The sequence below is a fragment of the Ambystoma mexicanum genome, chromosome 13, assembly GCF_040938575.1.
Source record: "Ambystoma mexicanum isolate Mex_15411 chromosome 13, UKY_AmexF1_1, whole genome shotgun sequence".
In the NCBI taxonomy this organism is placed as follows: Eukaryota; Metazoa; Chordata; class Amphibia; order Caudata; family Ambystomatidae; genus Ambystoma; species Ambystoma mexicanum.
In genome coordinates this window covers 765,119,761-765,191,849 of record NC_090938.1, presented here as the reverse complement: position 1 = coordinate 765,191,849, position 72,089 = coordinate 765,119,761, and the positions used below count along the sequence as shown (strand labels likewise).

Below are 72,089 nucleotides of genomic sequence, written 5' to 3'. Positions count from 1 at the left end.
TAGCCCCGGGTCTTTTCCAGACCTAGAAACACCCCTGGCCCTGGCCAATGCAGCTATAACTCCAAGACCCACTTCACCCCAAAACCGAAGCGTTGGAAGGTTCTCCAAGGCTTTGACCATAGCAGGTTGGTCCTGATCCAACAAACTCTAACCAGATGCTAGAATGTTCCATCAGTGCCCTGACCAATGCAGTTATACCTCCAAGACCCACTGCACCCCAAAACCGAAGCGCTGGAAGGTTGTCCAGGGCTTTCACCATAGCGGGTCGGACTTGATCCAACAAACTCTAACCAGATGCTAGAATGTTCCATCAGTGCCCTGACCAATGCAGCTACAACTCCAAGACCCACTTCACCCCAAAACCGAAGCGTTGGAAGGTTCTCCAAGGCTTTGACCATAGCAGGTTGGTCCTGATCCAACAAACTCTAACCAGATGCTAGAATGTTCCATCAATGCCCTGACCAATGCAGCTATACCTCCAAGACCCACTGCACCCCAAAACCGAAGCGCTGGAAGGTTCTCCAGGGCTTTGACCATAGCGGGTTGGTCTTGATCCAACAAACTCTAACCAGATGCTAGAATGTTCCATCAGCGCCCTGACCAGAGGCGTTGGTAGTGGGGGGGCCTAAGGGGGCTATAGCCCCTGGTCTTTTGGTTGTAGCCCCGGATAGAATCTCAGGAGCTACAACCAAAAGGCTAGCTAGCCCCCAGTCCCAACAGTTCCGACATCAGCGTAGCCCCGGGTCTTTTCCAGAACTAGAAACACCCCTGGCCCTGACTAATGCAGCTATAACTCCAAGACCCACTTCACCCCAAAACTGAAGCGCTGGAAGGTTCTCCAAGGCTTTGACCATAGCAGGTCGGTCCTAATCCAACAAACTCTAACCAGATGCTAGAATGTGCCATCAGTGCCCCGACTAATTCAGCTACAACTCCAAGACCCGCTGCACCCCAAAACCGAAGCGCTGGAAGGTTCTCCAGGGCTTTGACCATAGCGGATTGGTCTTGATCCAACAAACTCTAACCAGATGCTAGAATGTGCCATCAGTGCCCTGACCAATGCAGTTATACCTCCAAGACCCACTGCACCCCAAAACCGAAGCGCTGGAAGGTTCTCCAGGGCTTTCACCATAGCGGGTCGGACTTGATCCAACAAACTCTAACCAGATGCTAGAATGTGCCATCAGTGCCCTGACCAATGCAGTTATACCTCCAAGACCCACTGCACCCCAAAACCGAAGCGCTGGAAGGTTCTCCAAGGCTTTGACCATAGCAGGTCGGTCCTAATCCAACAAACTCTAACCAGATGCTAGAATGTGCCATCAGTGCCCTGACTAATGCAGCTACAACTCCAAGACCCGCTGCACCCCAAAACCGAAGCGCTGGAGCATTCCATAAGAGATGGAACACCATGGCGTGTGTCCGATTTCAGGAAAGGTTTCTGGAACTTGAAGGTGAGGGACCAACCAATGAATTCCAGTCATGGTGGACCACCCCCAAAGAAACATTGAAATAAGAGTCTAATCCTGACGGAGGACTGGTATTTACGAGCCATGGTCTAGCCAACGTGTATCTAGGCTACTCCGCCATGTCCCAGATGGAACAACCAAACGTTTCCACAAGGGATCAACGAGCATGGAGGCAGCACCATTCACCTAACAGGAGACGTTAAGGGCCTCATCATGGATTTGAGGAGTAACCCAGCAGTGACTCAGTATAATTGCCACCCAACTCGGTAATCATTACCACCAGTCAGTCCTGTGGCATTACCGCAGGATTGCGAGTGGCGGTAAGGCAGTGTAAATTCCCATTGTTTACATCCATAGGATTCAATGGAAACTTTCAACGGATTTACCATGAGTGGAAATACGGTGTGATACGGTGTGATAAATCTGCCAAACGTTTTGGGGAAAGGAGAGGATTTACTTCCAGCAAAATGCTGCAGGTACATCCTCCATCTTACCTCCAAACCTGTAGTACAGCGGTGCAGTAATGCAGTGGTAAAATAGCGGACACTTTACTGCCATTTTTACCGCACTGCTGAACTTGTAATGTGTTAATAAATCTTTGCAGTAAGAGTCTGCGCAAAGCAGGCGTGGCCAGTTAAACCGCTCCCAAAATGTATCAATGAAATGTTCCGCAAAGGGTCCATGAAACAAGGAATGGGAAATCATTTTAGCCATCTACCAATTATCCAAGCAACATGGACGAGGCCCAACCTGTCACACGGCAAATAAATCACTGGAGACATCTACCAATGGTCTGACCACCATGGGCGAAGCCCAATCTTTAACACTCCAAAGAAATCATAGACTTCTTCCAATGGCCAGACCAACATGGACAAGACCCAACTTGTTATACGCCAAAGGAATCATTGTAGACTTCTACCAATGATCCAACCAACATGGACGAGGCCCAACCTGTCACACGCCAAAGAAATCACTGGATACTTCAACCAATGGTCTGACCAGCATGGACGAGGCCCAACCTGTCACACACCAAAGAAATCACTGGAGACTTCTACCAATGGATCGACCAACATGGACGAGGCCCAAACTGTCACACGCCAAAGAAATCACTGGATACTTCAACCAATGGTCTGACCAGCATGGACGAGGCCCAACATGCCACACGCCAAAGAAATCATTCCACACTTCTACCAATGATCCAAATAACATGGACAAGGCCCAACCTGTAACACACCAAAGAAATCACTGGAGACGTCTACCAATGGTCTGACAACGATGGGCGAGGCGCAATCTGTGACACGCCAAAGAAATCATAGACTTCTTCCAATGGTCAGACCAGCATGGACAAGACCCAGCTTGGTATATGCCAAAAGAATCATTGTAGACTTCTACCAATGATCCAACCAACATGGACGAGGCCCAACCTGTCACACGCCAAAGAAATCACTGGATACTTTCAATGGACCGACCAACATGGACGAGGCCCAAACTGTCACACACCAAAGAAATCACTGGATACTTCAACCAATGGTCTGACCAGCATGGACAAGACCCAACCTGTCACACGCCAAAGAAATCACTGGAGACTTCTACCAATGGACCGACCAACATGGACGAGGCCCAACCTGTCACCCACCAAAGAAATCATTGTACACTTCTACTAATGGTCTGACCAGCATGGACAAGGCCCAACATGTCACACGCCAAAGAAATCATTGTACACTTCTACCAATGATCCAAATAACATGGACAAGGCCCAACCTTTAACACACCAAAGAAATCACTGGAGACGTCTACCAATGGTCTGACAACGGTAGGCAAGGCGCAATCTGTGACACGCCAAAGAAATCATAGACTTCTTCCAATGGTCAGACCAGCATGGACAAGACCCAGCTTGGTATACGCCAAAGGAATCATTGTAGACTTCTACCAATGATCCAACCAACATGGTGAGGCCCAACCTGTCACATACCAAAGAAATCATTGTAGACTTCTACCAATGGGAAGATCAGCATGGACAAGGCCAAACCTGACACATGCCAAAGAAATCATGTTAGCCATCTGCCAATGGTCCAACCAACCTGGCGAGGCCCAACCTGTCACATAACAAAGAAATAATTGTAGACTTCTACCAGTGGTCCAACCTACATGGATGAGGCCCAACCTGTCACTTACCAAAGAAATCATTGAAGGCTTGTACCAATGGTCCGACCAGCATGGTGAGGCCCAACCTGTCACACGCCATAGAAGGCATCATAACCATCCACAAAGGGTCTGACCAACATGAACAAGGCCCTTTTTGTCTTAAGCCAATTATAGCACGGTGGCGTTGAAGCAAGAGCGTATCCAACTCAAGCCGGCACTCATCCACAGTGCCCCCATATGAAGCTGTGGCAGCAGTTCTGGGTTTAGGTTCACGGGGATAACGTCAGAACCTTGGGTTTACTCACACCCTCTGTACATTAACAAATTGCTTAAACCTTGCACACCCCTTTATTTCCCTGAATATCGGACAAGGTGCGAGTGCCTTGCCTAGTGGCGATCATTTGTACAGTTTCTTTTACACATGGAAGCTTTCTCAATGGAGTGCTATATCACGCGTTGGATCAACGCGTGCTTTGACCGATTAGCCAACGGCTCAAATAAATCAAGGAAACCTTCTGGCAAGTAGCCAAACATGCCCCAAACGAACTAGTGAAACATTTTGCAAAAGGCGTAGAAGGTGATTTCGACCTCATTACGAGTTGGCACGTGCAGAATGAATGTGCCGATATTAACGTTTATCGGCACGTTTCCGCACCGGCCAACTACAAGTTTACCGGTGAGGTGCCTGAATTTTAGTTTAGGCACCTTACCAGCAAAAATAGCAGGTATCACCGCTGCCACTAATACCAGCAAATCCCCCCATTGAGTCCAATGGGATACCAGGGAATGGGGGTTTAGACCAGGTTCCGCGACTCGTAATCCCACGGCAATACCGCCAGACAGAGTTTCGGTAACAGTATTACCATTGGGTGATATCCTAATCTGGAGTCACTGCCTTCCCAGAAAACCCCAGAAAGGGTGTGCCAGGGGTCAAACCAATGGGGAGATGCTGCGATCTCCCTGCCAGCCGATTGGCTGTGGGAAATCTCCCTGCCAGCTGATTGGCTGTGGGGGAGCACATGGGTCCTGGAATAGGATTTTAAAAACATTTTATTTACTTTTTTAAATTTATTTGTATATAGGAAGTAACAATGCTCTTTTGATCACAAAAGAATGTACCATAGAAAATAAATCAGATTTGACAGGAAGCAGTGAGATTCTTACAATGGAGTGAGTTTGGGTAGTTCCTTGCGACCGGGCTGCGGCAGGGCGGTGTGAGCTCCGCCCTGTTGCCTAAGCGGGTAGCGAAGGGGCTTTTCAAAGAAAAGGACGGTTTTATAGCAGACATAGGACTGGCACAAAGGGCAGGAGAGGATCAACTAGAACTGAAAACAAGCAAAGAAAAGAGTGAAAAGGGCAAGCAGAAGGAAGGATTGTTCGAAAGAAACTGGAAAAACCTGCAACCCGCAGGGTGGGGCTCACTGGCCAGAGCTCAGGCAGGAAGAGGGGGGACAGCAGCGCCACTCGGGGCAGGAGGGCGAACCGCGAAACTAAAGACGAGAAAAACACTCAGGGGAGGGAGGCGAGCACTGCAGGAATCCCAAGTGGGTGCGCAGGGAGTGCACAGGAATGCAAAGAAGTGCCGAGGTGGGGGCGAGGGCAGGATGGTCCTGGCAGCCCAGGGTAGGACATGTAATGAAGGCTTGCCTGGAAGCTGGGCAGCGGCTGGGCAGCGCAGTGGAGGCGCCTGTGAAGTTATCTCGCAGGGTGTGCGTGGCGCTGATCGTTCTGTGCGGGGCAGTACCACTGTAGATGCTGGCATGCAAGGTCCATACCAGCCGCAAGCCCCCGCTTACTACAGCCCGGCCCTCTCCCATATGCAGAAAGCCAGGGACTTTCAACCTTTTCAGGGGGGTCCCGGCAGCTGCCGCCATCTTGGCAATCAGCAGCCTTGTAACAAGGCAATATGTGTCCCTTCCTATATTACTTTCCATCAGGTGCTTACAATGTCCGCTTTGCAGTGCTCGCCTTACAAGCTGCGTTTTCTAGAGCCCTTCCGGCTGCGACCTCCCTGTGGGGGCTCCAGAAGTGTTATCACCTCGTTTTAACACCGGTTCTTCCACATCAGCCACTTCCTGACAAAGAAGGATGTGTAGCTATTCAGTGCTCGTTTAGAGTTTCAGCTCCCTGCTGGCTGGCCGTCTGGAGATAATCGCAGCTATTAACCTCATCTTTGTCTCCATTATAATGTGTCCACCTCACGGGTCCCTCAGGCTGTTTTTTGGTCTAAGGTAGGGGGGCGGGGTTGGCCCTAACCATCATGTTGAAATGGGCCCTCACACATCGTCAGCCTAGGCTTGCAGAAAGCCACTGGCTGGGAGGAGGCAGAACATTTGCAATGCGGAGCAGCTGTGTGATCTTGGGCACACCCTCTATATCCCGAGCTCTCCTGTGTTCCGCGTGCGTGTTTACCTTGGCATTTTAAGCCATCATTGATAAATAGAGGAATACAGTGTTTATATTGAATCCTTTATATTGAATGCCCATATCTCAAATCTTTTATCTTGAAAACCTTTATAGTGAATGTATATAGGGTGGGGTAAAGGGTTACATTTTTTTAGGACAGGGTAGGGATGGGTTTTTAGTGGTGGGAAACAGAGGTCTGGGGGGACCCCCTAAAAAAATAAAAATGCATTCACTATAAAAGTTTTCAAGATAAAAGATTTGATATATGGTCATTGGTTATAAATTACTTCGATATAAAGATGTGTAACCATAACTAGAGTGAACAGTTATCTTGCCGGCCCTCTACATGTCCCTTTTCTTCTCGATTTGATTTTGCCCCCGCCAGTAGTTCAACGTGGGTGAGGAAAAGTGAGGGTAATAATAAAATAATAATAATAATTTGGCATTTTATATAGCGCTACGAATCCTCAGGTATCTGAGCGCTGCTTATTATTACCCACGGTGTGTGGTGCTCTATATAGCGCTACGAACCCTCAGGTATCTGAGCGCTGCTTATTATTACCCACGGTGTGTGGTACATAATAAGTCACCAAAGAACTGTTTTGGGACGGGTCCTGAGAAGTGTCCGTCATGCCCTATGAGGTGCAGGCCACTATAGAATCTTTGAAAGGGCGTGGCCCATGTAACAAGGGGCGTGGCCCATGTAACAAAGGGCGTGGTCCATATAACAAGGGGCGTGGCCTCCGTGATGAAGTCGCATTTTTGATCTACAGAATATTCCTGGCAGGAACGGGGAAAAAACATGTTTAAAAAAAGGTCTTTTAAATGAAATAAAAAGTGATTAATAAGCAGTCAACAAAATCTACTAAAATGAAATGTTTTTTAAAAATCACATAAAAATGACAGGATCCCAGCAGGTCTGAAATGTCCATCTGATTAAGGTAGCTCAAAGGGTTTATGTTCCTGCTGCAGTACTCTACAGATAATATGCAGGGCGAAGAGGCCCCTCACCTGAGCAGTAGAAGAGGCGTGCAGCCACTCCCGCAAGGCCTGAAGTGGAACTGGCATGCAGGCAGAAGAGCAGAACCAGTCCACCGCCTGCTATGCCCGGCACCCCGGTGGCGGGCAGGGCCGTGCCAATGCTCCTGCAGTTAAGAAAGGGACTTAAGACCTTGCTCTTCAGGGAATTCGCAGGTGTCGTTTAGGATCCACTGCCCCTGGATTACCACTGCTCCCGGAATGTTCCCCCCCCCCCCGGTTCTCTTTGATGCGGCTTTACGCAGATGCCGGCTACCTGGGGAGCAAACCTACCTGAAGGGCAAACCCTCAAGTGGAAGGACTCGGGGCTAAAGATTAGAATGTACGTAACTCAGGGCGTCCTGCCACTTGTTAATTCAACATACCATCATTCATGCATGTAATATTTATCAAAAAAAGGTGGCGGGAATGAATCCGCCATTGAAACTCAGCAAAGGCCTGGTTCTAGGTTCATGATGTCGTAGACAGAGACAGTCAGCTACGACATGTTTTGTCAAAGTGGCCTTTTTTTTATTACTGCTTTTTGCTAAACGTGAGTACATCACCTGTAACTGTTTCCCTTACAGCAGTTTTTTGCATTTGTTTTTTCTTACTTGATCATACATGGAACACAAAAAAAGCCAGAGTGGCCATGATCTGTTTGGGAGAGAAGCTTGCACTTGCCCTGGCCATGATCTGTTTGTATCCGTTTGAGAGAGAAGCTTGCACTTGCCCTGGCCATGACATGTCTGTATCCGTTTGGGAGAGAAGCTTGCACTTACCCTGACCCTGATCTGTTTGTGTCTGTTTGTGAGAGAAGCTTGCACTTGCCCTGGCCATAATATGTCTGTATCCGTTTGTGAGAGAAGCTTGCACTTGCCCTGATCTGTTTGTGTCTGTTTGTGAGAGAAGCTTGCACTTGCCCTGGCCATGATCTGTTTGTATCCGTTTGTGAGAGAAGCTTGCACTTGCCCTGGCCATGATATGTCTGTATCCTTTTCGGAGAGAAGCTTGCACTTGCCCTGGCCATGATATGTCTGTATCCGTTTGGGAGAGAAGCTTGCACTTGCCCTGGCCCTGATATGTCTGTATACGTTTGGGAGAGAAGCTTGCACTTGCCCTGGCCCTGATATGTCTGTATCCGTTTGGGAGAGAAGCTTGCACTTGCCCTGGCCATGAGATGTCTGTATCCGTTTGGGAGAGAAGCTTGCACTTGCCCTGGCCATGATATTTCTGTATCCGTTTGGGAGAGAAGCTTGCACTTGCCCTGGCCCTGATCTGTTTGTGTCTGTTTGTGAGAGAAGCTTGCACTTTCCCTGGCCATGATCTGTTTGTATCCGTCTGGGAGAGAAGCTTGCACTTGCCCTGGCCATGATATGTCTGTATCCGTTTGGGAGAGAAGCTTGCACTTGCCCTGATCTGTTTGTGTCTGTTTGTGAGAGAAGCTTGCACTTGCCCTGACCATGATCTGTTTGTATCTGTTTGTGAGAGAAGCTTGCACTTGCCCTGGCCATGATATGTCTGTATCCGTTTGGGAGAGAAGCTTGCACTTGCCCTGATCTGTTTGTGTCTGTTTGTGAGAGAAGCTTGCACTTGCCCTGGCCATGATCTGTTTGTATCCGTTTGGGAGAGAAGCTTGCACTTGCCCTGGCCATGATCTGTCTGTATCCGTTTGGGAGAGATGCTTGCACTTGCCCTGATCTGTTTGTGTCTGTTTGTGAGAGAAGCTTGCACTTGCCCTGGCCATGATCTGTTTGTATCTGTTTGGGAGAGAAGCTTGCACTTGCCCTGGCCATGATCTGTTTGTATCCGTTTGGGAGAGAAGCTTGCACTTGCCCTGGCCATGATATGTCTGTATCCGTTTGGGAGAGATGCTTGCACTTGCCCTGATCTGTTTGTGTATGTGAAAGAAGCTTGCACTTGCCCTGGCCATATGTCTGTATCCGTTTGGGAGAGAAGCTTGCACTTGCCCTGGCCATATGTCTGTATCCGTTTGGGAGAGAAGCTTGCACTTGCCCTGGCCATGATCTGTTTGTGTCTGTTTGAGAGAGACGCTTGCACTTGCCCTGGCCATGATCTGTTTGTGTCTGTTTGGGAGAGAAGCTTGCACTTGCCCTGGCCATGATCTGTTTGTGTCTGTTTGGGAGAGAAGCTTGCACTTGCCCAGGCCATGATCTGTTTGTGTCTGTTTGTGAGAGAAGCTTGCACTTGCCCTGGCCATGATCTGTTTGTATCCGTTTGTGAGAGAAGCTTGCACTTGCCCTGGCCATGATCTGTTTGTATCCGTTTGTGAGAGAAGCTTGCACTTGCCCTGGCCATGATATGTCTGCATGCATTTGCGAGAGAAGCTTGTGTTACCCCTGTGTGTCAGTGTATTTTCCTTATCTCTGGGAACCGTCTTGCCTGACTCAAGGCTTGACCAGAGCAAGGAGAGGGAGCGAGGGAGAGCGACCCCTGCGGGGGGAAAGCAGGACTGCAGCCCCAGGAGTTCTGTGGATCGGGAAAACCAAGAGAAACTGGCAAGAAACTAAGCTCTCTAAAGCGAGAAAGAAGACACATGTTGGAAATGCGCTGGCAGCGAAAAGAAACCCCACAGTGCTCTTTTTTTTAAACTCTCTTTAATGTTTTTTATCATAAAATAAACAAAAAACACTAAACCAACATGACAGCAGTACATCACACATTATCCGGGACAGCTTCATATGAGGGTCGGGGGGGGGGGGTCCCAGGAAGAATGCATTATTTCATGATCTGCAGCAGGTGTTCTGAGCCCGGGGAGCCCATGTGGGCTTTAGATAACAAGAAAGCTTTATAAGGGTCCCATACATGTTTAGGCCTCTCAGTGGGGTGTATCTTGGTGCAGCATTCAGCCTCTCCATCGTGACAATATAGGATGTGGGACTTCTAGAGAGCATGCTCAGGAGAGCGGTGCCCACCCCACACCATGGCGACCCACCTCTCCGCCAGGAGCCAGAGCAGGCCCAACAGGCGCCGGGCACGACCGGGGGTTTCCTTTGGGTACCCAAGCAGAGCTACCGAGGGGGAAGGTGCTATTGGGTCCCCCACGATCTCACTCGGTGTGCAGAAAACCTGCGTCCAGTAAGCATAGATGCTAGGGTAGTGCCAAGGTGTCAGGCTGCATCTGCGACTATCGTGGGCGGACGTTAACTAAAATCTCAGGGGGACGAAGTGACGTCATAAAGAAGATATAAAAAGCTATATTGAAGTGATATGCAAATATATAGTAACAATGTAACTGAAGCATTAAGAGTAACAGGAACCTGAAGCTAAAGTAATCATGGAACTAAAGAAGATGAATGAACTTACTGACCAATAACTGTAAATGCGCAGGAACGCAAGGTAGGAAAACAACGTATAGAGGCTTGCCATAGAGGAATATATAACGTGGAGAGACAGGGACGTCATTTAGGGGTCGCCAGGGGTCGCAACTGTGACCCCTGAAGTCTCCCATGCTACCCCTAAAAAAAAGAAATCTTTTTCAAAAAACGTGTACGTTTTTTTCATTGAGGCTCCTGGGCTGTGGCCAGCAGCACGTGGCTCTTTGTTTCCGGAGTGGCTGGTTTTCTGATAGCCATAACCGATAAGATAGCTAAGTGGGTTGTGTGCTCGCTGCTGCAATGTGTGTGTGATCTGTAGTTTACAGGTTCGACTCCCGGCAAGGTCAACTCAACCTTTCATCCTGCTGAGGTTGATAAAAGAGTACCAACACAGGTTGGGGGATATTGTATGTATATTTGTTCTATAAGTGTTATATAATAACACATCATTCTGGTTTGGCCTTGGACGTCTGCTTGCATTCACAGTAATTTGGTAATATGGCCCTACATACACTATTAACGATACATATGGTGACCCATTCTTCTATGCAATGTATATCCCTTTACATTGATACCGTAACCATATTGTTCATAGTCTACTTAGAAACAATGCTATGTGATGCCACTTCCTGTTTTGTCTAGGGGTGAAAGGCTGTGTTCCATCACTTTCTGTGATGTCACTTTGGGGTGGGGTCAGATGACATCACTTCCTGTGCTGTTATCAGAGGTCAAGGGTCGTGGGATGTCACTTCCGCTACCACTGGCATTTTGGTGAAATGACTTCCCTGTAGCAAGGACAGCCATATTAGGAAAATGGGTGCTGGATCAAGTTGAAATAAACCAAGTTACCTCAGAAACAGGCCGAGGCTGTAAGAATCAGGAGACGCAGGAAAACAGCTTTGAGCGCAGAGCTAACAATGAGTCAAGATTGGCCCAGAGCAAAGATGCTATTTTGAGGGCTAAGCGCAAAGCACATGGATAAGCTCTAACTGTGAGACATTATTCACAGATGCAAATGACGAAAACACCTCTTAGAGCCAAATTGCTGGTCAAATAAAAATGTATAAAGTTCATATGAGATAGAGTGAGCAAATCTCTAGAGGCCAAAAGGAGCAACAGCGCCTTGCATAATTAAATCAAATAGCAGTAAATAGAAGGATGAAATGGACACATTTGTGGTCTTTTCACACGTGATTCAGAAGTCGAAAAACAATGCCTATTCATTAGAACTTTAAGCTAAGATAGTGGTCTGCTCACACTCCCTTGAATGTTCCAGAACTGTGAGCAGCAACAAGGTCAACTACAAAAAAACGACTTTGGCTAATGGCCTACCGGTGACAGTTGATGGACTAATTGGGAAAATGGGGAGTAATCTGATGGGATTCAAACTCCTAGGTTTCGTTTCACGTAGGTGCTGCTAAAGAGCCGAAAGTCCAAGTTTGAGATTGAATACCAACCAATCAGTTGGGTTGGGGGGACAACCTAACTTACAAAGTTGCAGGAGGCAATCCACTGAGGTAGTTTAAGAAGTGCCCTACAGACAAGGGGTAGCCAATGAAACACTGATCATTATATCTTCTATATTCTTTAAGCAGATATGTTCCCTTCAAAATATTGTAGATATTGCAAACAGCAAGATAAAACAGAAACATTGAGACACTTACTTACTGAGTGCGAGACACTCCTCAGCCATCGAGTAAAATACTTCAAACAGATAACAGAACCATTTGGCATTTTTACAGCTGATTCATTGTGGCAAACTATTTACTCTGGTATTTCTACTGTACTTTCAATAAGAACTATAGCATTTTTGAACGAGTTCAAATGACATGAACCCGAATCTGCAGTATCCTTATAACCTCAATAAGTAGTCAATAAGCAGTAACGAAACGCAATGCGTCAAATGGTAAATTGTAAGTGGCAGGGGAGGTGTTAAATTGTTAAATTGTAAAGTGCAAAAGCAGTATGTATAAATACGTATCAAATTTGTAAATTGTAAATAGTTTTTTTATATTGAAAAGTTGATTAATATCAGCTATAACAATAAAAAAAAGATATGTTCCCTTCACCAGTCCCTTCCCTCGATTGTTTTTGTTTTTGTAATGACATCATAGATTACGCATATTGGGGTATAAGACCTCCATGTAATCAAGCTACTGTGTGAGTGTGCAAGCATCAGTCCGATGTTTGTCAGGTCTCGCTGTTTTATTAAACTGAGAATAAAGTAGTACTTTGCCTTACTCTATGAGTCTGCCCGATAATTTGGTCTAAGATCTATTATTGTAATTCCATCTAGCACAAAAGCCGCTTCAAGGTGCTAGAGCCCAGCATCATACAGTCTCCTGGATGGGTGTACCCAGAGATATTTCCCACTAACAAACTACGCCTACACCAACCGACAAGAACACTAAGATCAAGCACCGACATACGCCTGGAACCAAAACCCTACAACAGAAAAAAACTCAGAGGATCGTCTTTCTCTCACCAGGCACCTAAAACCTGGAATGACCTACCTAAGAATATACGGAATACAACAAACCACCTAGCATTCAGGAAACTCCTCAAATCATGGCTCTTCAAAGTGTAACCACAGCGGAGACGCACCAGAATGCCCAGACATTAAAACAATGATGAAAATAACTCCAACCTCGACCACTCTCAAATTGGACGAACACTCAAACCAAAGAACCAACCACTTGACAGAGCATAAGACATCATGGAAAATAGTCATGAAGGAAGGCTGCAGAGACTGACCACATACCTAGACCCACACGAAAGCCCAACTTACTCTCCGACTCGCACGTACCGGACGAACATATCCAGACAGGCAGACGCATCTAGATAGACGCTGGCCTGCTTCGCATCTGGATAGGATCGATTGAAGGACAACATGCCCGCACCTAGAAAAACGTGAATGCTAACATGGGCCACACCTAGAGTTGTGAACACCAGCCTACGTGGCGCCCATATGGAGTTGTGAATGTTAGCATGCCCACACCTGGACGGGTCTCCAGACACTAGCCTGCGCCGCATCTGGGTGGGAATGTGAGTGTTGGCATGACCACACCTGGATGGAGTCCTGAGCGTTGGCCTGCGCTACGTCTGGATGGGAATGTGAGGGCCGGCAAGTGCCACACTCAGACAGAACTGTGAATGTTAGCAAGGTAAAGGTCAGGTAACCAACTAACCAATATAAGCTCAAACCCTGCATACTTATCTCACTAAAAAAAACTCACACAACCATCTCTTGCACAACAAGCCGCACGCACTTCACAACACTGCAACAACACATAATCCGGAACAATGGCACACGCGGACTGACTCTGATCCGATACTCGCACCAGAGCTCAACACCCGGTGTATACCGAGTTGAAGCTGCCAACAGAGCACCACTCCTCTCACTATCCTACTCCCTTCTTCACCTTACTAACCCATCCCACCTTTATCGTTTACATATCCGCCAGAGCGCCTGGGGATCAATTCCGTTGGTGACGGTGCGCGGTACAAATACCTTTAACATTTAACATTTAACTTATCTGGGCCTCTTCCAACCAGCCCCACTTGATGTCAATAATTTGGGCATAAATACTTGAAACTAACTTCCTGTTGCCCTCAAACTCTATTGTGCTATGTAAAGGTTGCTCAATCGGGGGCGGAGGGGGCAGCACGAAAGGGAGGGAACCATTCCTTCATCACGTTCGGAAGTCTAAAATATAGGAACGAGTCTGGGGCGGAAGTGCCCCCCAGATGTTTAAACTCTTCTGGCGTAAGGAATTGCCCAGAAGGGAATAGATCCTGCCATCGGGAGACACCCAGTTTGACCATCCATGAAATGTATTCTTTTTTGCCCATTCGGGGAATCCCAGGTACGTGAGAAGGGGGAGTACAGAACATCAAGGCGGACCTTTCGATCTATTTGCCGCCAAGCTTTACAGGTACCCACCGCCATGTTCTTAGCCTTGCCTATATGCCTCGGCGAAGTAAGGATGACTGATTTTAAGAGTGCCGGAGATGCAAGAGCTCTTTCTATGTGGACATGTGACCTATCTGGGCAGGTGGAGTGCCGCTAGGGAAGAAACGAGCCCTGCGCCACGTCGAGCCCTGCGCCACGTCCCAGGATGCGCATGTGCCTGTTTGCGAGGGAAGCTTGCACTGTCCCTGACCAGGATGCAAATGTGCCTGTTTGGGAGGGAAGCTTGCGCTGTCCCTGCCCAGGATGCGCATGTGCCTGTTTGCAGCGGAAGCTAGCACTGTCCCTGCCCAGCTGCACATGTGCCTGTTTGCGAGGGAAGCTAGCACTGTCCCTGCCCAGGATGCGCATGTGCCTGTTTGGGAGGGAAACTTGCACTGTCCCTGCCCAGGATGCACATGTGCCTGTTTGTTTGGGAGGGAAGCTTGCACTGCCCCTGCCCAGGAAGCCCAGGATGCGCATGTGCCTGTTTGCGAGGGAAGCTAGTACTGTCCCTGCCCAGATGCACGTGTGCCTGTTTGCGAGGGAAGCTTGCACTGTCCCTGCCCAGGATGCGCATGTGCCTGTTTGCGAGGGAAGCTTGCACTGTCCCTGCCCAGGATGCATATGTGCCTGTTTGTGGGGGAAGCTAGCACTGTCCCTGCCCAGGATGCACATGTGCCTGTTTGCGGGGGAAGATAGCACTGTCCCTGCCCAGGATGCGCATGTGCCTGTTTGCGAGGGAAGCTTGCACTGTCCCTGACCAGGATGCAAATGTGCCTGTTTGGGAGGGATGCTTGCACTGTCCCTGTCCAGGATGCACATGTGACTGTTTGCGAGGGAAGCTTGCACTGTCCCTGCCCAGGATGCGCATGTGCCTGTTTGCGAGGGAAGCTTGCACTGCCCCTGCCCAGGATGCACATGTGCCTGTTTGCGAGGGAAGCTTGCACTGCCCCTGCCCAGGATGCACATGTGCCTGTTTGCGAGGGAAGCTTGCACTGCCCCTGCCCAGGATGCCCAGATGCACATGTGCCTGTTTGCGAGGGAAGCTTGCACTGTCCCTGCCAAGGATGCGCATGTGCCTGTTTGCGGGGGAAGCTAGCACTGTCCCTGCCCAGGATGCGCATGTGCCTGTTTGCGAGGGAAGCTTGCACTGCCCCTGCCCACGATGCCCAGGATGCACATGTGCCTGTTTGTGGGGGAAGCTAGCACTGTCCCTGCCCAGGATGCGCATGTGCCTGTTTGCGAGGGAAGCTTGCACTGCCCCTGCCCACGATGCCCAGGATGCACATGTGCCTGTTTGTGGGGGAAGCTAGCACTGTCCCTGCCCAGGATGCGCATGTGCCTGTTTGCGAGGGAAGCTTGCACTATCCCTGCCCAGATGCGCATGTGCCTGTTTGCGAGGGAAGCTTGCACTGTCCCTGCCCAGGATGCGCATGTGCCTGTTTGGGAGGGAAGCTTGCACTGTCCCTGCCCAGGATGCATATGTGCCTGTTTGCGGGGGAAGCTAGCACTGTCCCTGCCCAGGATGCACATGTGCCTGTTTGCGGGGGAAGCTAGCACTGTCCCTGCCCAGGATGTGCATGTGCCTGTTTGCGAGGGAAGCTTGCACTGTCCCTGACCAGGATGCAAATGTGCCTGTTTGGGAGGGAAACTTGCACTGTCCCTGTCCAGGATGCACATGTGACTGTTTGCGAGGGAAGCTTGCACTGTCCCTGCCCAGGATGCGCATGTGCCTGTTTGCGAGGGAAGCTTGCACTGCCCCTGCCCAGGATGCACATGTGCCTGTTTGCGAGGGAAGCTTGCACTGCCCCTGCCCAGGATGCACATGTGCCTGTTTGCGAGGGAAGTTTGCACTGCCCCTGCCCAGGATGCCCAGATGCACATGTGCCTGTTTGCGAGGGAAGCTTGCACTGTCCCTGCCAAGGATGCGCATGTGCCTGTTTGCGGGGGAAGCTAGCACTGTCCCTGCCCAGGATGCGCATGTGCCTGTTTGCGAGGGAAGCTTGCACTGCCCCTGCCCACGATGCCCAGGATGCACATGTGCCTGTTTGTGGGGGAAGCTAGCACTGTCCCTGCCCAGGATGCGCATGTGCCTGTTTGCGAGGGAAGCTTGCACTGCCCCTGCCCACGATGCCCAGGATGCATATGTGCCTGTTTGTGGGGGAAGCTAGCACTGTCCCTGCCCAGGATGAGCATTTGCCTGTTTGCGAGGGAAGCTTGCACTATCCCTGCCCAGATGCGCATGTGCCTGTTTGCGAGGGAAGCTTGCACTGTCCCTGCCCAGGATGCACATGTGCCTGTTTGGGAGGGAAGCTTGCACTTTCCCTGCTCAGGATGCGCATGTGCCTATTTGGGAGGGAAGCTTGCACTGTCCCTGCCCAGGATGCGCATGTGCCTGTTTGCGAGGGAAGCTTGCACTGATCCTGCCCAGGATGCGCATGTGCCTGTTTTCAAGGGAAGCTTGCACTGCCCCTGCCCAGGATGCCCAGGATGCGCATGTGCCTGTTTGCGAGGGAAGCTAGTACTGTCCCTGCCCAGATGCACGTGTGCCTGTTTGCGAGGGAAGCTTGTACTGTTCCTGCCCAGGATGCGCATGTGCCTGTTTGCGGGGGAAGCTAGCACTGTCCCTGCCCAGGATGCGCATGTGCCTGTTTGCGGGGGAAGCTAGCACTGTCCCTGCCCAGGATGCGCATGCGCCTGTTTGCGAGAGATGCTTGCACTGTCCCTGCCCAGGATGCGAATGTGCCTGTTTGCGAGGGAAGCTAGCACTGTCCCTGCCCAGGAAGTGCATGCGCCTGTTTGCGAGAGATGCTTGCACTGTCCCTGCCCAGGATGTGAATGTGCCTGTTTGGGAGGGAAGCTTGCACTGTCCCTGCACAGGATGCGCATGCGCCTGTTTGCGGGGGAAGCTAGCACTGTCCCTGTCCAGGATGCGCATGTGCCTGTTTGCGAGGGAAGCTTGCACTGTCCCTGCCCAGGATGCACATGTGCCTGTTTGCGGGGGAAGCTAGCACTGTCCCTGCCCAGGATGAACATGTGCCTGTTTGCAGGGGAAGCTTGCACTGTCCCTGCCCAGATGCACATGTGCCTCTTTGCGAGGGAAGCTTGCACTGTCCCTGCCCAGGATGCACATGTGCCTGTTTGTGGGGGAAGCTAGCACTGTCCCTGCCCAGGATGCACATGTGCCTGTTTGTGAGGGAAGCTTGCACTGTCCCTGCCCAGATGCGCATGTGCCTGTTTGCGAGGGAAGCTTGCACTGTCCCTGCCCAGAGGCACATGTGCCTGTTTGCGAGGGAAGCTTGCACTGTCCCTGTCCAGCATGCGCATGTGCCTGTTTGCAAGGGAAGCTTGCACTGTCCCTGCCCAGGATGCGCATGTGCCTGTTTGCGGGGGAAGCTAGCACTGTCCCTGCCCAGGATGCACATGTGCCTGTTTGCGAGGGAAGCTAGCACTGTCCCTGTCCAGGATGCGCATGTGCCTGTTTGCGAGGGAAGCTTGCACTGTCCCTGCCCAGATGCACATGTGCCTGTTTGCGAGGGAAGCTTGCACTGTCCCTGCCAAGGATGCGCATGTGCCTGTTTGCGGGGGAAGCTAGCACTGTCCCTGCCCAGGATGCACATGTGCCTGTTTGCGGGGGAAGCTAGCACTGTCCCTGCCCAGGATGCACATGTGCCTGTTTGCGAGGGAAGCTTGCACTGTCCCTGCCCAGATGCGCATGTGCCTGTTTGCGAGGGAAGCTTGCACTGTCCCTGCCCAGAGGTGCATGTGCCTGTTTGCGAGGGAAGCTTGCACTGTCCCAGTCCAGCATGCGCATGTGCCTGTTTGCAAGGGAAGCTTGCACTGTCCCTGCCCAGGATGCGCATGTGCCTGTTTGCGAGGGAAGCTTCCACTGCCCCTGCCCAGGATGCCCAGGATGCCCAGGATGGACATGTGCCTGTTAGCGGGGGAAGCTAGCACTGTCCCTGCCCACATGCACATGTGCCTGTTTGCGAGGGAAGCTAGCACTGTCACTGCCCAGATGCACATGTGCCTGTTTGTGAGGGAAGCTAGAGCTGTCCCTGCCCAGGATGCACATGCGCCTGTTTGCGGGGGAAGCTAACGCTGTCCCTGCCCAGGATGCGCATGCGCCTGTTTGCGAGAGATGCTTGCACTGTCCCTGCCCAGGATGCACATGTGCCTGTTTGCGAGGGAAGCTTGCACTGTCCCTGCCCAGGATGCGCATGTGCCTGTTTGCGGGGGAAGCTAGCACTGTCTCTGCCCATGATGCGCATGTGCCTGTTTGCAAGGGAAGCTTGCACTGCCCCTGCCCAGGATGCCCAGAATGCGCATGTGCCTGTTTGCGAGGGAAGCATGCACTGTCCCTGCCCAGTATGCACATGTGCCTGTTTGCAAGGGAAGCATGCACTGCCCCTGCCCAGGATGCCCAGGATGCGCATGTGCCTGTTTGCGAGGGAAGCTTGCATTGTCCCTGCCCAGGATGCGCATGTGCCTGTTTGCGAGGGAAGCTATCAGTGTCCCTGCCCAGGATGCGCATGTGCCTGTTTGCGAGGGAAGCTTGCACTGTCCCTGCCCAGGAAGCGCATGTGCCTGTTTGCGAGGGAAGCTTGCACTGTCCCTGCCCAGGATGCGCATGTGCCTGTTTGTGAGGGAAGCTTGCACTGTCCCTGCCCAGATGCGCATGTGCCTGTTTGCGAGGGGAGCTTGCACTGTCCATGCCCAGATGCGCATGTGCCTGTTTGCGAGGGGAGCTTGCACTCTCCCTGCCCAGATGCGCATTTGCCTGTTTGCGAGGGAAGCTTGCACTGTCCCTGCCCAGATGCGCATGTGCCTGTTTGCGAGGGAAGCTTGCACTGTCCCTGACCAGGATGCGCATGTGCCTGTTTGCGAGGGAAGCTTGCACTGTCCCTGTCCAGGATGCGCATGTGCCTGTTTGCGAGGGAAGCTTCCACTGCCCCTGCCCAGGATGCCCAGGATGCCCAGGATGGACATGTGCCTGTTTGCGGGGGAAGCTAGCACTGTCCCTGCCCACATGCACATGTGCCTGTTTGCGAGGGAAGCTAGCACTGTCACTGCCCAGATGCACATGTGCCTGTTTGCGAGGGAAGCTTGCGCTGTCCCTGCCAAGGATGCGCATGCGCCTGTTTGCGCGGGAAGCTAACGCTGTCCCTGCCCAGGATGCGCATGCGCCTGTTTGCGAGAGATGCTTGCACTGTCCCTGCCCAGGATGCACATGTGCCTGTTTGCGAGGGAAGCTTGCACTGTCCCTGCCCAGGATGCGCATGTGCCTGTTTGCGGGGGAAGCTAGCACTGTCTCTGCCCAGGATGCGCATGTGCCTGTTTGCAAGGGAAGCTTGCACTGCCCCTGCCCAGGATGCCCAGGATGCGCATGTGCCTGTTTGCGAGGGAAGCATGCACTGTCCCTGCCCAGGATGCACATGTGCCTGTTTGCAAGGGAAGCTTGCACTGCCCCTGCCCAGGATGCCCAGGATGCGCATGTGCCTGTTTGCGAGGGAAGCTTGCATTGTCCCTGCCCAGGATGCGCATGTGCCTGTTTGCGAGGGAAGCTATCAGTGTCCCTGCCCAGGATGCGCATGTGCCTGTTTGCAAGGGAAGCTTGCACTGTCCCTGCCCAGGAAGCGCATGTGCCTGTTTGCGAGGGAAGCTTGCACTGTCCCTGCCCAGGATGCGCATGGGCCTGTTTGCGAGGGAAGCTTGCACTGTCCCTGCCCAGGATGCGCATGTGCCTGTTTGCGAGGGAAGCTTGCACTGTCACTGCCCAGATGCACATGTGCCTGTTTGCGAGGGAAGCTAGCGCTGTCCCTGCCCAGGATGCGCATGCGCCTGTTTGCGGGGGAAGCTAACGCTGTCCCTGCCCAGGATGCGCATGCGCCTGTTTGCGAGAGATGCTTGCACTGTCCCTGCCCAGGATGCACATGTGCCTGTTTGCGAGGGAAGCTTGCACTGTCCCTGCCCAGGATGCGCATGTGCCTGTTTGCGGGGGAAGCTAGCACTGTCTCTGCCCAGGATGCGCATGTGCCTGTTTGCAAGGGAAGCTTGCACTGCCCCTGCCCAGGATGCCCAGGATGCGCATGTGCCTGTTTGCGAGGGAAGCATGCACTGTCCCTGCCCAGGATGCACATGTGCCTGTTTGCAAGGGAAGCTTGCACTGCCCCTGCCCAGGATGCCCAGGATGCGCATGTGCCTGTTTGCGAGGGAAGCTTGCATTGTCCCTGCCCAGGATGCGCATGTGCCTGTTTGCGAGGGAAGCTATCAGTGTCCCTGCCCAGGATGCGCATGTGCCTGTTTGCAAGGGAAGCTTGCACTGTCCCTGCCCAGGAAGCGCATGTGCCTGTTTGCGAGGGAAGCTTGCACTGTCCCTGCCCAGGATGCGCATGGGCCTGTTTGCGAGGGAAGCTTGCACTGTCCCTGCCCAGGATGCGCATGTGCCTGTTTGCGAGGGAAGCTTGCACTGTCCCTGCCCAGGATGCGCATGTGCCTGTTTGCGAGGGAAGCTTGCACTGTCCCTGCCCAGGTTGCGTATGTGCCTGTTTGCGAGGGAAGCTTGCACTGTCCCTGACCAGGATGCGAATGTGCCTGTATGGGAGGGAAGCTTGCACTGTCCCTGCCCAGGATGCGCATGTGCCTGTTTGCGGGGGAAGCTTGCACTGTCCCTGCCCAGGATGCACATGTGCCTGTTTGCGGGGGAAGCTAGCACTGTCCCTGCCCAGGATGCACATGTGCCTGTTTGCGAGGGAAGCTTGCACTGTCCCTGACCAGGATGCGAATGTGCCTATATGGGAGAGAAGTTTGCACTGTCCCTGCGCAGGATGCGCATGTGCCTGTTTGTGAGGGAAGCTTGCACTGTCACTGCCCAGATGCGCATGTGCCTGTTTGCGAGGGGAGCTTGCACTGTCCATGCCCAGATGCGCATGTGCCTGTTTGCGAGGGGAGCTTGCAATCTCCCTGCCCAGATGCGCATTTGCCTGTTTGCGAGGGAAGCTTGCACTGTCCCTGCCCAGATGCGCATGTGCCTGTTTGCGAGGGAAGCTTGCACTGTCCCTGACCAGGATGCGCATGTGCCTGTTTGCGAGGGAAGCTTGCACTGTCCCTGGCCAGGATGCGCATGTGCCTGTTTGCGCGGGAAGCTTGCACTGTGCCTGCCCAGGATGCACATGTCCCTGTTTGCGAGGTAAACTTGCACTGCCCCTGCCCACGATGCCCAGGATGAACATGTGCCTGTTTGCGAGGGAAGCTTGCACTGTCCCTGCCAAGGATGCGAATGAACCTGTTTCCGGGGAAAGCTAGCAGTGTCCCTGCCCAGGATGCACATGTGCCTGTTTGCGAGGTAAGCTTGCACTGCCCCTGCCCACGATGCCCAGGATGAACATGTGCCTGTTTGTGGGGGAAATTTGCACTGTCCCTGCCCAGGATACACATGTGCCTGTTTGCGAGGGAAGCTTGCACTGTCCCTGCCCAGATGCGCATGTGCCTGTTTGCGAGGGAAGCTTGCACTGTCCATGCCCAGATGCGCATGTGCCTGTTTGCGAGGGGAGCTTGCACTGTCCCTGCCAAGGATGCGCATGTGCCGGTTTGCGAGGGAAGCTTGCACTGTCCCTGCCCAGATGCGCATGTGCCTGTTTGCGAGGGAAGCTTGCACTGTCCCTGACCAGGATGCGCATGTGCCTGTTTGCGAGGGAAGCTAGCACTGTCCCTGTCCAGGATGTGCATGTGCCTGTTTGCGAGGGAAGCTTGCACGGTCACTGCCCAGGATGCGCATGTGCCTGTTTGCGCGGGAAGTTTGCACTGTCCCTGCCCAGGATGTGCATGTGCCTGTTTGCGAGGGAAGCTTGCACTGTCCCTGGCCAGGATGCGCATGTGCCTGTTTGCGAGGGAAGCTTGCACTGTCCCTGTCCAGGATACGCATGTGCCTGTTTGCGAGGGAAGCTTGCACGGTCACTGCCCAGGATGCGCATGTGCCTGTTTGCGCGGGAAGCTTGCACTGTCCATGCCCAGGATGCACATGTGCCTGCTTGCGGGGGAAGCTTGCACTGCCCCTGCCCACGATGCCCAGGATGAACATGTGCCTGTTTGTGGGGGAAGCTTGCACTGTCCCTGCCCAGGATGCACATGTGCCTGTTTGTGGGGGAAGCTTGCACTGTCTCTGCCCAGGATGCGCATGCGCCTGTTTGCGAGAGATGCTTGCACTGTCCCTGTCCAGGATACGCATGTGCCTGTTTGCGAGGGAAGCTTGCACGGTCACTGCCCAGGATGCGCATGTGCCTGTTTGCGCGGGAAGCTTGCACTGTCCCTACCCAGGATGCACATGTCCCTGTTTGCGAGGTAAGCTTGCACTGCCCCTGCCCACGATGCCCAGGATGAACATGTGCCTGTTTGTGGGGGAAGCTTGCACTGTCTCTGCCCAGGATGCGCATGCGCCTGTTTGCGAGAGATGCTTGCACTGTCCCTGCCCAGGATGCACATGTGCCTGTTTGCGAGGGAAGCTTGCACTGTCCCTGCCCAGGATGCGCATGTGCCTCTTTGCGGGGGAAGCTAGCACTGTCTCTGCCCAGGATGCGCATGTGCCTGTTTGCAAGGGAAGCTTGCACTGCCCCTGCCCAGGATGCCCAGGATGCGCACGTGCCTGTTTGCGCGGGAAGCTTGCACTGTCCCTGCCCAGGATGCACATGTCCCTGTTTGCGAGGTAAGCTTGCACTGTCTCTGCCCAGGATGCGCATGTGCCTGTTTGCGAGGGAAGCTTGCACTGTCCCTGCCCAGGATGCACATGTGCCTGTTTTTCAGAGAACAGTCCCTCGCCCATGCTACATTTGGAGCTGTGTACAAGGAAACGTGCACTGTGCCCCCATTCACTGCAGCTGCCTATTCTGTGCTTGTAGCCCGAGAGAAGCTTGTACTGGCCCTGCCAATACCCATACCATACTGTTTGACGAAAGCATGCCCTGACTCACCCTACCAATGTTGTACTCTCAGTGGGGGGACGCTTCTCTGGCACTACAGATGTTGTACCCACAGTTGTTTGTAAGTGAAGCCGCTCCACCACACCTCCTTGTGGTGGAACGTTGTGCTTGCCCTGCCCAGGGGGCACCTTTCTGCAGGTGGAGCTTGCTCTGGCGCTACAGATGTTGGACCTAGAGTTATTTGTGTGTGAAGCTTGCACCCTGGCTGTTTGGTAGAGGAGCTGTCTCTGTGGTTCTGTTGCTGCTAAACGTCCACATCTCTATGATGGAAACCTGTGCCTGCTCGGCTCTGTGATGAACCTTTTTTGTGGGGAAGCTTGCTCTGGTGCTACAGATGTAGTGCCCTGAAGCTTGCACGGTTGCCCATGCTGCTGCACCTGTTAGATTTGTTAACCATGCAATTGCTCCTTCCCTGGTGGGGGGAGCATGTTGCAGAATGAGGGGGTGCATGCACCGCGTGACGGGCTGGCCATACATGTGAAGAGGCTTCAGCTCACTTGGGGTCATTAAGGCAGGTTATAGTCAGGGGTGCAGAGGTGCCTAGAGCGGCACGACACCCCTTGCATCGCCTCTGAGTGTAGGACTCGTGTATTTGTTCACCATTGGTAATGCCAGGCATGTGGCCCTGTGCATTCGGACTGGCGTTTGAATAAAGCGGCCTTGTAGACCGGCGGTTGCCTTTTATACTACCCTCGCTCTGGATGGTCCCCGAGCCACGGAAAACACCGGAATATTCCACCAAAGGTGTCGCCAACACACGCTAGCCCGATCTGCGTGACAGGCTGAGCTGCCGGATCCTCAAGGCCGGTGGCGTAACACAAAATGTGCCCCCCACCTGCGAGTCATGCTGAGGGCCCCACCCCCAACTCGGCCTAGATTACTACGCTTGCGCAATACGCAAAAACGTGCTGCTGAAGGGGTATACCACACACTGCACTAGGAGAAAGATATAACTATGTGTTTTAATGCAATATAGTTTCTGAGAAAAATTGGCTAAAAAGCCAGAGTGTTTGCAATTGTTTTGTAGGGTAACAGCAATCCAATACATGCAAGTCACCAATAGTGCACAGGAATATGAATGCTTTGCTATTAAAAATGCCATGCCACATTTCAAACATGCCCCACTGGCTGCACAATGTAGACCAGTGTAGACACGTAATAACATTACAGTAAAGCACGCCAGGCCACATTTACACATACCTAGACTGGTTGCACCAAAATGCCAGTCGAAGCAATAACACTCATAAAGAAGAGAGCACACACTGAAGCCCAGGTCTCTGTGGCCTCTAACAACACGGCCAAACTCTTTATAATCTGCAAAGAATTGGTCAATCCTGTTGCGGTACCTAGACTGGTTGCACCAAAATGCCAGTCGTGGCAATAACACTCATCAAGAAGAGAGCACACACTCAAGCCCGGGTCTCCGTGGCCGCGTAACAACACGGCCAAACTCTTTATAATCTGCAAAGAACTGGTCAATCCTGTTGAGGTCTCTACCTCTCCTGTTCCCTCCCATGCCCGCTGTATGGCTCTGCCCACTCACTTCTCTGCTAAAACTCAGGACATCCTGTCCACTATCTCCTCTTCCGCTCCATCTTCCTCTCTCGGCCCCCCTTTGGCCATATCTACCTCTCCTCCTCCTTTCTCCTCTTTCTCTCTGACAACACCTGATGAGGTTTCTAGACAAGTCCGATCTATGAAAGTGTCGTCGAAACAGGTGCTCCCCTGCTCCTTCCGAACCATCAAGGACCATATTGAAACCCTCGCTCCAGCCTTGGCCGATTTCTGTAATCGCTCTTTCACCACTGGAACGTTCCCCTCACCACTTCAGCACTCCCTTGTGCACCCACTCATCAAGAAGCCGTCTGCCTTTCCTACCTGTCCAGCAAACTATTGCCCAACCTCCATCACCCCTTTCCTGGACAAACTCTTGTAAAAGCTGCCCATCTCCCATCTTACTCTCCACACTGAATATGTTGGTTGTCTCCATGACCATAGGTCTGGCGTCAGAGCTGCCAGAGGCACGGAAACTGCTCTCCTGAACACCTGTGAAGATCTGCTGTCTAACCTTGATTCCAGCATTCCTTCTGTCCTAATTCTCCTTGATCTTTCGTCTACGTTCGACACAGTGAACCATGCCATCCTGATCAATCGACTACGTGAGAACGTGTGCATCAAGGATCAGGCCTTGGAGCGGCTGACCCCCTGCCTCCTGCACTGCCCCTCCCAGGTCCAACTTGGTCCCTTTCTCTCCGCCAACTCTCTCTGCCTGGGGCATTCCCCAGGTCTCTATCCTCTCACCCTGGTTTTTCAACCTCTACTTGGCTTCTTGGCCCACCTGATCTCTACCTTCTCATCTAACTTTCAGTGTTATGTGGATGACACTCGGCTTTCTTTCAGGCGCCTCTCCTCTCTCGCTCATTCCTGACTGTCTATCCGCGATTTAGGAATGGTTTGCATTAAGACAGAGATCCTTCTCATCGGGACCCCTGCTTTCCCTCCCTCCCTCTGGCTGCCCACCTTGGGCTCTCTTCCTTCGCCTTCCTGCGAGGCAAGAAACCTTGGTGTCATCTTTGACTCCACTCTTTCTCTCCTCACATCTCAGACATCGCCAAGAAGTCCCACTACCAGCTGCTTCTCCTCTAAGGGACTCTTCCCTTGATCATTTTCCCCCAGAAGCTCACTGTCTCCAGAGCCCTGGTTCTATCTAGGCTGGACTACCGCAACTGCCTCCTTCTCAATCTACCTTCCTCTACTCTCCACCCTATGCAACTAATCCATAACAGGACTGCAAGACTTATCTTTGGCCTTAAGCCTAGGGATTGTATCTCTCGAGCCATGAAATCTCTCCATTGGCTCCCGGTGGCTGCAAGGATCAAGTTCAAGACCCTTTGCATTGTCCACAAAGCTTTCTGGGGTCAGGGCACACACTACATCCAACGCTCTCTGTCAAAATACCTTCTTTCTCAAATCCTTCCGCCAGCTACCTCAAGCTCTCTAAGGGTTAGATGCTTCTCCACTCCAGGCAGAGAGCGGGGGGTTTAGATCTCTCTCCTCTGTAGGTGCCTCCTTCTGAAATGTCCTAGTTGCCCCTCTCAAACTTGAGCGGACCACCTGAAGTTCTGGAAGCAGCTCAAAAACTCCCTCTTCTCCTTTGTTTTCTCTCTCTCCCTCCCCTGCTGACCTACCTGACCTACCTGTCAGCTGTAACAACTGGTTGCTTGGCTACCCTCAGAGTCTCGCCTAGTTCAGGCTCTTTCTTAATCAGTCACCTGTCACGAGGCCTACCCCCGGGGCACCAGACCAGGTCCAGCAACCCCGGAAGCAGGCATCAAGTTATTTTGAGCAAGCCCAAAAACCCCTGCTAGGGGCTGTTTGGGTGCGGTCCTGGCGCCTATGGCGCCAGGCTCATATGGAGAGTCAGTCCTGGTGCCATAGGCGCCAGGCTCATAGAGTAGAACTTACCTGATGCAGACCATGCTGCAAGCTTACCTGATGCAGACCATGCTGCAGAGCTCCAAGCCAAATGAGGCTTGGAAGGGACTGTTTTACCGTGGGACTATTTTTTACTGGGACTACTTTGTAGGCTATGTAACCATGCCCGAAGAGCAGCACACGCTTCGTGTTATTCTGCATCCAGCAGCGTAACGCTCACCGTGTCTGCAAGCCTGCATCCAGTCTTCTGCCTCGCCCGCCTCGAGTCCGCAGCTCCTAGAAAAAGGGAGGAACAGAAGGAGAAGAAGTTAGAATAAGAGCAACCCTTTGATCCTTACCTGAATTCCGGATCCACCGCACCTTCGAGCTGGAAGAAAGAAGCATTTTACGCACGCCGCCTCGCCTGCTGCAGCGCCGTGCTGAACTCACCGTCCTTCGCAGCATCCTCACGATCCACCGCATCCTTCTGCACGTTCCCGTCGCACTCTGGCACCTAAGAGGAACACAAGAACAGCAAAGATGAGCCAAGGGAAGAAACAGAGGCAATAGTAACTACCCCCCATAGACTTACCTGATTACCGCCGGGGGTACTATTCCTCTTCACGGGTCGGCGCAGTCACCATTGCATCCTCGCCATACCCCGGCCCCTAAGGGGAACAAAAGGACAACAAGGTGAGACAAAGGGACAAACAAGGGGAACTCTTCAGACCACAATAGACTTACCTAATTTTACTGCCAGAGGCATTATTCCCCGAACTTCATATTTTCTCTCCACACCTGAATAAGGGAGCAAGCAACAGGTTACATTCTGGCCATATTTTATTGAACTGTGTAGGATAAGCCAAATCCTTACCTGAACTTTGACAGCTACCACGAGGAACTCTTCGCTGGGGTCAAGATGCAAACTGCAAGGAATCGGACAAGAGTGAAAGTCAGACATGTGAACTCTTACGAAATACATACTTTTTGGAGTCAATATTGTTCTGGAACTCACCAATTCCTTCGAGCCAGTGAAGCAACTGATTATCAACGCGCCCCTGCGCTCAATGCAGGATGGAGAGCTCATCTTTCCAAACCATCAGGTGAGACTATAAGAGGGGACATCAAAGGTGATCTGAGGGGAGAACAGCGGGGGTGGGGGGATTTACGCTCAACTCCACGGGTGGTTAATTCCCTTTCTCCATTTGCAGAAGAATATTCCTATGGGCCAAGCAAACAAAGCTAGGTGGGCCAGTCCAGTCAGTCATCTCGGCCCTATGCGTCACGCTGGTGGAGACCACAGCTGTCCAGTTCAGATCAATGCCTCTGTGGGAGCCAGGTGAGCGTAACAGAACGCAAAGCCTACCCACACATTCCCACCCGGGCGTTATGGATACCTCAGAGACTGACCAATTGGCCCAATTACTAGGGGAAATGAGGGCTGAAGTGCATTCCGCCGGTCAAGAAACCAATGCTCTTAGGAGAGAACTGATTTTGTGAAATGAGCGAACTGATGACCTTGCTAGGCAACTATTGCAAAGCCAGGCTGGACAACCACCCCTACCTGGCTCCGGGGGAAATCCAGCTCCTGTGTTATCGAGTAACCCTGTGTAAATAAACCTACCAGGAAATATTCCATTAGCTCCACCCGAACGCTTTGCCGGAGACCCCAAAAGGTTCGCCGTGTTTATGAACCAATGCCGCTTGCACTTTTTATGCAGACCAGGAGCCTTCCCAAACAATCAAGCCAAGGTAGCCTTTGTATTGTCATATCTCAGCGGCAGTGCAGCTGATTGGTCAATTCCACTAGTTACTCAGGATGACCCAATTCTTCGGGATTTTCAGGGCTTTCAAACTAGCATGGAAAGTCTATTTGCCCGGCACTCCCAAGGACAGGCCCTGGATAACAAACTTTTGTCCCTACGACAGGGTAACCAGGACCTTCTATCCTACATCGCGACCTTTAATAGGTTTATGGTGGAAACTGGATGGCCTGAGGTAAAACTAATCACGTTATTTCATCAAGGGCTTCGAGGAGAACTCAAGGATATCTTGGCTGAAGTCGTGAACCCACCTCAAGACTGCGCTGAATATATAGACTTATTGTTCCAGTTAGATCACAGACTTCAGAACAGAAAGGCTGATTGAGCCAAGTTTGAGAATCGGGTGTTGGTCAAAACGCACGCTAACCCCAAAGGAGCAGATGCTTCAGAACCCATGCAAATCGGAGGGGTTAAAGGACCCTTAACCCAGAAGGAAAGAGAAAGGAGACGGCAAATGCAATTGTGTCTATATTGTGGAACTTCTGGGCATTTTCTACGGGATTGTCCTGTAAAACCACCCAAAAGGGTGGTAGGAGCTGCTGATAACAGCCATATGGAGTCAGACTCAGGAAAAGACCATGCCCGACAAGCGTAGAGGTCCACTTGCCGAGCTTGAAGAAGGATACTCAGACCTCGCACTTCATCATACCAATGGTCCTTATAGATCCAAGGCAGCCATCACGTATGCACGCAATGAGGGCATACATTAATAGCGGGGCCATAGGAAACTATGTGGACCACGAGTTGGCTTTTAGGATGAATCTATCTCTCTGCAAAAAGACCACTTCGGATGTCATCACCACAGTCGATGGAACTGAAATTGCCTCTGGGCCTGTAACTCATTCCACCGCAGAGATGACACTATTGGGTCAGGATGGGCATCGAGAGACTATTGTGTTTGATTTAATCAAAGCCCCGCAGTTCCAAATAATACTGGGGATACCTTGGTTGGAAACACATAATCCTTGTATTGATTGGTGAGAGAAGAGAATAACCTTTCCGGATTGTGCACATACTTGTTACCCAAAAAAAACCTTGAACCAAGGCCTGGCCACAGTCGCTACTCCAGTCGTACAGTTACCTCAGGAATATCAAGAATTCCAGGATGTTTTCCAAAAGGAACAGGCAAGCACCCTACCGCCTCACAGATCATACGATTGTCAAATCGATCTCATACCCGGTGCACAACCTCCATGTAGTAGGATCTAAGCCCTTACGGAACCCGAAAACGTTCACCTACGACAATACTTGTACCAATACCTTGCTAATGGCTTCATTCGTCCATCCAAGTCCCCTGCATCTTCAGCTTTGTTCTTCGTGCCTAAAAGGAAGGTGACCACAGAACGTGCATAGACAACCGCGCATTAAATCAGATCACGGTTAAGAACCGATACCCATTGCCTCTGATCCCTGAACTACTAGACCAAGTGAAGGACCTTGTATATACACTAAATTAGATCTCCGGGGGCATACCACCTGGTACGTGTAAAAGAGGGCGATGAATGGAAGACTGCTTTCCGCACTAAGTATGGGTTATTCGAATACCAGGTGATGCCTTTCGGGTTGTGCAATGCACCAGCAGCCTTCCAATACTTCAATAACCATGTCCTTCGTGAACTCATTGACGTTTGTGTTGTCGTGTATATCAATGATATTCTAGTATACTCCTCTTCAGAATCTGACCATGAGAAGCACGTCCGAGCAGTCCTTGAGAAATTGCGCCAGCACAAACTATATGCAAACCTTGAAAAATGCGTTTTTCATGCCACAGAAGTTGAATTCCTTGGGTTTATCCTGACCCCAAAGGGAGTCCGAATGGACTCACGAAAGGTGGACGCAATCCTTAAGTGGCCATCACCAAGTTCAGTTAAAGGACTACAAAGCATGCTCGGCTTTGCCAATTTCTACCGCAGATTCATCCCAGATTTTTCACGTCGTACATCCCATCACAGCACTCTTGCGAAAAAATAAACGCTTTAGATGGACTGAAGAAGCTGAAAAAGCCCTCCAAGAGCTGAAAGCAAAATTCACGTCTGCACCTGTGTTAAAGCACCCGCGCCCTGAATTTCCATACATAGTGGAAACTGATGCATCCAGTCTAGCCATGGGAGCTGTCCTGTCTCAAAAAGACCCTGAAACTGGCCAGCTTCACCCAGTAGCATTTTGGTCCAGAAAGTTCTCGGCACCGAGTTAAACTATGCGGTTACCGACAAGGAGTTATTAGCCATTAAATCCACCTTCAAGGCTTGGCGCCACTATCTTCTCGGTGCCAGGTATACCATTACTGTGATCACCGATCACCGGAACTTAAAGTATTTAAAAACAGCCAAGGCCCAATCGTCACCTCAACTCCGATGGGCATTGTTCTTTGCTGAGTTCGATTTCGTGATAACCTATCGACCAGGTTGTAAGAATGGTAAAGCAGACTCCTTATCCCGAATAGGGATGGGAGAGACAGAAGTGAACCCAGAACCAGTACCTATAATTTCCGAACAAAGGATTCTTGGAATGACTACTCTACAGACACTAGAGGACATTCAGGTAAAGATCCAGCAACTCCTTGATCCTACAGCCCTGCAGGACTGGGTAAAGAAAGGCCCGGACTACTCTGTCACCAATGATCTGCCTTATTACCAAGGGCGGCTATTTCTGCCACACAAGGAACTAAAAGAGCTAGTCATTTCCTGTTATCAGGATACCCTAATGGAAGGGCAACCATGTATTGCAAAAACTGAAGCAAAAATTAAAAGACAATTCTGGTGGCCCACCTGGAGAAAGGATATTAAATCATTTGTGATGTCTTGTGGCATTTGCGCCCAAAACAAAAGTCAAAAGAAAAAACCAGTTGAACTCTTACAACCTTTAGACATTCCGCCTACACCATGGCACACATTATTGTTAGACTTTATTACCGATCTACCTCCTTGTAATGGGTTTAACAACATTCTAGTTATTGTGGATCTTTTTTCCAAGATGGCCCACTTTATTCCTTTAAAAGGACTACCTTCAGCCTCAATCCTGGCCAAAGAATTCCTCGAAAACATTGTTCGCATACATGGATTTCCGTTCGTGTTGGTCTCTGACCGGGGCAGTCAATTCATTTCACATTTTTGGAAGAAATGTTGTCAATTGGCGCAAATCGACGTGACGTTATCGACCAGTCACCACCCCCAGACCGGTGATCAAACAGAGAGGACCAACCAGACTCTTGAACAATACCTGCCTTGGATGTTACATCAGACGGAGAGTAACTGGAAGGACATTCTTTGGATCGCCGAATATGCATACAATAATTCAGTACATTCTGGAACTGGACAAAGCCCCTTTTATACCCTATATGGGCACCACCCTCGAACCTCAGACCTTGACTCCCCCCAACACTTAGAAATGCCCGCAGTGGACCATCTACACGCTATGATTACACAAGCCTTTAAGGAGGCAACTGCACATTTAAAAAAGGCGAAAGAAAAATACAAGAAAGATGCTGATCGGCATAGAAGTGATGCTCCACAATACCAGATAGGGGACCAAGTATGGTTGGCCACAAAACACATACCTCTCAAGAGAACACGGACCTTTAACCCTAGATATTTGGGACCTTACTCTATTAAGGCCATTATCAACCCGGTGGCCGTCAAGTTGGACTTACCTGCTAATATGCGAATTCATCCCGTCTTTCATGTGTCACTTTTGAAGTCAGTGCAACCAGGGACAAGACTAACCAAGCCACCAGACCCCGTCCTTATAGACGGGGAACCCGAATTTGAAGTTAAGAACATCCTGGACTCCAAGATGGTGAAGTCGAAACTTTTTTATTTAATCGACTGGAAAGGTTACGGACCACAGGAAAGGTCTTGGGAACCTAGCGACCACGTGCATGCACCTCAATTGGTGAAAAGATTCCACTGGAATTTCCCAGACAAACCAAAACCACGGGGAAGAACGACTTTAGGAGGGGCCTTGGGGGGGAGTGCTGTCATGATGCCTACCCCCAGGGCACCAGGCCAGGTCCAGCAACCCTGGAAGCAGACATCAAGTTATTTTGGGCAAGCCCAAAAACCCCTGCTAGGGGCTGTTTGTGTGCGGTCCTGGCGCCTATGGCGCCAGGCTCATATGGAGAGTCAGTCCTGGTGCCATAGGCGCCAGGCTCATAGAGTAGAACTTACCTGATGCAGACCATGCTGCAAGCTTACCTGATGCAGACCATGCTATAGAGCTCCAAGCCAAATGAGGCTTGGAAGGGACTATTTTACCTTGGGACTATTTTTTACTCGGGTGGGGCTGGGGAGGAATACTTACCTGGGACTACTTTGGAGGCTATTTAAACCACGCCCGAAAAGCGTCACATGCTTTGCGTTATTCTGCATCCAGCAGCTTAACGCTCACTGTGTCTGCAAGCCTGCATCAGTCTTCTGCCACGCCCGCCTCCAGTTTGCAGCTCCTAGAAAAAGGGAGGAACAGAAGGAGAAGAAGTTAGAATAAGAGCAAACCTTCGATCCTTACCTGAATTCCGGATCCACTGCACCTTCGAGCTGGAAGAAAGAAGCATTTTACGTGCGCTGCCTCGCCTGCTGCAGCGCCGCGCTGAACTCACCGGCCTTCGCAGCATCCTCACGATCCACCGCATCCTTCTGCACGTTCCCGCCGCACTCTGGCACCTAAGGGCAACACAAGAACAGCAAAGGTGAGCCAAGGGAAGAAACAGAGGCAATACTAACTACCCCCCCAGAGACTTACCTGATTACAGCCGGGGATACTATTCCTCTTCACGGGTCGGCGCAGTCTCCATTGCATCCTTGCCGTACCCCGGCCCCTAAGGGGAACAAAAGGACAACATGGTGAGGCGAAGGGACAAACAAGGGGAACTCTTCTCACCACAATAGACTTACCTAATTTTACCGCCGGAGGCATTATTCCCCGAACTTCATATTTTCTCTCCGCACCTGAATAAGGAAGCAAACAACAGGTTACATTCTGGCCATATTTTATTGAACTGTGTAGGATAAGCCAAATCCTTACCTGAACTTCGTCAGCTACCACAAGGAACTCTTCGCTGGGGTCAAGCTGCAAACTGCAAGGAATCGGACAAGAGTGAAAGTCAGATATGTGAACTCTTACGAACTACATACTTTTCGGAGTCAATATTGTTCTGGAACTCACCAATTCCTTCGAGCCAGTGAAGCAACTGGTTATCAACGTGCCCCTGCGCTCAATGCAGGATGGAGAGCTCATCTTTTCAAACCATCAGGTGAGACTATAAGAGGGGACATCAAAGGTGATCTGTGGGGAGAACAGCGGGGGTGGGGGGATTTACGCTCAACCCCACGGGTGGTTAATTCCCTTTCTCCATTTACAGAAGAATATTCCTACGGGCCAAGCAAACGAAGCTAGGTGGGCCAGTCCAGTCCGTCATCTCGGCCCTACGTGTCACGCTGGTGGAGACCGCAGCTGTCCAGTTCAGATCGACGCCTCAGTGGGAGCCAGGTGAGCGTAACATCACCCTTGCACTGCCTCCAGGCCTACCACGCACTAAGCGTCTGTAACTGTAACCTTACAGTCCCTTGTTCTCCTTGCACTACCCAGAGCCACGCTGCCCGGCTGCACTTATTCAGAGCATTATTGCCCTGTTTTCCCCTCCCCTCTTCCTTGCACTTCCCCCCTCCCTTTCCCCTTGCATTTCTCATTCTCGCATTTGCACGATCTGAATTACACAAGGCCTAGTAAGATCATTTGTCTTGTCCTCCCTCTATCTTCCCTCCCTTGCTTGTCGTGCCTAGAAACACTTGTGTACAGACGTGTTATAATAGACTTATAGTTTATCATTTTTATCACAGATGCCCAACAAAAATATACAATGCCGCAGTAAGAAATGGCTAGACTGGCAGCACCCAAATGCCAATCTAGCCAGGTAATTACACTTAGCAGGACTGCTTTATCAGAAATGCGCAGTTAAAAAAAGTCATACCAAACTGAGGAATAACTAGACTGGCAGCACCAAAATGCCTCTCTAGCCACTAATACCATATATCATGCCTGCCTAGCCTGGACATGGAAAAGCATTATGATTTATCTATCGCACAATCTCACCCCTACACATCCCCTCGCCCTCCCACCCCTTCTCCAACCTCCAAAATCAGTTCCTTGGCCCAGAATTACCTTCACGTCCCTCTTCCTTGTCCCAGAGCTTACCTATGAGGCTCCTTGCCTCATAGGTAAGTACTAGGATGAGTAAGAGTAGGACTAGGAGTAATGAAGATTAAAGGTAGCTAGGTCAAGCATTACCTCCATGTACCTCTACCTCATCCCAGTACTTGTGCACGAGGCAGAGTGCCTCATACACAAGTACTGCCTCATACACAAGTACAGGGACGAGGAAGAATAGAGCTGGGAGTAATGATGATTACCAATAAGTAATCATGACATTAATCACAAGTAGTGGCATAACACCATTGAGTTTACTGGCCTTTAGCAGTCCCCCCCTGACATGTTGGGCTATGTTGACTCAACCTGGCTGACCTTCAGAGCAGTTGCCGGACAGAACAGGACACAGATGTTAAACGGCACCTGGGTTTTGCTGATAACAAGGGCCCAGCAATTACTAATGTAAAGCATTTCACTTTTAGTAACTGCATTGAAATGCCAAATTGTTTAGGCAATTTAAATCGTGATGTGGGTTTAGTACTTGCATGCCAGGGGAATGATTGGAAGGTTAGAGAGGGGACAGGAGACTGCTCATTCTCACAGACAGCAGTCCGTAAGTGGGTGATTTCAGACTTAAAGGAGAGAGTTAACTGCTTGTAACATTGAAGCTCCACTATAATTGTCTCATTAAAAGGCGTAAATAAGTTAGATGCCCCCACAAATAAGTTTGCCCCTCCCCCACCGCCGTGAAGGTAGCGCCTCTCCCAACATTTGAAGGATTAACCCCCCGAAATGTAGGTTTTGTTGCGCCCCTGAACACAAGCACACACACCATTCCCCATATACACACATGCACACCCAGCCATCCATACATTTAAATGTGCACTCTTTCACCATGCACGCACACTCAGGCAGCCACCAATACATTTAAGCGTGCACCCTTTCACCATGCAGGCACACTCAACCAGCCACCCATACATTTAAGTGTGCACCCTTTCACCATGCAGGCACACTCAGCCAGCCACCCATACATTTAAGTTATGTTATGTTACTTGGCATTTATATAGCGCTATATATATCATTGGTATGACCTCAAAACACTGGTAGGTTGAACGCCCTCGGGAACCGTAGTTCTAGTCAGTAGAGAGAGGGAGATAGTGTCGTAGGGTGCGTGGGTGCACCAGATATGTGTTCAGCTGATGTAATTGCTGGATGGAAGCTGCATATAACGTTAGGTGTGGTGCTGAAGATATCAGTTGGATGTGTGCAGTCTGGTGGGTGGACCCCCAGATTGGGCTCGGGCTGCGTTAGGCCTGAAGGACGCATATGTGAGCAACTAGGTCGGAATGTGCTCGGCTAGCTGCTGTTCATTAGAGTGATCAGGTGTTCATGGGTTCGTATTCGTATGTGAACAGCTATGCCGAATTAATCAGGGGTATAGCTGTGTTCTAGTTGTATGATGGTGTAGAGAGTAAGCGTAGTGATGTGATATGATGGTTATTTTAAAACGCCAGAGACTAGGCAGGTGAACAGGATGGCAGGGAACAGGGCGACAACGGACATATAGAGACAGGGGGCTGTGTTTATGGTGACAGAATAAATAGCAACAGCATGGGTAAGAGGAAAGCAGTGTACAGAGTGATGCAAATGTGGGGCGTGATAACATTACATTTGCATATCTATCTAGATTCAGGTTAATGTTCACCACGCAACCCAAGTGTGGAGCATGCTAACATTTGCACTTCCATCAAGAACCGACTCAGGCTATGATGGGCATTTCTATCCAGAAGTGGCGCAGGCTTTTAGCGGCTGCCAAAACCACAGAATCTGGAGACAGCTGGGACCGTAAACACTTGTGCGCTGAGTCCGGCACTCTGACCTTCTTCTTGTAGCGATTCTCTTCGCCAGAGCTAAGGAAGGGTTCTTCATGAGGGACAAACCCTTGTCCCAAATGTCATCCAATCACGGGATCGAATGTACGGTCTTCCTCTTCGCCTCCCGTCGCTGGTAAAGGAAACCCTCTTTCTTCTTCTCATCCGGGACGAGCGGGAACAGCTCTGAGGCCCTGGAGATCATGGCGTGGAAAGAGCCAATCTCATCTGGCGGTGAAGATCTGGCCGGCGGAGATGAGAAATCCTCCAGGCCTCCGTTGCCCGTGCCAATGCCTATCGTCGTCATGTCTGGTTCTGTGTCATCCCTTGGTGGGGAAGAGGGAGGCGAGGGGTGAGAAGGCGAAGGAGGATGAACTCTCCTCCTCTTGGGTGTTGGTTCCTCCGATGGAATAGATGCCGTGGGCGGGGCCGCCGGCACAAGAGGCATCCTTGTTCGGATTTCCGAGCACAGGGTATGCAGAGCCGCAAGAATGTCAACTCAGATATCCCCAGGTGGCTGCTGGGGTGGAGGCGACGGGGTTTGGGGCGCACTGGAGAGTTTGCGTCATAGGCTGATCTGCTCTGTCGTCACCACCCTGTTGCTCCTCATCGGTCTCCTTGTGATCGTCACCTTCATCGTCGCCCTCATCGGGATCCCCGCCCGTAGGGCATGCTCTTGACACATCTTCCCTCCTGGAGGAGCAGGAAGCTGTTGAGCTATTCCTCTGAGGAAATGTCCGTGCCCTTGAGGACTACCTTGCCCCCACCCTCTGCGACCAGGGCAGACGGTTTCGTGAAATGATGGGCATCACCTTCTCCTGAGTCTTCTTGATGGGCTGGACAGAGGACTGCCTCCTGGCAGGCAGGGATACCCACACCTTAGGGGCCACTGAGGAGCCTGTCACAATGGCACACCCGGAGGACGTGGACTTGCAGTGCTTAGCCTTATGTTGGGCCCCCGCGGGAGGGCTGCCTTCAAAGGACTTAGAAGACTGCTGCGCTTTCTTCTTCTGGGCAGGGGAGGCATGCTGCCAGGACTCACCCACAGCAGGGGCCTTGGCCTGCAGCCACTCGTTGAGGCACTTGCATCGGTCAGCCTGCATGCACTGCACCATCTCCCGACAAGCCATGCAGTCATCCTCCACATGCGACTAGTCCAAAATGCAGGCAGTAGAGGCACAGGGAATGTCATCATCCGAAAAGATGTTCCGTAGGTTGCAGCCGGGACAAACCTTGAAGAGGGGCGCTCAGTCCTCCTTCACCTCCGCCATATCCACGCGTTGTAGGTCTCGAAGAAGCTTCTGGAATCATCCAAGAAGAAACTCTATGATAATCCACCCTTGAGGGGCGCTGAAGAATCCAAAAATGGGTCCCCGTTAATCAGAAGGTTAATCGGTGGAGCTTGAGGCTCGATTGACCAAAGAAATAGAGTAAAACTCTTAGAAAAATTGCAAAACAAAGTAAAAGCTTGAGAGCTATATAGCACGAGGATTCTCAACACTTGAACGTGCGATAAAAATCTGAAGATGGCTACCAGAGGAGGGGCTTAGGTAGAGGGCAGTCATTGGCTGGGGGCAGCATGACCCACAGACCAGTGATTGGTTGTTAGGAGAAAGACAGTTCAGAAGTGAAACTGAAACTGATTTTTTCTTTACCAACGATTCCCAGCCTGATGATGGGGAATATTGATGAGCATGTGAATCCATGCCAGACCCATGCTGGAGAAAAAAATCAAAAGCTTTAGCTATACAACGCCATCTAGAGAAAGATAATAGCCTGACTTACCTATGCAGATCTAGTTCATTTCTCTTTATGAATAGCAGAGAAACAGGGTTGGTAGGGAGGGACGGGTCAGATGTCTTTCTGTATAAAGTGACAGTAGTACACGGCCATCTGATCGCACCAGTTTACCAAATTTGGTGAAAGACATGCAAGTGTGCACTCTTTCACCATACAGGCACACTCAAGCAGCCACCCATATATTTAAGTGTGCAGCCTTTCACCATACACTCACACAGGCAGCCACCCATACATTTACGTGTGCACCCTTTCACCATACACTCACACAGGCAGCCACCCATACATTTAAGTGTGCACCCTTTTACCATACACTCACACAGGCAGCCACCCATACATTTAAGTGTGCACCTTTACACCATACACCCACAGAGGCAGCCACCCATACAGTTAAGTGTGCACCCTATCACCATACACGCACACATCCACCCATACGTTTGTGTGCACCCTTTCACCATATACTCACTCAGGCAGCCACCTACATATTTAAGTGTGCACCCTTTCACCATACATTCACACAGGCAGCCACCCATACATTTAAGTGTGCACCCTTTCACCATACATTTGCACAGGCAGCCACCCATACAGTTAAGTGTGCACCCTTTCACCATACGCTCACACAGGCAGCCACCCATACATTTAAGTGTGCACCTTTACACCATACACCCACACAGGCAGCCACCCATACAGTTAAGTGTGCACCCTTTCACCATACACGCACACATCCACCCATACGTTTGTGTGCACCCTTTCACCATATACTCACTCAGGCAGCCACCTACACATTTAAGTGTGTACCCTTTCACCATACACTCACACAGGCAGCCACCCATACAGTTAAGTGTGCATCCTTTCACCATACACTCACACAGGCAGCCACCCATACATTTAAGTGTGCGCCCTTTCACCATATACTCACACACGCACAAGTCATGGGATTGAGGGGAGCCCTATTACTTGAAAAAGAAATATTTTCTTTTTGAAGTCACTCTGCCTTCATAAAGAAATTATCTCGGTTACATGAATAATTTCTTTATGAATGCAGAGTGAATTAAAAAAGAAACAGTTAAAAAATGTGAGAAATGTTTGTTTTCATTTTTTTTTCTCTAAATGGGGCCTGCTCTCGGGACATTTGGTAGCGGGCCCCCCGCACCGCTGGGGCTGCGGGTGTCCCCATTACGCCACTGCTTCAGGCTCAAGGCAGGGCCGCCAGCATGTGAATTCCGGGGCATGCCCGTGGCAAGGTTCTATGGATGTGTTAGAGCTTTCGAGGCAGCGAGAGAGCAGCGAAGGTCTGACTGGTGCCCGGGCAGTGGCACCATTGCACCCCCATACCCGAGCACTGGGAGTCTTAACATGAGGGGGTCCATACATCCGTCTGTCGAGGTCCAGCCCTAAAGACTGCACATGAAGCATGTCAGGCCCTCGCTTGGAATGAGCAAACCTTTGTTCAAGCTTGCACACGTCTTGGACTGAGGCAACTTCTGGAAGCTCAATGATGTCACCTGAACATGCCAGGAGAGGATCACGTGCTGTGTACCCGTCCCGCTCCATTGAGCTGGGACAACACAGGTTGGCATTTGCGCTTAGCCCGTGTTTTTGTCCTCATAGTGCCTTTTTGGCAGCTGTGCAGCCCAAGAGGGCTTGGGACTCTGCTGGCATCAAACACTGCATAAAAGTTCTGCTGTGTATGGGCACACCGTTCCATACTGTCCAGCTGACTGATAGAAGACCCCTATACAACTTCCAGAAGACCTTCAGGTAGCGCCCAGAGGCCGTCAGAGAGGCCTCTATATCCTGGCACAGCACAGTGCAGCCCCCCAGAAAGCTCCCCCCACTGGAACTAGCGGGGCCCTCCCCTAACAATGCACACAGCAGGCAACAACAGAGCTCCCCTACAGACACTAGCAGAGCACCCCCTTAATTCACACAACAGGTCACCATAGATCCTCCGCCCCCCTCCTCCCTCTCTCCCACAGGAACTAATAGGGCCCACCCCGAAGACGGCACCCAACAAGCAGAAACAGAGCCCAGAGCAGGCACTAACAGACCCTGATTGCGCCACGGCAAACAACAGGGCATCACAGCCTCCAAGAGACACTAGCACAGCCCGCCTCCAGCATGGCACACATCAGGCCATCACAGCCTCCAAGAGACACTAGCAACGCCCGCCTCCAGCATGGCACACATCAGGCCACCACAGCTTCCAGGAGACACTAGCAACGCCTGCCTAAGCATGGCGCACATTAGGCCATCACAGCCTCCAAGAGACACTAGCAACGCCTGCCTAAGCATGGCGCACATCAGGCCATCACAGCCTCCAAGAGACACTAGCAACGCCTGCCTAAGCATGGCACACATCAGGCCATCGCAGCCTCCAAGAGACACTAGCAACGCCCACCTCCAGCATGGCACACATCAGGCCATCACAGCCTCCAAGAGACACTAGCAACGCCTGCCTAAGCATGGCACACATCAGGCCATCACAGCCTCCAAGAGACACTAGCAACGCCTGCCTAAGCATGGCAACATCAGGCCATCACAGCCTCCAAGAGACACTAGCAACGCCTGCCTAAGCATGGCAACATCAGGCCATCACAGCCTCCAAGAGACACTAGCAAGGCCCACCTCCAGCATGGCACACATCAGGCCATCACAGCCTCCAAGAGACACTAGCAACGCCTGCCTAAGCATGGCACACATCAGGCCATCACAGCCTCCAAGAGACACTAGCAACGCCTGCCTAAGCATGGCAACATCAGGCCATCACAGCCTCCAAGAGACACTAGCAACGCCTACCTAAGCATGGCACACATCAGGCCATCACAGCCTCCAAGAGATACTAGCAACGCCTGCCTAAGCATGGCACACATCAGGCCATCAGAGCATTCAAAAGACACTAACACAGTCACCTCCAGCATGGCACCCATGTGGCCACCAGAGCCCTCCTCCAGCATGGCACGCAACAGGCCATGGCAGCCTCCAAAACACACCAGCAGAGCCCACCTCCAGCATGGCACACATCAGACCATCACTGCCTCCAAGAGACACTAACAAACCTCTCCTACAGCATGGCAAACAGGGCATCACAGCCTCCAAGAGACACTAGCACAGCCCGCCTCCAGCATGGCACACATCAGACCATCACTGCCTCCAAGAGACACTAACAAACCTCTCCTACAGCATGGCAAACAGGGCATCACAGCCTCCAAGAGACACTAGCAACGCCTGCCTAAGCATGGCACACATCAGGCCATCACAGCCTCCAAGAGACACTAGCAACGCCCGCCTCCAGCATGGCACACATCAGGCCATCACAGCCTCCAAGAGACACTAGCAACGCCTGCCTAAGCATGGCACACATCAGGCCATCGCAGCCTCCAAGAGACACTAGCAACGCCTGCCTAAGCATGGCACACATCAGGCCATCGCAGCCTCCAAGAGACACTAGCAACGCCCACCTCCAGCATGGCACACATCAGGCCATCACAGCCTCCAAGAGACACTAGCAACGCCTGCCTAAGCATGGCACACATCAGGCCATCACAGCTTCCAAGAGACACTAGCAACGCCTGCCTAAGCATGGCAACATCAGGCCATCACAGCCTCCAGGAGACACTAGCAACGCCTGCCTAAGCATGGCAACATCAGGCCATCACAGCCTCCAAGAGACACTAGCAACGCCCACCTCCAGCATGGCACACATCAGGCCATCACAGCCTCCAAGAGACACTAGCAACGCCTGCCTAAGCATGGCACACATCAGGCCATCACAGCCTCCAAGAGATACTAGCAACGCTTGCCTAAGCATGACACACATCAGGCCATCAGAGCATTCAAAAGACACTAACACAGTCACCTCCAGCATGGCACCCATGTGGCCACCAGAGCCCTCCTCCAGCATGGCACGCAACAGGCCATGACAGCCTCCAAAACACACCAACAGAGCCCACCTCCAGCACGGCACACATCAGACCATCACAGCCTCCAAAAGACACTAACAAACCTCTCCTACAGCATGGCAAACAGGGCATCACAGCCTCCAAGAGACACTAGCAACGCCCGCCTCCAGCATGGCACACATCAGGCCACCACAGCTTCCAGGAGACACTAGCAACGCCTGCCTAAGCATGGCGCACATTAGGCCATCACAGCCTCCAAGAGACACTAGCAACGCCTGCCTAAGCATGGCACACATCAGGCCATCACTCTCCAAGAGACACTAGCAACGGCCGCCTCCAGCATGGCACACATCAGGCCATCACAGCCTCCAAGAGACACTAGCAACGCCCGCCTCCAGCATGGCACACATCAGGCCACCACAGCTTCCAGGAGACACTAGCAACGCCTGCCTAAGCATGGCGCACATCAGGCCATCACAGCCTCCAAGAGACACTAGCAACGCCTGCCTAAGCATGGCACACATCAGGCCATCGCAGCCTCCAAGAGACACTAGCAACGCCCACCTCCAGCATGGCACACATCAGGCCATCACAGCCTCCAAGAGACACTAGCAAAGCCTGCCTAAGCATGGCACACATCAGGCCATCACAGCCTCCAAGAGACACTAGCAACGCCTGCCTAAGCATGGCAACATCAGGCCATCACAGCCTCCAAGAGACACTAGCAATGCCTGCCTAAGGATGGCAACATCAGGCCATCACAGCCTCCAAGAGACACTAGCAAGGCCCACCTCCAGCATGGCACACATGAGGCCATCACAGCCTCCAAGAGACACTAGCAACGCCTGCCTAAGCATGGCACACATCAGGCCATCACAGCCTCCAAGAGACACTAGCAACGCCTGCCTAAGCATGGCAACATCAGGCCATCACAGCCTCCAAGAGACACTAGCAACGCCTACCTAAGCATGGCACACATCAGGCCATCACAGCCTCCAAGAGACACTAGCAACGCCTGCCTAAGCATGACACACATCAGGCCATCAGAGCATTCAAAAGACACTAACACAGTCACCTCCAGCATGGCACCCATGTGGCCACCAGAGCCCACCTCCAGCATGGCACGCAACAGGCCATGGCAGCCTCCAAAACACACCAACAGAGCCCACCTCCAGCATGGCACACATCAGACCATCACTGCCTCCAAGAGACACTAACAAACCTCTCCTACAGCATGGCAAACAGGGCATCACAGCCTCCAAGAGACACTAGCACAGCCCGCCTCCAGCATGGCACACATCAGGCCATCACAGCCTCCAAGAGACACTAGCAACGCCCGCCTCCAGCATGGCACACATCAGGCCACCACAGCTTCCAGGAGACACTAGCAACGCCTGCCTAAGCATGGCACACATCAGGCCATCACAGCCTCCAAGAGACACTAGCAATGCCTGCCTAAGCATGGCACACATCAGGCCATCACAGCCTCCAAGAGACACTAGCAACGCCCGCCTCCAGCATGGCACACATCAGGCCATCACAGCCTCCAAGAGACACTAGCAACGCCCGCCTCCAGCATGGCACACATCAGGCCACCACAGCTTCCAGGAGACACTAGCAACGCCTGCCTAAGCATGGCGCACATCAGGCCATCACAGCCTCCAAGAGACACTAGCAACGCCTGCCTAAGCATGGCACACATCAGGCCATCGCAGCCTCCAAGAGACACTAGCAACGCCCACCTCCAGCATGGCACACATCAGGCCATCACAGCCTCCAAGAGACACTAGCAACGCCTGCCTAAGCATGGCACACATCAGGCCATCACAGCCTCCAAGAGACACTAGCTACGCCTGCCTAAGCATGGCAACATCAGGCCATCACAGCCTCCAAGAGACACTAGCAACGCCTGCCTAAGCATGGCAACATCAGGCCATCACAGCCTCCAAGAGACACTAGCAACGCCCACCTCCAGCATGGCACACATCAGGCCATCACAGCCTCCAAGAGACACTAGCAACACCTGCCTAAGCATGGCACACATCAGGCCATCACAGCCTCCAAGAGATACTAGCAACGCCTGCCTAAGCATGGCACACATCAGGCCATCAGAGCATTCAAAAGACACTAACACAGTCACCTCCAGCATGGCACCCATGTGGCCACCAGAGCCCTCCTCCAGCATGGCACGCAACAGGCCATGACAGCCTCCAAAACACACCAACAGAGCCCACCTCTAGCATGGCACACATCAGACCATCACAGCCTCCAAGAGACACTAACAAACCTCTCCTACAGCATGGCAAACAGGGCATCACAGCCTCCAAGAGACACTAGGAACGCCCACCTCCAGCATGGCACACAACAGGTCATCACAGCCTCCAAGAGACACTAACAAGCCCACCTCCAGCATGGCAAACAACAGGGCATCACAGCCTCCAAGAGACACTAGGAACGCCCACCTCCAGCATGGCACACATGAGGCCATCACAGCATTCAAGAGACACTAGCACAGCCCGCCTCCATCATGGCACGCATCAGGCCATCACAGCCTCCAAAAATACACCAACAGAGCCCGCCTCCAGCATGGCACACATCAGGCCATCACAGCCTCCAAAAATACACCAACAGATCCCGCCTCCAGCATGGCACACATCAGACCATCACAGCCTCCAAGAGACACTAACAGAGCCCTCCTCCAGCATGGCACATATCAGGCCATGCAGAAACAAAGAGGTGATGGCTGGAAGGTTTAGACTGAATCTTAACCACCGGCTTTGCTCTGGGCAACCCTCCAGACCACCGTTCTTTGCCTGCCAAGCCATTACAGAAGGGAAAAGACCATATGCAAATCCGGCTTTGTCCCACCCCAAAAGGGGCAGTCCAGCCCGAACTGCTAGGTCACATCCCTTCTGCACGAGACCACAAGCATCGCCAAACATGTTTCGGCATTGTTGGGCCTCATCTGTGAGGAGTAGCTTGGGTCTCTGGGCCCAGCAGGCGCGGGACCCACATCTGGGCATACCCGTCCCACTCAGGGTGACAAAGCAAAAACAAAGAGGTGATGGCTGGAAGGTTTAGACCGAACCTTAACCACTGGCATTGCTCGGGGCAACCCTCCAGACCATCGTTCTTCGCCTGCCAAGCCATTACAGAAGGGGAAAGACCATATGCAAATCAGGCTTGGTCCCACCATCAGGCCATCACAGCATTCAAGAGCCACTACCAGAGCCCGCCTCCAGCATGGCACACAACAGGCATTCCCAGCCTCCAAAAATACACCAACAGAGCCTGCCTCCAGCATGGCAAACAACAGGGCATCACAGCCTCCGAAAATACACCAACAAAGCCCGCCTCCAGCATGGCACACATCAGGCCATCACAGCCTCCAAAAATACACCAACAGAGCCCGCCTCCAGCATGGCACACAACAGGCATTCCCAGCCTCCAAAAATACACCAACAGAGCCCGCCTCCAGCATGGCACACAACAGGCATTCCCAGCCTCCAAAAATACACCAACAAAGCCCGCCTCCAGCATGGCACACATCAGGCCATCACAGCCTCCAAAAATACACCAACAGAGCCCGCCTCCAGCATGGCACACAACAGGCATTCCCAGCCTCCAAAAATACACCAACAAAGCCCGCCTCCAGCATGGCACAGAACAGGCATTCCCAGCCTCCAAAAATACACCAACAAAGCCCGCCTCCAGCATGGCACACATCAGACCATCACAGCCTCCAAAAGACACTAACAGAGCCCTCCTCCAACATGGCACACATCAGACCATCACAGCCTCCAAGAGACACTACCAAAGCCCGCCTCCAGCATGGCACACAACAGGCATTCCCAGCCTCCAAAAACACACCAACAGAGCCCGCCTCCAGCATGGCAAACAACAGGGCATCACAGCCTCCGAAAATACACCAACAAAGCCCGCCTCCAGCATGGCACACATCAGGCCATCACAGCCTCCAAAAATACACCAACAGAGCCCGCCTCCAGCATGGCACACAACAGGCATTCCCAGCCTCCAAAAATACACCAACAGAGCCCGCCTCCAGCATGGCACACAACAGGCATTCCCAGCCTCCAAAAATACACCAACAAAGCCCGCCTCCAGCATGGCACACATCAGGCCATCACAGCCTCCAAAAATACACCAACAGAGCCCGCCTCCAGCATGGCACACAACAGGCATTCCCAGCCTCCAAAAATACACCAACAAAGCCCGCCTCCAGCATGGCACACAACAGGCATTCCCAGCCTCCAAAAATACACCAACAAAGCCCGCCTCCAGCATGGCACACATCAGACCATCACAGCCTCCAAAAGACACTAACAGAGCCCTCCTCCAACATGGCACACATCAGACCATCACAGCCTCCAAGAGACACTACCAAAGCCCACCTCCAGCATGGCGCACATCAGCCCATCACAGCCTCCAAAAATACACCAACAGAGCCCGCCTCCAGCATGACACAGATCAGGCCATAGCAGAATTCAAGAGACATGAACAGAGCCCTCCTCCAGCATGGCACACATCAGGCCATCACAGCCTCAAAGAGATGCAAACCGAGCTCTCCTCCAGCATGGCACGCAACAGAGCATTGCAGCTTCCAAGAAACACAAACAGATAGAGCCCTCCTCCAGAATGACACACGTCAGGCCATCACAGCATTCAAGAGACACTAGCAACGCCCACCTCCAGCATGGCACACAACAGGCATTCCTAGCCTCCAAGAGACACTAGCAACGCCCGCCTCAGCATGGCACACATCAGGCCATCACAGCATTCAACAGACACTAACACAGTCACCTCCAGCATGGCACACATCAGGCCATCACAGCTTCCAAAAGACACTAAAAGAACTCACCTGCAGCATGGCAAACAACAAGGCATCGCTGCCTCCAAGAGACACAAGCAAAGCCCATCTCCAGCCTGGTACACAACAGGCCACCAGAAACAAGTGCTTTTCAATTTAGATTGGCGGAACATAAATTACGTTAGTTCTTGCAAGTTCTTATGCAACGGGATTGAGAAAAAACATTTTTCAAGTCAATCATCATGAAATATTGTGTCACTGCTGGGATACTACAAAGTATTGTTGCTGGATTCGGAACTAAAGGAAACTCTGCCTTTACAATCTGGTTAATCGATCTCATGTCTTGTATGAATCTCCACAACCCTCCCTTCAATTGTTTGATAGGATACACCACAGTATTACACAGCGACTCTGACATCACTAAAATACCTTGTTCCATCGGAGCTGAAATAGTCTTAAAAATACTGTCATCCGCCTCTCGAGACATTGGGTACTGTCTTACTCGAGGTAAAATTGCTCCTGGTTTCAGTTTAATCTTAAGCTCTCCTACCCCCTTCAATAGTCTGACGTCATAGGGGCCTGTAGTCCATAAAGGGCTTGGCACATTTTCCAAATCTTCATCAAAAAATGCTGGAAGCTGCCGCACTATCACCTTTCACTGTGGGATTTCCCTTGTATCTATTCTGATCCAATATGTAATACTCATCTTGAATATCACTTCATCATCTGATGGATCATCTCTTAACATATCCTCATCAGTGACGTTAGTCAATCTATACCCTTCCCCAATGGCAATCACTGTTCTCCATGGCCTGCCCGCGTCATCGGTTCCTTCGAGCATGGCCATTTCCCCTCGTACTATGGCTGCATTTAACTCTAGGGGAATAATCTGTCCCCCCTCTTCGTCCATAGGTATTAGTGGCCTAAATAAACACTCATCAGGTATCCTCGTAATCCTTCCCACTAAGCCATGCCATGCCAAGAAAATGCATACCCCATCAAGAAAGATTTATGGCTCTAATGGCATTCCTCACAGAGCCATTTGCCCTGTAAATTCCAATATGAATTTGCACACATTCATATAATGTATCCCTGGAGTCGAACACACTATACCTTCATCAGTAAAAGAAATCGTCATATTAAGCTTTGTCATTAAATCTTGTCCTAGAATGTTAACTGGTGTCTGCCTTGAATACAATAATGGAACAGACATGTCACACTTTGCTATGGAGACTGGTAATTCATCAGTAAAAGGAACTCGACTTGTAGCTCCAGAGAATCCTTGAGCATTAATTGCATTTCCCGTCATTGTGTATTTTCTCTCTTGTATACATGAATGAGTAGCCCCAGTGTCTACTAGAAATGAAAAAGATTTGCCTCCTATCGTCACATCGACCCTGGGTTTCTCTTGGGGGTCGGTTATCACTGATAGTACTGAACACATCAAGTCGCCCTGTGAGCTGTCCTATTGTGGGTACATGCATATCCATGTACCTGTAAAAAGGACTTCCTCCTACCACAGTGACACAGCCTACTCTAGATGTCAATAAATGTCCTGTGTTTGCGTTCTGCCGTACCTGCATGGGTGCGTGCTGTGACTGTCCTTGCAGTGGATTCAATGGTGTTTGCTGTGGCTGCAAAGCCTGTTGCATTTGCAGCACTTGTGCTTGATAAACTGTCTGATCTTGGACAAACCCTAGAGCTTGTGAGCTATATGCTGAAGTATAAACTGCCCCCCCCCCCTCTTGAGAAGTGACCATTCTGTACATACCCTTGGCTTCCACCTCTGCATGCAATATGTCCTATCATCCCACATGCCCAACATACAGGGGGAAATATTCTGATTTGTCCCCTTGGTTAAATCCTCCTTGCATATTATGATTATCATTATGCATATTCTGAAACCCGCCTCGGTTGTTCTGAAAACCACCCCTTCCTCTGCAGCCCATTCCTCTGCCTTGTGGCATAAATCTATTCCCTCCTTGATCTATTTGGCGCTGATTGTTTGTCTGCGATGCACCCACTGCTTGCTGCATTCCCAGTCCTTCTCCGCTTATCTAAAACAAGGAATACAACGGACATCAACGGATGTTCGCTCAAGTCTCTCAATGTGTTGCATGAAAAAACACATATTTATAGCAAAAAGTCGTCATCATTCAAGTCATACTATGTGGCAAAGTAAGAAAACCTACTTGGGGTTGTGGTTGGTCTACGGGGAACATCTAGGTATACTTTCTATGTGGTATTGATATTGATATTTTATTTATATCGCGCTCGTACACAAGTGTTTCAGAGCATGAAGAGACAAGGGAGGGGAACAAGGGAGAACCAAAACAACGATCTTACTAGGCCCAGTGACATTGGAAAAGCGCAAGTGCATGTGAGAGGGAAAGGGAAAAGTGCAGGGAGGTGGGGAGAAAGTGGAAAGTGCTGAGCAAAGAAATCAAAATAAATAATAAATAAATAATAAAAGCAACAAACAGTGGTAGTGCAGCCAGCAAGTGGTAAGTGCTAGGTTTAAGGCAAACAGACAGGGTGTGTCTGATAAGTGCAGGAAAAAGGGGAGGACTGTAGAGTTACGGATACAGGTGGGTGGCAGGGTGAGCAGGTACCTGGGCCCGAAAGTCTGAGGGTAACCAGGTGCACGATGCCGAGATAGAACAGATCAGCAGGCGAGAGGAGGAGCGAAGGCAGAAGCAAAGAGGAAGGTCTTGAGGTGCTTCTGGAACCAGAGATGGTGCTTCTCAAGTTTCAGAGAGGCAGGGAGGCTGTGCCAGAGGGAGGCCCCAGCAAAAGGAAGAGATCTACCCCCAGCATGTTTCTTTGAAAAACGGCTGACCCTGAGGGAGTTAGAGGTGGAGGAGCAAAGATCTCGGGAGGGAATGTATTTACCGAGGGACAACTGAAGGTATTTTGGACCCAGGCCCCAGAACGCCTTGTGGAAAATGCAAAGGGTCTTGAAGTTAATCCTTGCAGCCACAGGCAGCCAGCCAGTGGAGAGATTTCAGGGCTGGAGAGATACAATCCCAGGGCTTGAGGCCAAGTACAAGTCTTGCTGTCCTGTTCTGGATAAGTTGCAAAGGGCGGAGAGTAGAGGCAGGTAGAATTAGAAAGAGGCTGTTGCAATAATCAACCTAGAGAGAACCTGGGCTCGTGAGACAGTGAGCTTCTGGGGGAAGGAGACGAAAGGCAGAATACCTCTGAGGAGGTGCAGTAGGAAGTTTGACTTTTTAGCGACATCAGAGATGTGGGCGGAGAAGGAACGCGTGGAGTCAAAGAACACCCTGAGGTTTTTAGCCTCACAGGTGAGGGTAGGAGGAGGGCTAAGGGAGGCTGGCCAGAGAGTGACAGGAAAGGAGGGTCCTATCCCCTATGGGGGATATGATTGTGTTTGGGTCTCTCTAGTCAGGTGGACAACTATGCCCACCCCTAGTGCAAGTCATCTTCATTGTCATGAAATAAACATTGTTTCATTGGCTTTCAAACTATAGGGCTTCTGAATACGTGGCCCTCTACAATTGGTTGGCATGCTTGTACCCTTCTGGAATATTCCACTCACTAGCAGCACGCAAGCTGGTACCCCAGGTTCTTGTGGGTGGACTTGGCCATGCCTCCCCACCCGCTTAGCCCATCATCCACCATTACTCCTGCTGTCTGTCATTTGAATTGTCTTTGAACTTGGCCTTGTAAAGTATCACTGCACCTGAAAATGGAAGGGAGTGTGAGCACAGTCTTATCTCCAGTCTCAATGTAGCTTGCCCAAAGTCTATTTCCATCTACACCATGTGACAGTTTGAGCTCTTCCTTTAGTATTTAACACTATTAAATGAATAAAACCTGGCACTCATGTTTTTTTTCCATTGCACCTCAACAGGAGCTCACCTGTGCTTCTCACGTTCATTGTATCTTCTTGAATAGATAACCAGTTTCATAGCTGCCCCAACCCTTGACACTGGGCCAGACAAGCCTTCTCGATTCTTCCTTTGTTGTCAGCTGTTTTCCTCTACTGTGCCAGACTTTCAGCCCTTTCACTCACAGGGTCCTGGTTTGCTAAAATGCGATGTGTAACATCCAGATTCTATACATAGATATATTGGCGGCACCGCCTGCAGTCTATTCACTATGTATAGCCAGCCTTATGATTACTTAGTCTGCTTGCGTTTCAGCATCTGTACACTTATAAAATGGCTTGCATTTTCTTCAATGCTTCTCGTACGTGCAATCTTCATTCCGCACATGAAATGTTATTTAATTCTTTACTTCGTTATCAGAATCTATAAGGTCTATATACTTCCTTCTTCGTCATCTCTTCTTGGTGCATCATCTCTGTTTCATGTGACGTCACCAGTCCCTTGCCTTCACTGCTTCACACTTCTTCAGGGACCTCTTTCAAGAGGCTGTCATTTCTTCGTGGGTAGACTATGTAGGGCTTTCTTAATGGATACCTTGTTTCAAGGATTCTTCGTGGGATGGATACCAATGCTGGCGTTGTGCATGTTGCAATTTCTGGCTTCCAACATATGGGTAAAATAGGGGCGGGACTTCCAGTAGAGGCATTTGGCTACTCCTCTACACTTGTGACCCCTAAGGCCCTTAAAACGACGTAACAATCTCTGGGATAGATGGTGATGCATAATTTACTCTAACACCAATAATAAGACGGACTCAGGAAGTTGGCAAAACCTAGCTGTTTTATTTGCAATTGTCTAAAAAAGGGAGTACAGCGAATATAATTGGACGTCACACAAGGGTTTCTCAAAGCTCACTCACTCCATGCATTTCATAGAAAACATAGACTTTATACTAAAAGTTTGTCATAGGTGACATCAGACTATATGGCAAAATAAGAAAACCTAACTGGGGTTTGTTTGGTCTACGAGGAACATCTAGGTATACTTTCTATGGAGGATGGGATTATGATTGGATCTCTAACATCAGGTGGACAGCTATGCCCACCGCTAGTGCAGGTCATCTTCGCTGTCATAGAATACACAATGTTCATTGGCTCACAAACTATAGGGCTCTTGGCTACGTGGCCCTCTGCAATTGGTCGGCATGCTTGTACTCTTCTGGAATTTTCCACTCGCTAGCAGCACGCAAGATGGTACCCCAGGTGCTTGTGGGTGGACTTGATCATGCCTTCCCACCCAATTAGCCCATCATCCATCCTCACTCCTGCTGTCTGCCATTCAAATTGTCTTTGAACTCAGCCTTGTAGGTTTCACTGTGCCTGAGAATGAAAGTGAGAGTGAGCACAGCCTTATCTCCAGTCTCGCTTTGGCTCGCTCAAAGTCTATTTCCATCTCGACCATGTGACAGAAGACCTGGTTTGAGCTCCTTTCTTCGTATTTAATACTATTAAATGAATAAGACTTGGCACTCATAGTGTTTTTCCATTGTGCCTCAACATGAGCTTGTCTCGCTTCTCACGTTCATTGTATCTTCTCAAATAGATAACTAGTCTCTTGGCTGCCCCAACCCTTGGCACTGGGCCAGACAAGCTTTCTCGATTCTTCCTTCATCATCAGCCATCTTTCTTTGCTGCGCCACACTTTCAGCCTTTTCTGCTCTTGGGGTCCTAGTTTGCTAAACACGACATGGAACATCCAGATTCTATAAATATATATATAATGGCGGCACCAGCTGCAGTCTATTCACTACGTTTAGCCAGCGTTCATGATTACTTAATCTACTTGCGTTTCAGCAACCGTAAACTAATAAAATGGCTTGCATTTTCTTGAGTGCTTTTCATACGTGCAATCTTTATTCCGCACATGAAATGTTACTCAACTCTTTACTTTATCATCAGAATCTATAAGGTCTATATACTTTCTTCTTTTGCATCTCTTCTTGGTGCGTCATCTTTGCTCATGTGACGTCACCAGGCTCTTGCCTTCATCGCTTCACACTTCTTTGAGGACCTCCTGCAAGAGGCTGTCATTCCTTCGTGGTTACATTATATAGTGCTTTCTTAATGGACATCTTGCTTCGAGGATTCTGGTACCTATCTCTTGCTTCGAGGGATAGGTACCATTACTGGCGTTGTGCATGTCATAATTTCCAGCTTCCAACATATGGGCAAAATGGGGGCAGGACTTCTGGTAGAGGCATTTGGCTCCTCCTCTACACTCTGTTTACAATTCAGGACAGCCAGATGCATGTCAGGGCCCTCTGGAAAAATACGGCAGTGGTCTGGTCACTTCACTCTCAAGGATGGCCTCCTGCTCTCCACCATAGGACCCGGTCAGCTTTTAGGCCTTCCTAGAAACAGACATCTCTACCCAGATGCACTCTCAGCAATCTCCTCTGGTGTTTCCGTGCAGCTGTCAGACGGTAGAGTTCAGCAGCTCTGTCTAATATATACATTTCAGCAAATCTGTCCCTTCCTCATAGTGCATTCCACCTTAAATAGCAGCGATAACACCATCAAGTTTACAATCCTAGGGAGTACCCTGGAAGAGTTCTCACAACTAGGATTGGACATTTACCCTTCTCTCTCCTCCCAACTCCAGCCCATCTCTATGGATTGTTTAAGAGTCTGGAGCAGAAATATGGTAGCTTCATTTGCAACCCCATTTGTTCTAAAGGGCTCGGGGCTCTAACCTCTCATCCTGGCTCTTTAACGTCTATCTCGCTCGGCTTGCTCACCTTATCTCCACTTTCTTCAATCTTCCCTCTGATGCTCTTGCCATTTCCTCTACCATCCCTGACTGCCTATCTGCTATCCAGTCCTGGTGCTCCTCCAATGATCTCCACCTCAATACCAGCAAGACTGAGTTCCTTCCTATTGGGACTCCCATTTGTGCTTTCCTCCATTCACTCTGGCAACCTTGTATGGGCTCACCCTTTCTCTCGCATCTGAAGCCAGAAACCTTGGAGTCATCTTCGACTCCTCTCTCTCTTTTCTCCCTCACATCTTGGATCTTGCCAAGAAGACCCATTATCAACTCCACCGACTCAAAGGTATCCTTCCTTTCCTCCCTTGTCCACAGAAGCTCAATGTCTCTAGAGCTCTGGTACTCTCTAGGCTTGACTGCTGCAACAGCCTCTTCCTTAATCTACCCTCTTCCTCTCTAGGGCCCCTCCAACATATCCAAAATAAGGCTGTAAGACTGGGACCTTATGTGTCCTTCTGGGTCCCAGCCTTCCGCCCAGTAGCCCTCAGCCTTCCACCCCATCCCAGGACCTGCCTTTGGGCACCCAATGACTTGTGTTCTCACATGCTTGCACTTATTATTGGAAGGTGATCCGTCTGTACCAAGCCATCTCTGCCAGGCACTTACTTTGCACACAATGGACTCCTTGACACTTCCCTCTGTAGAACTCCCAGCTTTTACCCCATCCCTGTCCCTTCTCTCTCTCCCTGTATTTGCACATTCTGAATGCTCACAAGGCCTAGTAGGACCACCCCTTTCCTGTTTCACCAGTTTATACTATTTGCCTTTTGCTCCCAAGTTCCCTCCCCTTGCCCTGTGGGGCGCATTGGAGCCCAATTCCTTGATGTATAAGCGCTTTACAAATGCACAATACATAAATGATAATTATTATTATTATAAATAAATAAAATGACAAATTTTGGCAAAAATCTAGTTAGGTGGCAAAACTTCATAATTTTACTCGCAACTGCCATAATATATATATTTTCCGAATCAGCTAATCATGGGTAATTAAATAAGACGACAGCCAGGTCCACACCACTTCGTATGGTCATGTGGCAATTTTCTGACATTTTCACAAAAAACATAACATTAGCAACATGTAATTTATTCCCCATATTCCTAATTTCACCTTCCACCGGTTCACCAACTCCGACATTTGGAACATTTTCAGATCAGCCAGAAACCCATTTTAAATGGCCATTAAAGTTCCCTGATTCGTAGGTGGATGAATTTTACATCACTATAATTGCCTGGAAATTACCTAAAAAATTACACATACATGTGATTAGTACGGCTTATGGTTGCTGAGAAAAAGGCCTAAGTTATAATAGTCCTTTTAAATTAATAGTAATCCTTAATGTTGGACAAATGGCAACTCCCATGCCTCCAGGCCATTTGTTATCACTGGGCCAGCTTGTAACCAGTGTTTATTTTTATTAGTCTCTTTGTGTTTGAAGCTTGGTCTTTGAAGTTGGAATTTCAGCCTCTCTAAATTTTAGCCCCTGTGTTCACACTTCCTTCTTACATTTTGGTCATGCATCAGCCAAAGAAAATTGTCTTGCAGAGACAGCAAGTCTAAAGGACACTTGGTTTCCACACCTTTCAGGCAAGCCACTTTTTTCCTGTTGTAAAATAGCTGGGGGGATGTAAACCAGGCTTTCTGTGGGGGACGTCCTTTTTGACATGTGTCCCACAGAAAGCAAAGGGTTTGCTCAGGCCTACAGAAATGTCTTCATGGAAACAGCGTGGCCTTTTCTTTTCAAATGTTTGCTGGTATTTTGAATGCAACACATAATATACCTTACTCTTTGGGCCTCATTACAACTCAGGCGGTAAGGGGTTTACGGCGCCGTAAACAGCGCCGACCCTTACCGCCTGAGTACGAGGTCCCTTAGCGCCATGGCGGACTTAACACCTGCTTTTAGCAGGTGTTAAAATCCATGGCGCTAAGGGACCATGGAGTTAATTACGCCACCGTAATTTACGGTGGCGTAATTAACGCCTTCCCCACTCCCATTATGCCCTATGGGGCAAAAATGGGAATGGGGAAGGGTAAATGGGGATTGGGGACTTACCGCCCGCCAAGGTCGGAATGGGGCGGTAAGTCCGCCAACCACCATGGCGTAAACGTAGTTTACGCCATGGTGGTAAAGTCACGGCCCAGGCGGTAACTTACCGCCTGGGTCGTAATGAGGCCCTTTGTCTTTTCCCTGACATTTTTATGTTAGCAGCTGTACATTTTTTACATTTAAACTGCAAATACACATGCAAAGCCGTTTTGTGTCAGTGTTTAATAATCCTGTTTTTCTTGTGAAAGGGACATTTGAATGTCTTCTTTCTTTGTGAATGAAATGCTGCTTTTCCTCTGGCAATGACAGGTAGGCCCCTTTCACATGGCCCTTCAGTTCTGTTAGTTTGAGGCCTTTGATTACACCCCACAGTCATTAAGGGATGGCTGGCAGCTAGGTATCAATCTTGCAGGGTTTGCAAGATTGGGAAGAAAAAAAACAAATCATCTGAAGAGAAGAGGCTCTTCAGAAAGGAAACCTATCAGAAAGACTGAGCTTTAACCTGGAAGCAAAGAGAGGTGTAAACAAAGAGGGAGAATTACTACATGGATTGGAGTGCATAGAAAGCGGAAACTTGCAGGCAAAGACAATGTTTAAGAGAACAATTCTGTGAAGCATTTCACCAATAAATACATATAAATCATCAGTCAATTTTCCATTACCCTAATATTTTATATTATTTAAGTCTCCTGATGTGAATGGTTCTGGATCTTCACATGTCGAGTGTTCGGCCCAAGGGTACATGGGATCCTGATTTCGATGTCGCTAAAATGTGCTTCTATCTTTCTTGTTACATACATGCATACAAACTTTATTTCAAAATATCAATTTCATAAAAGTACCCAATTGACATACAGAATAAAAATATATGGAAACTTAATAAAATACAATTTTAAATAGCATTACGTTTTCTTAAATATAAAAGCATTTTCAATAAAACCATAAATAGAATCGGCCACTTTCTTACAGGGAAGGGAGAGCACCAGTGTCCTGGCCTCGCCTGGTCTATGGACACTATATAATGTAAAAATAGGTAGGAGAAACTTCTGAGTGACTGTAAATTAGGACCAAAAAATAAAAAAATGATACAGATTTTCCACTGTGTAGCCATTACAGAGACAAAAAGGGGCTGTGGTGGGGGTCTTACCTGTGGACCATTTAGCCACTGTAGAAGCTATTGGTAGGCGATTTTCTCTAAATTTAAATATTATGTCCCGCTTGCATGGATTAGTAATCCAGCTTGCATAGTTCTCCAGACTGAGATGTGGTCTGTGCTCAAGGAAATAATGCACCGTGGGCTTTTCTATCTGGTAGTTTCACAGAGTCAGTGCCTTTTCCTCTAAGATGGTAACTTTAAGGGTTTAACCAGCAGCCCCTTCCTTGAAGGGCCTAATTAATGGTTTGATAAATCCTATCGAGGCCAACATCTGCTTGTTAAATCGCAGCCACAAGCTGTGGCCACCATCCTCTGACAGCAATAGTTACTTTATAAGGTCTTGCTTTTGACTTTCGTATGACACTCCCAACATAGAACCTATTACATATGCATTTGATGTCATAGACTGTCAACAGTGTTTGACAATTAAGGAATGCACGCACGATTTGTCAAATTTGTTTCCCAAATTTCCTCCGAATGGCAAGCTTGCAAACATTACCGTGACCACATCCTAAAACTCATTTAAGTTGATGTTCACCCAAGATCTTGGTTTCATGATTGATTTAAAAAAAAAAGCTGTGACATAGCAGCGTGTGGGACTTAGGAGCCCCTTTGCAGTAGATATAAGGTACAATTGTTAATGCCACTGGCTTGTCTGGGAGCAGGATTTCCCCATGTTATTGCATTTTTAAAAAACCTGATGGCTCTTCTGCTGGTAAATGGTAAGACACCTGATTTCAGACTCTTCCTTTTGGGTTTTGTGTTGCCTTGGTAACAGATCACAACACTCCTTTGAATGCAGCTCTAACTTCGTTGTTAAAGTCCATTCATTGTTTTTCTTGCTTGTTGTTTGAAAACCTCATCCTCACTTCAGTCCTGACCAGCAACAATTCGCCCAAGGGGATATTTTCTTGGAGGTGCTTTGGATGAGCTCTCTGCGAGTGTAAGACTGAGTTGGTGGTTGTTGATGACTATAGGTTTCCTGAAAATCCTGCTATGCGAGGCATTTTGTTTGATGTATACCCCCAGTCCAAAAAAGGAACATCTGTCTGACTGGTTTGTGGGGAGGGGGTCATTTTGGGTAGTGTGAGTGGTGTTTGGGGCTTGTGGGTGACAGAAGGGCAGATATCTAGGAGTAGCTAGCGGGCATTCCACCCCTGGCCTCAAACAATGTCTGACAAACACCTTGCCCTGCATCTGCCAGGGGAAAAGGCCCCAGCAGGCCACTGAGCACAGCACCTGAGCATGTTAGGGTGAGGTTTGAGGCATCTCTCAGCCTGCCAACCAACATACTAAGGACAGTGAAATGGATGGCCTCACATTTCAAGGTGCCCTTTGTTGAGGCTGGAGGAAGACAGAGGGCAGCAACCAGGACAAATTGTTTTTTGGGGTATGCTGGCCTCCTGCTTCTCCAGGGCATGTAGGAGGCAAGGCAGAGTAAACATCCCAGACCACATGTGCCAGTGGATGCCCAGGGGATAGAACACAGAAAAGTGGGCCGGCGAGCTGAATAACCCTGGGCTCCAAGGGTGTGGTGGCCCAGGTGTGGAGCTGCCTGCAGGCTGGCGGAGGATCATGTGCAACATCCCTGTGGTGGTTAGGGCCTGGACAGGAGTGTGGGGCATCACTCAGTGTTAGCCTACCAGGCCAGTAGGTGTGTAGTGGGCCCAAGCACCCAATGCATCATGGGTCACTCCGGACACTGTTGGAAGGGTAGCAACCTGGAGGAGTTCTTAAATCTTCTAGACAATTAAGGAAATGTTGTGTGTCTCCTACCTATGGACCAATGGTTGCAAAGGCAGTCTAAATAGATTGCCAGAGGGTCACAGAGAGGAGTGCGGGAGCGCCACTGAGGGTTAGCCTACCAGGCTGCGGATGGTGAGTAGAGGGCCTGTGTACCCTCTGAATCACTGCCCACTGTTCGAAGGGTGACAACCTGGTGGAAGAGACAAACAGGTGTCCACAGATCTGTGTGACTTTCCCGCCACCTGCACACCGAAGATTACTGTCTAACAATCAACAATTAAGACCTTATATGTAATTAGCTGTAAGAAAAAATGACTTGCTCAGTTATATATTTACAATCTTGATTGTTTATATAATTAGTGTACACAAAATAAATGTTTCTTCACAAGATAATATTCACAAAATTAGCAGAAAAATAATAGAAAAATAAGAGTTTTTCAAAACCAACAAGCAGACACTTCCCTTCCTCTGGGGCTAGTGGTGATTTTCTCTTTTCGTGAGTGTTACCGCACAATGATCTACAAACTTAAGATAAAGATTGCCATTATTCCAGGTTGAATAATGTGTTAAAGCTGATTTTGTGTGATAATCTCAAACAGAAATCATTCCTGGTATTGCTCCCTCAATAGTCACCTGGTTTACGTCAAGGAAGAACAGTCCAAGCTGTTGGTCACATCATCAGGAATGCAGGGGCATGCCGATGAGTCTCATAAGATTGTGTGGCCGAGGGAATTAAAATGACAAGTGTCATATAGTCCATAACATCACATATTGCATTTTCCCATCGTTTCATTTTTTATTTTAAATGCGGCTCTGAGTCAGTGGTCTTCCCTTCAGTAGAACAGATATCTAATGTGTTTAAGGGAAAGCACACCTGCCATATGGTTCTCAAATCCGTCCTAGTTGAGTTTCAGCGATCGAAGTACAACCTAAAGGTCAGAAAACGGCTAATTAGACTTGGATATCCAGACTCAACAGTTGATATAAAGATATAATCGCTGCTTTAGTGTGCTAAACTTATTAAGCTTACCCTCATAGGAGATTGGATGACCCTGGTGATTCAAATGGACAATGCACCCTTTGTAGTGGTAATACAATCTTTCTATCATCTAAAACAGGCTTGTCCAACCTTTCTGAATGTGGGGCCGAAGCATTAACTTTTTGTCACCCAGTGGGCCGGCAAGCCAAAAGTCAACACCCTCACCCAAAGCAGTATATTAAAAAGTGATACTGTGTGACCTTTGACACAATAGCATCACGGGCAGGGATAGCCATGCAGACCCAAAGATAGCTTTTGGTGTCATGGGCAGTGATCAAAGGTTAGATGCTTGTGATTTCTTTCAGTGTCTAGGTGTTCATATTTTTCTGAAATAGTGGGGGCGACCGAGCGTAGCGAGGGAGCTTTAAGGTTCTTGGGAGGGTTTGGGGGGGTTTCCCCCACAAGAATTTTTTTCAAATATGAGGTTGAAATGGTGCATTTTAGAGCAGAAAAGATGACCAAAAAGCCATAAGTTTACAATCAGTTCTAAAGGGGAACATGAAAATTCCATGTCACCAACAGCAGAAAAGAACATTTTACAACACAACACATTTTAATGATCAATGTGTCCACAGTGTAAGACACCACTGTCACTGATGTAACACATTGTCATGCTGGTTGTACCCAAATAAACCTCTGTAGCAACATGTCTATGCTGGCTGTTCCCAATTTAGGCCAGCATTGTCCTGTACAAAGCATGATTGATGCTGCCTGAGCATGTGCAGTGCGCCCAATACATATGGTAGCTTATCCCTGTAATACACATTACTTCTGTGGTGATGAAAGAAGCATAATTCAATTCAACAGATAAAATGTGGAAAAGCGATCACCCAGAGGTGAACCTAATTGAAGAAAAGCAATGTGAGCACAATCTTAAAGTATACAACCTACAAGGCCTAGTGCACACTTTACCTTTTCTTTCACCAATAAATCGGGGGGAGAGCGCAAACGCAGTCCCCCACTACCATAAATAATGCAGTTGTGTATCCCGCATTTGGGAACATAGCAGGGGTCAACAAATCCGATGTGCAATGGGTAAGCCTCACCCTGGGAGATCTGCCCTTGAGGTCAGATTCTCTCCTGCCAGCTAAGTATGAGTTGCATGCAAGAGGGCAGGGGTTGGGTCAGTTCTGGGAAGCCCCGCTAAGCGAGGGTGAGAAGGCAGGCCCTGACCCAGCCTCAACCCCCCCCCCCCCTCCCGGAAGCTCTGAGTATCTGCAGAGCTGCCTGTCCCGCGTGTGGGTGAAGCTCCAGCAGGCAGAGCCCAGCAGAAGAGCAGATTGTAGCGCAGTTCCTTTCTCCCATCAGGCCCTGCTCGGCCCGAGATTTGTATAAATAGCAGGATGGCTCGAGCAGGCCTGTTGCAGTCTGCCCACTGGCCTGTCGGCCCCACACGCGCCCATGGCCCTCCTGAGTGGAGCTGCTCAGCGCTGGCCCTATTGACACCATCATAATCATCCTGGACCTCGATGCTCCACCACCCCTGAATCTCAGAGTTCTGCTCAATGACAATGCTGAAGCTTTGACATCTTTGCCGTAACCATATAGTGTGTTGTGTCAGCCGAGCCTGCACAGCGCCAAAGGCAAGTATTCCCTTGTCTGGGCCCAGAGGTCACTGAGTCTTCGAGTGCCATCCACTTGGCACGGCCTACTGTTCCCAGCATTTTCTACCCGCAAAAAAGCACCACTACCAAACAGAACTGCATCATTGGGGCCCATCTCTGCAGCTCTCCGACTTGACCCCAGCCCAGCACAAAGGCACCCATGCTTCTGGTCTGATGCTGAAAGGCCTGGCTCTGCTGAGATCCGAAAGACAAGAACTAAGGTATTTTGGGAACATAGTACTATTGTTTTTTGTGTTGCAACTGTATCAGCTCACACGTCTCCTGAAGGGTATAGGCTGCCCTCAGACTGCGCTACCAAAAGAGTGAAAATAGGTTATACCTGTTGGGCTTGCCTGTTTCACTTTTATGATTGGGATCACTGCTGCATGGGTATTAAGCGCGTAATAAATAACCTATCATATCAGATCATATCATAGATCACAGATCAAGATCATAAGCAACTTCCAGAAACCTTGGCAGGTGGTCCACTGTGACCCATTTGCAGGTTGCAGTGTGTTATTGGGGCACTACTAGGGAAACATATTGTGCTGTACATGTGGTATTCGCCATGCTTTGATACCCCACTGGCCACATCTATAATGTCCAATGTTCTTGGTATAATGCATGGACATTTTCATCAATCCGCACTGTGCTTAGAGGTAAACGTAACTGAGCTCCCGCTGTTCTTCTTTGTCTCCAGATGAGGAAAAAAGCACTGCAAAGGTTAGGTTTCTCAGCTGATAAAAGTTCATCTTCGGTGACATTCGCAATTCAAAAGAACGATTTTTGGGGCAGAGAGGCTGTGTCGCCGCAACCCCTGCTAAACATATGTCCAGAGATGACAAACCTTGAAAGTAACTCCGCACAATGGCCCTCTGAGCAGCGGCCCACGGCTAATCAGGGGTTCAGGAATCCGCTGTGCTGCCCACGCCGAGAGGAACTCCTGCACAGCACCTGTCCACATAATCCTTCGCCCGGGCCAGCACTCTCTTCTCCTCACCTCGCCACCTCCTCCCATGAGGTCACCAGGGGAAGTTACAGTTTTGCGCACAGGCACATTTAAAAAAAAAATGTATTTATTTTTTTATTTATTTATTTTACTCAAGAGTTGTCCAAAATACAGCCTCGCGGGCCACATAAAATGGCTTGGCGGGCCGCATTGTGGCCCGCGGGCCGTATGTTGGACAACCTTGCTCTAAAAGGACAGACCTTTTATCCTTTAAAAAACAACACTGTCCTTATAGATTAGTGTAACTCACCAATTCTTACATTCACAGACATTCCTCCATTCTCCCGGACAACTCGCGGCCGAAATTAAAATGGCTGCCATTACATGACATGACGTACTCCCGCCGTGGTGCGATGACATCATTTTTGCTTATCGCGGGTGTTATGAGTGAAAGGGACACGGGTCCTTTAAGGGAAGGAGCACGCCAGGGCGGGAGGAGGGCGGAAGGGGAGGGACGAGGGAAGAGTTAAGGCTGTTATGTGTTGGGGAAATAAAGGAAGGTTGACCCGTTCCTTGGCTCCTGTCCTTATTAGGCAGTGCCTGAAATGTATGAGTGAACCCCACAACATCTGGCGACGAAGCCGCCATCCCAGGCGTGCAGCAGGAGGGGCTCACCAGCCCAGCAGCATTACAAAAAACCACCGTAAAGTCGGCTACAAGATACGGCGCGGTCGCGCGACCACAGCAGAGGTGGCCCAACACCCAGAGCACCAGGCCAGCAGAGCGGGAAGAGGCTGCAGGAGCAAGAGCCCTGCCACAGCAGCAGTGGAACTTCGCTGGAGCGGACATCCAGCAGCAGAAGAAAAGCGCCACGGACGAGAGCCCAGCAGCAGAAGCAGGACACCGCTGGAGCGGACATCCAGCAGCAGAAGAAAGCGCTGCTGGACGAGAGCCCAGCAGCAGAAGTGGGACGTTGCTGGAGCGGATATCCAGCAGCAGAAGAAAGCACCGCCGGACGAGAACCCAGCAGCAGAAGTGGGATGATGCCGGACTGCGAGCCCAGCAGCAGGGGAGGAGCGCCGCCGGACCGCGAGCCCAGTAGCAAGGGAGACGCACCATCAGACCGCAGGACCAGCAGCGTGAAAGGAACACTGACGGAAGAGTGCCGCGGGACTTTACCAGACAGCAAAGTGCAAAACAAGGCCAGGTAAAGACCCCGCGCCTCCCACGAAGAAAAAAAATAAAACAAGTGAGATCCGTGCCAATAAGACGGCACGTATCACCAAGTGCCCACACCACGGGATACCATTACAAATACTCACAATCATTAAAAAAAAAGAAGAGGAGGGGTGGACACACGTGGAGCTCGTACTAATACGCCAGCGCGAATCATTAACCGGCCGCACCACAGGACAACTACACAGGCCACCCACCCAAAAAAACCAAGTACAATACGAGGAAACAAAGCCAAGGGCTGCCACACCATAATAAGGAAAATGAGCCTTTCAGACCACGAGGCCCCAGGACTCAACCTACCACTACCAAAACCCACAAGGCCACAAAACCAGCCAGAAAACAAACAAGCACCACACATGGACTAGCGAACAACAGGGCTCACATTTGAATACTGCTAACAGCCCCAACCGATCTCAAGACATCATAACACCACCCAGGGTGCAACCATGACTGACCAAGCACAAGCAGCTGCAGATGCAGGTTCTCCCAACGCCAGCCCCAACTCGCATGCCAGCCTCATGAGAAGACCAAGCCCGTTCACCCTAAACCCTCACCATGACTAAGGCCAACGATGGGAGGAATGGGTTGAAGAATTTGAAGACTTTGTAGGGGCCATAGGCACACAGGATCCTCCCAACAAGATCAGCATCTTCACAAACATAGCGGGAAGAGAGATCAAAAACATAATACGTACGATTCCCCCCGCAAGACCGCAACACATATACATGCCTTCTGGAGGCCATCAACGAAAAGCTTGTAATAACACCCAACAGAGACTATGAACGCTATGCCTTCAATCAATGTGTCAAACTAGCCCACAAATCCATAGGCGATTTCGTCATCCGCCTCCAAAGAAAAATCATAAAGTGTGACTTTGCCAACTTCAATGATGATGAGGCCATCAGACTGCGAATAATTGAAGGATGCATCTCGACAATGTTCAGAAAACACCTTCTAAAGAACCCACTATCCCTTAAAGAAATACTAGACCTGGCCAGAGTATATGAAAGAATAGACGTCCAAGCGGCAGTCATAGAAAATCCAAAAAAGGGGAACATCACCGCGGCCATGACCCCATTCATCCGATACGAGAACCCACAGAACAGGCAAACCCTCAGGAACACCACATAACGACCCCAGAGTGATCGGCATTGCTATCGCTGTGGTTTTGAATACCCCCACAGAGGACCATGCCCTGCAATCGGTCAATGATGATTACGATGTGGCCTAGAAAACCACTTTCAAGCCATGTGCAAGGAACAACTCCCTGACATGGGACCAAATTGTCCACAGAATGCCAACCGCCTCTCGGAACCCCAAAGGGGACAACATGTCCAACGAACCGTCGAGAGGGGACTGACATACCCTGCAAGCCCTCAACAACGCTCGAACACTGTGAGAGCACTAGAAGGATTACAAATTGAGCCTGACAGGAAGCCTCATGAATGTTATGACTTCCACCACTATGACCAAACGCAAATGACCACCCTCAAGAGGGAGTGCACACCACCTCAAGAACAAGAAACCTACACAAGCCCCCTCCCACCAGGCTACGATCCTTACGACAACTCCCCACCGAGATCCGAGATCCCTTCAAGACAAGATACAACAACCACAATAACTACAGGATGGATATGACAGACAATATGTCAGTCTACTCAGCGTCGACGCAGAAGAGACACCAGCCCCCAAGGTCACAATTCAAATGGGTAACACCAGAAACAACTTTGTTGTTGACACCGGGGCGACTGTGAATGTCATGAATGAGGAACTATACCAGGCCATAGCAGACCTCTACCCCCTACGACAGTCGAAAACCCACATATTCCAGTGGGGAGCAGCACTACCGCTAACGTCTAGAGGACAATTTCAATGCGACCTGACACACAGAGACCTCACAACTACTACTGCAATACACGTCATCTGGAGTCCCTCAATAGGAAGATGTCTCCTCAGCTACAGGACGGCCAGGGCCCTGGCACTCATAGACCTACGATATGAACCGGCTGAAGTAATAGAAGGACACGCATCAAACAGAGGTGATGTGATGACAATAACCTGCCGGCCCCTCACCAAAGAGACCCTGCAAACACAATTCCCCAAACTGTTTGAAGGGGTAGGGATGCTTAAGGACTCTGTCATCAAACTACATATCAACCCCAATGTGACACCAGTACCACAATACCCTCACAAAGTGTGCTTTCACCTTCAAGCACAGGTATCCAAAGAACTGCAACTGCTACTACAGAATGATATCATCGAAAAAGCCGAAGGGCCAACACCGTGGGTATCCCCCATTGTAGTTGTCCCCAAAGACAATGGACGACTACGCATATGCGTCGACATGCGCATTCCCAACACCACCATCCAAAGGGAGAGACACCCTGGACCGAGCCTGGACGACATGCTCATCTGGCTGAACTTTTCCAAATTGGAACTCAACCAGGGCTACCACCAATTGGTTATAGACCCAGCCTCCAGACCAATAACCACTTTTGACACGCACAAGGGGCTCTTCAGATATAAACACCTCAACTTCGGCATATCCTCAGCTGTGGAAATATTCCAAGAGACAATCAGAAGACTAATATCCTCGGAAGTCAATGCCCTAAACTATAGTGACGACATCCTCATATTTGGGAAGAATCAGGAGCAACATGACAGGGCACTCATAGCAGTATGCAAAATCCTAAAAGAAGCTGGTCTGACCCTTAACGGCCCCAAATGTGACAAAAACCAGCCTCAAATTATTTGGTCACATATTCTCCAACAAAGGCATGACGGCTGATCCGGACAAGATAAAAGCCATCACCGATCTTCACCTCCCCCTTCAACAACAGCGGAACTACGATCATTCCTAGGAATGCCAGGATATTGTGCAAGATACCTCAAGAACTAGACCACCATTACCAACCCCCTCAGAACTCTCCTGAAGAAAGACAGTCTCTTCCACTGGGACCCACGATGACAGGCAGCCTTCCTGACCATCAAAGACAATCTAGCCAACCACTGCCAACTAACATACTTTCACCCAGAGTGGAACACCATCATCACAGTTGACTCCAGCCCAGTCGGGCTCGGGCCATCTTAGCCCAAACCAACCCCAAGGACAATGCACAACATGAGGTGGTAGCCTACGCCAGTCGTGCTCTGTCCCACATCGAGAAAGCCTACTCTCAGGCAGAACGTGAGAGCATTGCAGCCATGTGAGCCTGTGAAAAATTCCATCACTTCGTTGTGGGACGAAGATTCACACTGGTCACAGACCATCAGGCACTTCTATCTCTATTTGGAAATCCCAAAACAAAAAGGCCCCCCAGGATAAAATGATGGGGGATAAGACTGGAAGAATACGATTACGATATTGTCCACAAACCAGGAGGGGAAGCCAACCCGGCCGACTACTTGTCAAGAAACCCAATGACTGGAAACAACCACTCCCTAGCGTGCAAAGCTGAAGAATACATTGCATATTTGTCATCCAATGCCATGTCGCCCACTATATCGACAGCGGTCTTTGCAGCCAGAAGCAAAGCCGACCCCACCATCAAAACCGCCCTACACCTTACCCGCACGAACAAATGGAAAAACGTGCATGAAAGAGGAAACAGAGAGGAGGGGACGGATAAGAAAGACCTAAACCGCTTAGCCAAAATGCACTCTGAGCTGGTAGCCACCGACCAAGGTATACTACTACGAGGCAACCAACTAGTAGCACCGAAAGACCTGCGGAAAACCCTAGTAGCAATAGCCCATGAAGGTCACAGGGGGATCAAGAACACAAAAAAGATCCTACGGAATCATCCATGGTTCCCCTACATGGACGTCATAGTAGAAGACATACTAGCTCACTGCAGGCCCTGCCAACAAGCGGCGAAGGAGACAGATCCAAACCCGATGCAACCAACAACACTTCCGGAGACGGCACCCATCATAGATGAACTCTTCAGCGAATGGGGTATCCCCAACATCGTCAAAACCGACAACGGGCCCCCGTTCCAGGGATGAGAATTCACCAAGTTAGCAGACCATCTCGGCTTACTTCACCAAAAAATCACTCGGCTCTGGCCTCAGGCCAACAGAATGGTGGAACGGTTCATGGCAACCATAAAGCTAACCCGACAGAAGGCCCTGGTAGATCAAGTACCAAATCCACAGGCGATTTGCTTAATGCTTAGAAGCTACAGAAATACACCACATGATGCGACAGGACGAACCCCGGCAGAACTTATGATGAAATACAAACCCCGAACATGCATCCCTCAATGGGAAGACTATACACCAGAAGAAGACGCAACCATACGAAGATGAGATGCTGAAAAGAAAGGAAAGGCCAAAGAATGGGCCGATAAGAAAATAAACGCCAAAGAGTCACAACTCGAAGTAGGACAGACGGTACTAATCCGGCAAAGACAGCTGAGGAAAACAGAGACGCGCTACAGCCCAGAACCTCGAGTCATGACAGCTGTAAAAGGACCCATGATAACCGCAACAGGAGAGCCAGGTGAAATAGCACGGAATGCATCATTCTTCAAAAGACTATACCTTGAGGATATGGAAGAACCTGAGAATGCAACCGAGGACCTAGATCCTGAAGAGAGGGCGAGTCCCCCAATTGAAGAAACTGGCGAAACTAGAGAATCTCCAGGCAGACCCCACAGAGCAGTGCGTAGATCTGCATGACTCATCGAACAAATGTGACCCCTGCTTTCATGATAAGCACGGGAGAGATGTTATGAGTGGAAGGGACGCGGCTCCTTTAAGGGAAGGAGCACGCCAGGGCGGGAGGAGGGCGGAAGGGGAGGGACGAGGGAAGAGTTAAGGCAGTTATATGTTGGGGAAATAAAGGAAGGTTGACCCTTTCCTTGGCTCTTGTCGTCATTAGGCAGGGCCGAGTTATGGATGCCTGAAATGTATGAGTGAACCCCTCAACAGCGGGTGATGATTTAAAACACCAAATTGCCGCGATTCACTGTAAAATGCACTTGTTTTTTGAAAAAGATACATTTTTAGAAAAATAACACGTTTTTGAAAAATCAGTATTTGTTCACCTACAAGTAAAAGAATGTAATAACATTACTTGTAGAAAACAATGTCATCATTAAAATGAAAAGACTGACCAAATTGAGCCGACAAATCCTAAGTAAATGATGTCAGCGCTCCACAGCTGCACTAGTGGGTCAATATATCCAGCTGGAGGTTGTTAGAGTGCATATATCTATATGGTGCCACATATTCTAGCTTCTATAGACTTCTCCAGGTGAGACATTGAGTGTAGGGACCATGCTTACAATCTAGAAACCAACATTTCTTAGGGGTACCGCCAACACTCTAGGATTGTCATGTCATTACTTCAAGAGAGGTTTAACATCAAAAATGCTGTACATTTCTGTAGGGGAAGGGGGAAGACCAAGCCTGATTTGCATGTGGTCTTTCCCCTGCTGTAATGGCTTGGCAGGCGAGGAACTAACGTCTGGAGGGTTGCCCAGAGCAAAGCCAGAGGTTAAGATGTATTCTAAACCTTCCAACCATCACCTCTTTTGTTTTGCTTTGGTCACCCCGAATGGGACGGGTATGCCCAGATGTGGGTGCCGTGCCTGCCTGGGCTAGAGACCCAAGCTACACCTCACCGATGAGGCCCAATGAGGCTGAAACATGTCTGGGGGTGCTTGTGGTCTCGTACAGAAGGGATGTGGGCGAGCAGTTTGGGCTGGACTGCGCCTGTTGTGGTGGGATCAAGCCTGAGTTGCATATGGTCTTTCCACTTTTGTCATGACTTGGCAGGCAGCAAAGGATGGTCTGGAGGGTTGGCCAGAGCGATGCCAGAGGTTGAGATTAATTCTAAACCTTCCAACCATCACCTCTTTTGTTTTGTTTTGGTCACCCCGAATGGGACGGGTATGCCCAGATGTGGGTGCCGTGCCTGCCTGGGCTAGAGACCCAAGCTACACCTCACCGATGAGGCCCAATGAGGCTGAAACATGTCTGGGGGTGCTTGTGGTCTCGTACAGAAGGGATGTGGGCGAGCAGTTTGGGCTGGACTGCGCCTGTTGTGGTGGGATCAAGCCTGAGTTGCATATGGTCTTTCCACTTTTGTCATGACTTGGCAGGCAGCAAAGGATGGTCTGGAGGGTTGGCCAGAGCGATGCCAGAGGTTGAGATTAATTCTAAACCTTCCAACCATCACCTCTTTTGTTTTGTTTTGGTCACCCCGAATGGGACGGGTATGCCCAGATGTGGGTGCCGTGCCTGCCTGGGCTAGAGACCCAAGCTACACCTCACTGATGAGGCCCAATGAGGCTGAAACATGTCTGGGGGTGCTTGTGGTCTCGTACAGAAGGGATGTGGGCGAGCAGTTCGGGCTGGACTGCGCCTGTTGTGCTGGGATCAAGCCTGAGTTGCATATGGTCTTTCCACTTTTGTCATGGCTTGGCAGGCAGCAAAGGATGGTCTGGAGGGTTGCCCAGAGCGATGCCAGAGGTTGAGATTAATTCTAAACCTTCCAACCATCACCTCTTTTGTTTTGCTATTGTCTTCCTTCTGATGCATTGGCACATGAAGCAAAGCAAGGGTGGTTCCTTACCCCACACCCACGCCCCTTTCTCTCTAAGACCTGTGGAGTTATTGTGTGTCCCTGGCTGGGGGAAGGGCAGGCGCCAGTCCCGCGTAGCTCACAGAGCAGCAGCTGTAATCTTAGGCACTTGGATATGGACTCGCTCAGATCTCTCAGGAACGCTATTGATTGGCTGGAGAAAGCCGTCCCTCCGGGCCACTGACTGAGAGGGAGGTCCCTGGCAGTGCCACTGTAGGACTTGCCCAAGGGCTCAGCATTGTCTGCAGGTTGCCACCTCAGCATGACCCATGGGGGACAAAGCACCCCATATTATCAGGCTGTTCCTCCACCACACTCCCACGCCCCCCCCATCTGCGGCCTATAGTAATAACTCAGAAAGGGGAAATGGGGTCAGCGAGATGTTGGTTCAATTGGCAGCTTCTCCAACCCTCTGTGCAGTGGTGTACTAACTGAAGGGGGGTGCGGGGTCACCGTTTGCTCCCCCCACCACAATCTAGGCCCCCTCATTTGGCTTCTGAGGGAAGGGAACAAGAACGTTATTGGGCAGTAAGGGACTTTTTGGGGCAGTTGGTGCCATTGCGGGAGCTGGCATGAGGGTAGTGCGGGCAGTACCAGGATGCAGGCCTCTGCCCCAGCCCCTTCAACAGGGTCTGGGCGACGGATCCCTAAACCCTTGCTGTACACTCTTTCTTTGTGTTACGGAATTGAGTTCTAATGGACAGCTGTTTTATTTCTCGCTACAGCTAACACCGCAAAAGGTTTAGAGATTGCCATTTTACCTGACAAGTCTGGGGCTCCAATTAAGTGTTAATGGTCTGGCCATTGGCCCTCGAAGAGCCATCAGCATTCAAAGCCCACTTTTGGCTTTTCAATCTCTGATGACTGCCAAAGTAAACGGAAACAGAAAGGGGACATAATAAAAAACCATATGAAGCTGACTGGCTCATGATGTCCGTTCATTGAATGTGCCAGAAATAGTTCCTCTTTCTCTGACTTTGCAAATGTTATTGCAAACCAGCCCCCAGGAAGCTGCGTGCCTGTGTCAGGCAGTGACTGCAGCAAGGTGATTTTATCACACAGGCTCTTTTGGCCTGTGTCTAAGGGCCTCATTACATGGTAGGCGTTATGGATTTAACGTTACCGGTTACAGAATACCGGTAACGTTAAATCCCCATGCGGATTACGACCCGGCTCACCGCTATTAGCGGCACCGCTAATTACGGTGCCACTAATAGCGGGCAGGCCGCGTGTGCGCGACCCTCCATCCCGTAAATTACGCCATGCCGCTATTAGCACAGCATCACAAGGCTAGTGGACATGCCAAAAGCGGCATGGTAAAGCCCCCCAAACCTCTTACCGCCATGGTGCTAATACCGGCATCGCAAACCACCCGTTAAGAGAACTGAGCAGAGTTCCCACCTGCCACAGGTGGAAACAATCAGCACAGGTGGAGGCAATGGAGACTGTGGCAGCTCAAAAGGAGCACACCACACCCCTTCCCACACCCCTTCCCACACCAAGATGGTTCCAATACTGGCAGCATTACATGGCCTGGAGGACCTCATTGCAGCACAGCTGCAACAACAACAGGCAGCACAAAGGAGACGCAGGAGGAGGAGGAGGAGGGCAAGACAGGCACAGCAAGCACCACCACGGCACTTAATCATACCACAGAGAAACCCACCAATCCCCAGGATCAGAGACAGTCCATTTAACCTAACCCCTGAGCAGATACACACCCTGTACCGTCTGGACCGGGATACCATCACCAGCATCGTGGACATGATACACAACGACATTGTGAGCTTCATAGACATCAGAACTGCCATCCCCCCGCTACTGAAGGTGGTGAGTGTGCTCCACTTCCTGGCCACAGGCACCTACCAGCATACAGTGGGACAGATGCATGGCATCTCACAACCAGTATTCTCCCGCACGCTGAACCAGGTACTCGATGCCCTCCTGAAGCATGCACCTGA

The 72,089-nt window shown here is 50.2% G+C and overlaps 1 non-coding gene across 1 annotated transcript; it reads right to left on the bottom strand.

Moving 5' to 3' along the window:
• Positions 1-60,680: 60,680 nt before the first annotated feature.
• LOC138522136 (U1 spliceosomal RNA) lies at positions 60,681-60,842 on the bottom strand. The gene has a single exon (XR_011283248.1). It is a non-coding gene; the product is annotated as a U1 spliceosomal RNA (small nuclear RNA).
• Positions 60,843-72,089: the final 11,247 nt, after the last annotated feature.